At 44.0% G+C, this 71,912-nt stretch overlaps 1 protein-coding gene across 1 annotated transcript; it reads left to right on the plus strand.

Moving 5' to 3' along the window:
* The first annotated feature begins 1,485 nt into the window (after positions 1–1,485).
* Positions 1,486–46,001, plus strand: PRKCQ (protein kinase C theta). Its single transcript, XM_061468628.1, has 18 exons — positions 1,486–1,631; positions 2,744–2,869; positions 8,038–8,237; positions 10,121–10,181; positions 11,868–12,027; positions 13,019–13,050; positions 13,145–13,230; positions 14,413–14,542; positions 15,264–15,373; positions 15,914–16,037; positions 18,354–18,529; positions 20,960–21,133; positions 31,230–31,321; positions 33,569–33,631; positions 37,282–37,420; positions 39,604–39,792; positions 42,523–42,651; positions 44,125–46,001. The coding sequence occupies exons 2-18, from the start codon at positions 2,752–2,754 to the stop codon at positions 44,278–44,280; spliced, it is 2,139 nt and encodes a 712-aa protein (XP_061324612.1). The 5' UTR covers positions 1,486–1,631; positions 2,744–2,751; the 3' UTR covers positions 44,281–46,001.
* Positions 46,002–71,912: the final 25,911 nt, after the last annotated feature.

Here is a 71,912-nt window from a genome sequence, read left to right on the forward strand (position 1 = left end):
CCTTCTGCTCCAGAGGCCCTTTGATTTGTTTTTCCTTTTGTCTTTAGACTAATGAATTGAAACAAAGGAAATGGCTAAATAACTGCATTAAACAGGAGGACATATATATACATATAGTTGTTCCTGTTAAAGAGGGTTTTGTACTTAACTTGATCAGATGTCTCTGCTTCTGTAAGTTTAACTTTTTTGTGCCATGAACCACTCATAAACCATTCACTGCACTAATGCACAGTGCCACAAATGCACCTCTTAACAGAGTTACCTGTGCTGGAATACCTAAATACAAGGAGTCACACAGGAAAGTTGAGGCGTGGCGGCACAAGTTACTGCCAGGGAGATTCCAACTGGACACAAGAGGAAAGTTCTTCCCAATGACAACAATCAGACATTGGAATAATGTCCTGAGGGAAGTGGTGCATTCCCCAACACTGGACACTGTTAATATTCATCTGGACAGGGTGCTGGGACATCTAGTCTAGGCCATGCTTTGCCAAGAAAGGTTGGACCAGATGATCCTTGAGTTCCCTTCTAACCTGGGATTTTATGATTCTAAGTGGCTTTCTAGAGTAAGTTCATCAGGCACTTGTCTAATGTGCTTCTGAAACAGCGCTCAAGAGTGATGCTGCCTTCATCCAGAGGAGAACAGGATTATCCTGATCTCCTTCATCCAGCCCCACGTGGTGCTTTGTCATCCCCAATAGCTTCTGTAAAATTCCAAAGTGCTGATGTTTTCCCAGTTGAAGGCAATGCCATATGCAGAGGGCCTTGGCCAGTCTTCAGAGAAAATAGGATAGCTGCTGGTGGCCCATGATCTGTGCATTCCTAGGGACACATATTAGACATGAGCCAAGTCTTTCTGTCCTATCCTGTCTTCCCCAGGAACCTGATGGTTTTCTTCTAAGTGCAGTGTCCAAGGTTTACGAGCCTTTGTTCTTTTCCTGAAATCTCAGGTCAGTTGTTATCTAACCTATCCAGGAGCTGAAATGGGAAGGAGAGTTTTCCTATGCTGTCCACTGTATAGATTTGCTTTATTTAGGGCAACAAATCTGGGGAAGCCTCCTTGCCAAAATCTCTATCAGAGAAGAGCTGCAGCTGGCTGCACGGGCTGTCTGTTGCCAAAGTGTCAGGAAGCGCTGCAGTGTCAGTGCTTGTGAATGTTAAGTCCAGAATAGTTGGTGTTTGAGTCCCTCTGCTAACTGTAGCTCTTTGTGTTCATTTTGTACAACAGGAGGAAAAAGATCTCACCATATCCTAACTATGATTCTATATGCAGGACAAAAGCAAAACGAGAACTGGTCACGCAGTATCAGAAAGTTGGACTGAGTTTTACAGCCACCCCAGACTTTCGGACAGGGAGCTGATGGAAACTCATTGCTCCACACTGCTGGGTAAGAGAGCAGACACTCAAGCAAAGGGCTGTGTCTTGGTTTCCCAAGTTTTCCTCTCTCCTTGATGGTCCTGCCTCCTGTCTCTTTGAGCAGAGTCCAAGTTTTAAAGTCACCCCAGCCAGAGCAGTTATCATCATTCTTTCAGCTGAGAAAATCCTTTCCATGTTGTCCACCACTGTGATGAAAGGAGAAGCTCGTCTTGCCAGAGACTGAATTTGTCTGGCAGAAAACCACCGTTTTCAGGTAAGAAAGTGCCCTTCCCAGCAAAGAATCTGGCCTTCTCCTGTGTGAGGTTAGAGAAGCTGCTCTTGGGATAGAGCATTTTATGTGTAAAATGAAGAGACCTGGCTGCATCCAGCACCAGAAGACATTCAACTTTTTGCTGCTGTAGTTGAACAGTATATTGTTGCCAATGTATTAGACAGGTAACAGCTAGTGATAGGACTTTTTAGCTTCAGTGGTCCAAAATATAGACATCTGCAGCTGCATTCAAAGTGCCTCTTGCTCCCCATTGACTAGAAGGGGAGCCAGGAAAAACAAGCTCAGAAGCTGGCACAGAAGTTGGGTGGTAAATCCCAGACCTTGGACCCAGATGGCACAAGGGTGGGCACCAGCTACAGCAGTTAATAACTTCTGTCTTCACTGAATGCCCTCTCTGAAAGCTCTGAAAGAGAAGACCAACCCAAAGGCTTTTTGTGTTTCTTGGCATCTTCATTTTATATGTTCCTGTTTCCAGCTGCTTAAAATTATCCTAAGGTCCTTTTTTGTTCCACTCTCTAGACAGTGAGGTTTGTAAGACCTGAATTTTCTCTTTATAGCTTCACTTCTGAATATGGGTCAGCACTCAGGCAGTTGAATGGCCAAGATCATTTTCCTGCTGCATATAAATAGTACACAGTTATTTCACAGTTTCATGTTCAGCTTGCAGTCTTCCAACAGCCTTGTGTTCCCGAAAGCCTTTCTATTCTCATCGCATTTGGGTTCTTGAACTCATGATTCAACATAAATTACAGCAGAGGTTAACCCAGCTAAGAAAGTCCTGATTTGGCTTCTGTGTATTGTCATTCCTGATGGCTGGTGTACAGTCACCGGTACTCAGAGTTGCTGTTGTGGGTCTTTCCAGCCCTGCAATGAGTTCAGCTACCCAGTTGAGCTGAGTTACTCTACCTTACCCACATTAGGCAGCACTCGGTCAGCCCATCATCTTGCTAGACAGTAGAGGAAGTCAGAGAGTCTCCAGCTGGGTGGATAACCAGCGGTCGGCTTATTCCTGTCCGACAGAGATAAGAGGCTGGTTAAAACCAAGGGAATTTTTAGACTCTTCCCAACTGTCTCCTGTCTTCTGTTTGACACAGGACTTGTCATGTCGCCCTTTCTGCGCATCGGTTTATCCAACTATGACAGTGGCCCTTACCTGCCATCCCAAGGGGAGGTGATTAACCCATACTGTGCTGTGATGGTGAAAGAAGCTGTGGAATCAGGTAAGCAGGGAGGAGTTAAATATGCATGTGAGCTTTTATAAGATGTGTGTGCCTTACTGTGTAATTTCTAGCATGTAAAAAGTATACTGATAAATCTTTATAGTGGTTTGTGAACTGCTTTTCTTGTCTCAGCACAGGGCAAGATTGGGTTCGTCATATCATGCAATCAATCTGATTTTAAGACGATGCCCTACAAATCTATGTCTTCAATTTGAGGTTATTACGAACTGAATTACAGGTCCCAGCATGTGACATAGCAGATGAGCTGAGTATTCGGTTTCACTTTTCTATGAGCAGTTGCTGGTCTGTCAGTGGGACTACTGACAGATGAAATCCATGTGTCCTAGAAATATCCTGGGAGGGCTGTCTTTGTTTATCACAGGCTTTGAGGAACTGACAGGTCCAGCAAATTCCATCATTTAAAACATAATAGCTCTCAAACAACCCCAGCCTTTGCAGAGAGAATTAATTTCTCTGCATAATTGCTGTACTATGTAATACATACCATTGTATAATGTTTGAAAGTGAAACCTCCTGCTGTTTTCTGTATCTGGATACATGGGTTGTTCCTTTTCCTGATTGAACACCACTGATGAGTCCTCATTGGGAAAACATTTCTTATATGTCTCATGCATGAAAATAGACCCAGTGGTAGGATGAAAAGTTCTTCACTTCTGCTATTCAGCAGTCATGAAGAGCAACTTCAGTGTTAGGAAACTTCAGCCTCATATTGGCTGTTATTTATCTTCAGTCTTTAATAAGTTCTTAACTTGACTGCTGTGATTTGTTATAAAATTAAATCAACTCAGAAACACTTTTTTATACCTTGAGGATCCCCATGGCTCCTTTCTTCAGAGAATGTTAAAGCAGTTTAAAAGAAGTTTTAGACTCTTAAATTAATTCAGTATTTCACTGGGGGTTTTCTTGTCTGTGTTGGTTTGGTTTTTAAGAGTCTGCATTTATCACACTGAACTCTAGCTTGGCTTAAATGATCTTTTAAATTAGTAAAGGAAATTGTGAATACTCCATTTCTGGCAGTGTTCAAGGTAAGGCTGGACAGAGCTTTGGGTGACATGGTCTAGGGTGAGGTGTCCCTGCCCATGGCAGGGGGTTGGGACTGGATGATCTTAAGGTCCTTTCCAACCCAAACCATTCTGGGATTCTATGATTATGGAAGATGTGGTAACTGACAAATTGAAAAGGAAATATTGTGTGACGAGATATCCCTCAGATCCCACTTTTTACTGAAAATGTGTCCCATTTCAACACTGTGCAGGGCTTGGCTTTAATGAGGCCTTTGAAAGCAATGATAATAATAATAATAATATCTCTGCCAACAGGAAATCAAGAAGTGTGTTTGGGGGAACTTTTCTCCATTAATGTTCACCGGCTATAAGACAAACTACATCCTGCTGTTAAAAGATTTCTCTTTGCTAGGGTGTAATTGCATTCATCTAATGGTAGCTCAGAGTATGGTGGGACTGCCAGAGGTACTCCTCATATCAGTGATAGTAACAGGAACCTCCTGAGATTGATTCATCTCAGACTTCCCTCTTAGGGTGGGTTGAACCCCCCTTAGGAGGTATTAATCTGCTGCTGGTGAAGGGTCTTTGAAGTTGTAGATGGCTGACCTTATCTTTAAGGTGACTAAGACAAGCTGAGGCCATGGTGGGACTCATTTCCTGTATAATTCCAGTATTCTGCAAGAATGTTGATAGCACAGCAAGTCAGCTATCCTTGTGTATAGCCATGGGGAACAAACAGGGATGTCCGTGGTGGGATTCACCTTGAGAAAGACATCCATAATGGGTCTGATGAATCATACCCTGGAAAAGCCCAGTGCTCAAAGGCAGTTTAGATAGTACACTCAGAGGTAGGGGTCTGATTTTATTGAGATAAGCTGACTCTGAATGCCAGAAATGCTCTGAACGTGACCATCCCAAGGAGCTGTCGTGCTCAAGCAGGCTTAGAGAAGGCAAAAAGCAATGAAGGTCTCAGGACAAACATTAGCTGAATAAATCTGGAATAGCTGCATCCCTGCTTTGTGATATTTTGATTATAGCTTGCTCTCCAGCTCCCAGGTTTCACAATACACTTGCTACTCAATGGCACTGGGATTAAACCAGAAGAAGTTATAGTGGTTAAAGTAGCATGTACTAGGGGTAGGAATGGACAAGCTCCCAGCCTTGGGAGCCACATGGCCAGTAAGGTTTCTTTAGGGTAGATGACTGCTATTCAGCAGTGAGTGTAGAATGAAGGGCAGGATGTGCCCAAACCCAGAGCCGAATCAAGGACAGATCCAGTCCCATACCCCTGAAGGCTCTGTGCTGGAACTGGTTTGGTAGATGACTCTACTTTGAGTTTGGCAATGTCCTGTTATGGATCAGATATGTGTTTGTGCATTAGGAAAGTGTGAGGGGGTTGGTTTGATTGGTTGGTTTTTGCAAAGGCAGCAGCAGTAGATGGTAAATGTGTTTAATTCCCCCCAAAAAAGGGAGTTTAACTTCGGCTTCATGCCAAAGACCATCTGTTGTTAACCAGCCATGATGAATAAGCCATTGGGACAGAGGTCCCCAGGGGTCTGGGAGTAATGCACATCATCTGTGGACACAGCGCTGTCGCAACAAGGCCACCCTAAAGAATTTCAGAAGCTCAGGAAACATCTTGCCCAGATTTTTTTTTTTGGGGGGGGGAGGGAGGGGGGTGTTTCCACTTTTTTACATTTTAAGAGGGACCTTGGTATTTTATGATATAATCTTTAAAAACCAGAAAACCCCATTTTAAAAGTGTTCTAGCAATTTATTACTGGTGACAAAACATTTCAGAGATTGTAGCAGCCCCTGAGTTTAAAAGAATCTTCCCTTTAAGAATAGCTTCTTCCTTCACGAGCTGCCCAGGGTCACTTTACCGCCTGACTTGGTGACATTTGCTTCATGAAAGCTCCTGCTCCATGTTGGAACTCCGCAGGAAAAGCTCTCCCAGCCACAGCCCAAGCCACTGCCTGGGAAAGACAGCTGCTATTTTAACTGTCAGGAACCCAGGGTTGGGTTAATCCCTGGCACAATTCCACAGACATCAGCAGGGATGTGCCGGGGTGACTGTCTGATCCCTTACGTTGGCTGCTTCATCCACATTCCAGGGTTGTTTATTTAAAGCCTGGTGTTTTGGGGTGAGGTGCAAACAAAAGCACTTGTTTTGCAAGGGCTGTGCTTCACATCCATGGAGCTCCACTGATGTAGCAAAGAAATGATGGTCCTTACTGAGATTCCTGTTCTCTGTGGTGCTGGGGAGCTTATTTTTAGGTCTGAGTTTGTCTGGTTTTGTTGAAAGAGTGTGTTATAAAGGGTGTGTTATAGATATATTTAAAGGCTTGGTGGGAATGAATTAAGTCTGCATACAATGAGCTTAATATATGATTGCCTCAATCTGGGAATGTGAAAGTCAACCTCACTTAACTGATAGAGATGGATTCACCTTACACTGAGGTGCTCTAAACCCTGGGGAAACTGAGTTTGAACCTAAAATAGAGCTGCACAACCACTTGTCATGCCAGTCACGAGAAGGTTGAGAAGTGATTTTATGCTGCAGGCATGATCTCTGCTCAGTTTTGTGATGCAGACCAGTGCTGATGGTCGGGGTACTGCAGCTTAGATCAAGTTTATGTGGTCAAACCAAGTGCAAAACTACAACAGGTGGTTGCTCCTGGAGTGAAACCTCATCAAGTCAGTATTGGCTGGAGGCTCCTGCATGCCTCTCCTCAGGAAGCTACTTTCTCAATGTAGAGCTATCTAGTAAGTACAGTCTACGTAGTGGCTCTGGCAGCCATTTCTCTATTGTACAGGGTGAAGGCAGGATTTTGCTATCTCACAGCCCTGATAGTTGTTCTCTCCCAAGTAAACGTTCTTTCGTTTCCTGAGATGAATATTACACAGTTAGGAATCACTGCTTCCTTTCTTCTCCTTCTCTCCTGCCTGCAATAACTTTGGAGCTTGTTTACAAGTTTTAGCCCATCCTGAAGATGCGGTCCAAGCCTTAGAAATACTGGAGCTCCACCTCTGTAAATCAAAGCTGAGCAGAGGGAAGAAACCTGAGTTAGTCGTCCAACTGGGAAAGATTTTTCCCCAGCATGTGTCATGTTCCAGGCTATCGGCTGCATGTGATTTTCCAGCTGGATGAGGGAAAGGCTGGGATTATTGGAAACAGGAGCAGGTCTTTAGGAGACAGGTGTCGCAGGTCTGCTGCTCACACAACTGCTTTTCATTCTCTTAACCCACCAGCTTTGGCATTTGATGGGTTGAAAATTTGCAGAAAGTAACTGTGAAATAGAATTTACTTTGAGTAAGCAGCCAAGCCTTTTACAGGGCTGTACAAAACAAAACAGGCTGTATGAAATAAATAGACCTAGAAACTCTTTTCAGAGAGAACTGACTAGAGAGAACTCTCTACAAGCTAATGCTAGGCCTCCGAAACACCCAGTTTTTACCCATCACTATGTTAAGATGAATCTGCTGTGAAGGAAGAGGAATTAATGTGTGAAGAAGAAGTGCAAGAGTTTGCTAGGTTGAAAACTGCATCACTGTGAATGTGGTTGCAGTTCATGTAGCAACAACCCAGAATGAGTGAATGCAGCAACTGAATGGACATGGGCTCCAGCTGAAGATTAACCATGAAGCACACCCAGCTGTTGGGGGGATTGAAGCAAACCTGGTGTTTTTGCATTGCCATGGGATGTATGATACATGTAGCTGGTTATCAGTGATGAGGTTCATCTAATTAGGAGCGTCAGAGTCTACATCTGAGGTCCACTCAAAGTTAATGGAATCAAGAGTGGAAATTATCTTTTCTATGGTAAATGCCTGTATTTGGTCAAATGAACACACCCTAACTGCACTAACTTACATTGACTATATTCTGTTCACTGTCTCTGAATAGAGCCAACATTCAAACAGCTCAGATATGGGCATACGCATTGTAGACACCTAAAGTCAAGTGAGGTGAATCCCATCCTAGGTTTCACTTCACAGAGTATCCCCCTGAGACACTCTAACACGGTCCATCACACACCATAGAGAGAGACCTTTAAGTGGGTAAATAACACAGACCTGTCTCAGGAACTTCGTGCAGATGAGAAGCAGGTCCAGGCAATTCACATCACTTCTTGTTGACAGAAAATGGCCAAGTGTACGTGCAGAAGAAGCCCACCATGTACCCACCTTGGAACAGCACTTTCGATGCCCACATCAACAACGGCAGGGTCATGCACATCGTCGTCAAGGACAAAAGTGCTGAAATGGTTTCAGAGACCACGGTGGAACTCAAGGTGCTGGCAGAGAGGTGCAAAAAGAGCAATGGGAAGACAGAGATGTGGGTGAGCATCTTTATTTCCTCTTGTGGGATGTGATGGGGTATGAGAATGCCTTGTGTCCGTGCCGTGCTGTGACTTAACCAGCAGAGCAGCAGGAACTGGTTGCCATCCAAAGAATAACGTTTTCAGTTTGCTTAGGTAGGACTTGAAGGAAAGATTCCCATGCATGTCAGAATAAAAGGGCACAGCACATTATATTACCTGCTGCTGGTACATCAACTGATATATCAACATGGCAGGGAACCATGATCATTCAGTTGGAACTGAATGATCTTAAGGTGCTTTCCAACCCAAACTATTCTATGATCCTACATTGAAACATGCCTTCTGTCAGCAAGGGTTCCAGTTCAGGGGAGCTATGCCCACATATTAATCTTTGCTTATAAAACCCACTGGGGACAAATAGTAATATGAGTGGCTAAATGTGAATTATTTTCTGTGTTCTGGGGAAACAGCTTTAAAAATTTAACGTCAAGTAACTGATTCACAGTTACCTGGCTTCAGATTTATGTCAGAGGAACTCCTTTAAAATCATGAGTGGAGTAGATTTGAAGTAACAGTCTTCATAAGGAGGCTAAATGTAAGGCTGTATTCCCTGGTAGCCCAAGCAAGAAAGTTCTTGATAGTCTTTAACATGTAGTATTCAGTAGTCATGCTGTGAATAGCTATAAAGTGAAAAGACATTTGGAGAGAAACTTATTTCCTTGTTTGCTTGTTTCTCATGCCAGTTCTCAGGCTAAGCTGCTTGGGGTATGAAGAGAGTAGAAAAGGCAAAAAGGCCTCAGTCACTTAGCAGACCTAAGAGCGAGATATGGTAGAGATTTGCACATTTAACACATATCTTGGAAGTAATTAGGATGCTTAAGGAGGGGATTGAAAACCAAAAGGCTTTTCTCAGCGTGACTCCAGTCCCAGCCTTTAAAGCCATGGGTAGCAGTGGCCTGGTGAGGAGAAGAGGGATCACATAGTCTGGTCTGCTGCTTGCTTGCATCAAGGGTGACAGACCTGAGGTCAAGTGGAGCTGGGAGACCCTGATCCTGTTGTGTCCCAGCTTGGTCGCATCTCCTGAGATCTCCTCTCTACTCATTCCCCGGCACAACCTGGGGGAGATGGTCCCAGGTATCCCATCCTGCAAGGGTCATGAGGAGAGAGAATAGCACTTTTCTCACTTCTCTGTGCAAGGGCACTGTTTCCTCTGGAAGGCAGACAGGTAACCTTGCTCAGGCTGTGCTGGAGGTGAGTGAGGAAGTCACTGTTGTGATCCTCAGGCTGAAGAAATCTTTGAATGTAGGTGTTTTTATACCTAGGCAAGTGGATACTGATTTACAAAGGCATCTATGCATGGAGGTTCAGGTAAGTGGGAATTTCCAACTCCAGTGGGAAGGCCCCAAAAATGCCTAAGTAAGCTTGTAGCGCCACTCATGCTGACTGTAATGGAAGTTAGACTTGCAGAACCAAGTGTCTAAAAGATTTTAGCATCTTTTAAGTACCTTTCTGAAGTTGGCTTATTTTGAGGTGCTCTCACTTCCAACTTGCAGGATCTACTGGGAGCAAGCAGCTTACTCTATAGATACTGCTGGTCCTGCACTAGTGTCTAAAATCCTTCCTACAGCTTCTGTGATTTAGTCATATTTATCCCTTCTATCATGCCACTCTGAGTGTTTTATAAGAGGTGATCTAGCCTCCTCTCTCTGTAGTTGCTCCTACCATGCCTTCTTGCCACACATTGATATGAGCAACCCCAAAACTACCATTAATTGACATTCATTAATTCCCACTGGGAAAAGGGCATATTTTGAATCACCTGAAATGATTGTTGCTTCTTTGAATGACTGATTAATGGTTGCACTGGTTTCTCTTTCTTGTTTTTCACTTACCTCAACCAGCTAGAACTGAAACCTCAAGGACGAATGCTGATGAATGCAAGATACTTCCTGGAAATAAGTGGCAAGTGATTTAGTTTGTCTATTGATAGATGTGATTTCTGGTTATGTGGGGCATAGCTGGTGTCTTCACTGAAAGTGGTGCCTATGTGATTACTGGTTTATTCCTAGGAACCATCATAGTGATTTGAAATGAGCAGCACAGAAAAGCAATTTTTATTGTGTGGTGGGGATGAAGACTGACTCTTCCTCTGTGATTTGCAAGGCAGATTTTTGGCTGGTTTGCCACTAAAATAGTAGATTTTCTCATTATAATCAAGACAGAATAGATACATAAGGATCCATCTCCCTCTGAAATCATTATACTTGTATGTAAGCATGTAACATCTGCTATGCTGTGCGTTATAGTGCAGATGTAAAGGTTGAGGTATGATTTAAGGTTGACGACACCTAGGCATGCTTGTTAGTTGGGCATTTAAGATCAAGAGCAATCTAGGCAAAACAGGAAAAGAACCTAGAGAGTGATTCATCTGATCACATGCAGGTTTCTGCTGCAAGGTGAGTCATTCACTGGGCTCCACTGACTGCTGAAGCTAGACCTCCAGGGACATAGCAGCAGCTTAGTCACCCTGGAGAGGGGACACGCAGTAGTTTATGTGTCTTCACTGGGAGCCAAATCCCACCTGCAGTTTGATGTCCATGTGAAATACATTTTGCTTCGTGGAAGAAAACGGGTTGCAATCCAAATGCTCGATCTTATCCTCCTGTCTTTGATGAGAAAATTCTCACACCCACAGATGTGGGTGAAGCTGTAAGGTGTAGATACGTAGAAGGACCTCCTATTCATAGAAACAGAAGTACTGAAAGCAGCTAAAAGCATGTCCATACTGGTATTTTATCCACTGATTAATATGGGATAGACTATTGTTGCCTCCTTGTATGTTATGTCAGAGAGGCCACAGCATAGGAAACACAAATTGTCCTTGTATTACAAACAGCAAGATCAGCATCAGATCGCGCATGGGGCCAGTTTCCACAGAGTACATGTGAAACTTGAGGTGCATTGTGTGAGTAAAAGGAAACAGAGATTGAGAGTGAGACAAAGCGTGCATATCTAGATTTGTAGACACAAGCACATATGTAAGTTCACACGTGTATATATATGCATGTGCAGTCAGAATTGGTTCTCCTGCTGTTCTAAAAAAGTTAAATGTGAATAATGGCATGGATACAGCAAACAGCAAAGTAATTATTGGCATGGAAAAATAACAAGACAAAGAATATCCTAGGAACATATATAGGTGCTTACTCACACACTTGTACACATAAAGGATTCTGTTAAATACCCATATATATTATATACAAAAGTGTGTTTGTGCATATATAGATAATTATTAATTTTTACGCGTTTTCATCTGGTTTAGGTCATGGTTCTTCAGTGCTATACAAAGTTAGAAGTTCGTGTTTAATTGCAACTTATCTCTCCTTGGGAAATTCTGGTCTACATTTCAAAAGCAGCATCATGACTGTTCAAGAAAGCTCAGGGTCCCAAGTTTAAAGTCATTTTAGTGTCCTTTTAGGGATGGCAGATAAAAACCCATACAAACAAGGCTTCTGTGGGTTTCAGAATATGGTATGTCTTAAAAATACTCATTTCCCTCAGTGAATCAGCTTCAGTCATTTAATGTTTTGGTAGCTGCATTTTCTCAAGGCACCTTATCAGACAGTTATCTGTTTCTTGTCCCCCCAGATGCAAAGGACCTGGCTGACAGTGAGACTGAAGCCTTCTCCCTGCACCAGCGCAGGGGAGCCATCAAACAGGCCAAAATCCATAATGTCAAGTGTCACGAGTTCACAGCCACCTTCTTTCCACAACCCACCTTCTGCTCTGTCTGCCACGAGTTTGTTTGGTAAATGAAAATAGATCTCTGCCTTTTCTCCTTTTAGTCCTCAGGATCAGTTCTTGGGTAGATGTGGCACTTAGAGACATGGTTCAGTGGTGGACTTGGCAATGCTGGGTTAATGGTGGGACTCAATGATCTTAAAGCTCTTCTCCAACCTAAATGATACCACGATTCTACGATTCTCCAATGGCTATCTGTGCTCCAGCTGTCAGTAAGGCAGCAGGATGAGACCTTTGACATCTTACCTGTCGAGTTATTACATCACTTCCAGGATGTGGTTCACAGTTGTAATTCCAACTGTGAAAGCTCCCTTCATTTTTTAGTAGGAAGAAAGGCTGAGAACACTGGGGCTGTTCAGCCTGGAGAAGAGAAGCTGCGTGGAGACCTCAGAGCAGCTTCCAGTGTCTGAAGGGGGCTTACAAGGGTGCTGGAGTGGAACTCTTCATCAGGGACTGTAGTGATAGGACAAGGGGTGATGGGTTCAGACTGAAACAGGGAAGGTTCAGGTTAGATATAATGAAGAAATTCTTTACTGTGAGGGTACTGAGCCACTGGAATGGGTTGCCCAGAGAAGTGGCAAATGCTCCACCCCTGCAAGTGTTCAAGGCCAGGTTGGACAGAGCCTTGGGGAACGTGGTCTGGTGTGAGGCATCCCTGCACACGGAAGAGAGTTAGAACTGGATGATCTTAAGGTCCTTTCCAGCCCCAACTATTCTGATTCTATGATCTCTGGCCAAATGCACAGACATTTCTTATCAGCCCAGTTTGCTCTTTGGGTATCGTGAAATTCAGACTGTATGTGCTGAGAAGGCTGTGAAAACCACAGAGAATCACTCCACAGTTAGATAGAATGAAGATATTTTAATTAGAGAAGCTCTATAAAGACTGATAAAAAGCAAAGCTGTTTTATTCTGTTCCTTTTATAAGCATTGCTCTCTTTTTTTCCCCTCAAGGCTTTCAGGCAATTCAGCATCAACCATTTCTCTGTTTCTTTCAGGGGACTGAATAAACAAGGCTATCAATGCAGACGTAAGAAACCTTTCTGATGTTGTTACAATCTTTATTTACTTCTTCTTTTCTGAAGGAATATTTTATTAACACCGTGACACGCTTGTTCTTTCAGAATGTAACGCTGCCATTCATAAGAAATGCATTGATAAAGTAATAGCCAAGTGTACAGGATCAGCAGTCAATAGCAGAGAAACAATGGTACGTATTGTTGTTTGGCTGCTTTTAATAAAGCTTGAGTGTCATTCAGATCTGCCCTACATCGCTGTAAAGCAACTTCTGATGAGGCAAAAGGAGCTACTGAACTAAAGGCTGTGTGAGCTGATCTGTGACCTTTGCCTTTTACATTCCTAGTGGTTTCATTACCTCCTACTTGTGCTTTACTCAAACGCAGCTGCTGAATAAGCAGTTGCTGAATCAAGATTGAGATTCTTCTAATGTACGAAGTATAGCTCAGGGGGAAGTCATGGACATGAGGTGGAGATCTACTGGAGGAAATTATTCACTCCCTGATGTTAGACAGGATGATATGTTGAATTTTCGAAGCAGCACTTTAGCATCCCACTCCGGGTTATCTGAGATTTCCAAGCAGTGAGTGGAAGATCTGGCATCTCCACTATTACTAGTTTTATTTTCTCGTATCACTTTATTATAAACCCTCTTTTTTTTTGGTAGGCAAAAGTGGAACTTGATCTCTTGATAGGACTATTCCCTTTTCCTTAGCTGTGCTCCAGAGCTTCTGTTTGCTTTCAGTCCCACCCCTGTTCCTGTTCTCCTTCTGCAGTCTTGAGAGATGAGATCCGTCTCGTTTGTCTTCTGACATCTCCAGGGTAGCTGTATCCAACTTAGTCACCACCTTTGACTCCCTGCGCACTTAAAAAAGAGAAATAGGCTCTTCCAAGAGTGATTCATTAAAACAAATGTAGACATCCTTTTCAGGAGGAGATGGATAGTTTTTAGAAGTGCCATTGTTTTTCCATTGAGCGTTAAGGGAGGCTGGTTGAATAGATGAGATGTAAGCAGCTCTCTGGTCAGAAGATCAAGCCCAGGGATGAAATTACCGAGTTCCCACTGAACTGCAGTTATTATTTGGCTTTGTATATTTGAAATGATAGCTAAAGATAGTTTCTTCTTGATGGTCATACCCAAGGATAAAAGGGCAATAGGCATCCCATCTTCTGTGGTACAAGTCCAAGGCCAGGTTGGATTTGGCTTTGAGCAGCCTGTTCTAGTGGAAGGTATCCCTGCCCATGGAAGAAGGTTGGAGCTAGGTGATGTTTAAGACCCCTTCCAACCCAAACCATTCTATGATTCTACGATAGGTCTGGTTTTCCAAGCAAAGCTGAGGTGGGCTGAATTGTCAACATGGCTTTTCTCTTGCAGTTTCATAAAGAACGGTTCAAGATCGACATGCCTCACCGCTTCAAAGTCTACAACTACAAGAGCCCAACATTCTGTGAGCACTGTGGCACGCTCCTCTGGGGCCTTGCACGGCAAGGACTGAAGTGTGATGGTGAGTCCCTGATGTAACTGGCACAACCTGAGCCTGGGAGTGGGCTGTTGTCTTTAGAAGGTTGCAACCTGAAGAACCAAATCTCATTTACTGTACCCTCCAAGACCAGTATGAGATACCATCCAGGGTGGTGAAGGAGTGGTCCAGAGGATTAGCCTTCAAGGAGTATCATTCTTCAAGGAGAACAGTTATCAGTATACAGAAAGATATGTGGTCCATGAGGCTGAAGAGTCATTTCCCAAAGAGGCAAAGAACATCTCAGTGGTACTGCTGATCTTCCAAAATGACTCCCAGTATTAACTTAAATGCTCTATTTCCACTAGCAGACAAACTCAAGACACTTCATCTACATAACCCTGTACCAATGGGGAGATTCTGTTCTGTGATTATGGTTTATCTCTGAGCTGATATATTCAAACTGTGAGTTTAAGTTTTGGTACCATTTTGAGTTTTGGTAGCCTCTAGCTGCAAAGGCTGATGGATGCTGAAATGGACCTTTTGTCCTGAAAGAGGTATAAAAAACATTGTCTCCATCGAGAAACAAATAAAATGACCCGAGTGCCATTCCATGAGACATAAATGGTGCCCAAGCTTTAAGCTGTTTATGTGGCTATCTCTGCCCTTGGCCAGCAGCAGCACATGCTCCTGCCCAACCTCATGTCAAAGCCTTTACAGCCTCACAGTCCTTTGTTGTTCTAACACCTCTTGTTCTTTCTTTCAGCGTGTGGCATGAACGTCCATCACAAGTGCCAGATGAAAGTAGCAAACCTTTGTGGAGTTAACCAGAAACTAATGGCTGAAGCTCTGGCAATGATAGGGAGCACCCAGCAGGTAAATACTTTAAGTCCTGAGTCACATGGAGAAAGGAGGATCACCTGTTCAGTGTTTGTTTCAGTGCAAGTAATTTGGGCATTGAGTGGAGCACATATCACAGAAGGCTGCAGGTTCCTCTATGTTACCAAACCCCTGGGCGTTAGGTACAGAGATGCTTGTCTCATAGCAAAGACCTCTTCTAGATCCTGGCTTCTGTGACAGTCACAGTCAAGAAACCACAGTGTCCGTAAGATCAGAACTAGAAGAGGGTAGATTTAGATTATATTAGGAAGAAGCTATTCACTATGAGGGTGCTGAGGCACTGGCACAGGGTGCCCAGAGAAGCTGTGGCTGCCCCATCCCTGGCAGTGTTCAAGGCCAGGTTGGATGGGGCTTGGAGCAAGCTGCTCTAGTGGAAGGTGTCCCTGCCTGTGGCAGGGGCATGGGACTAAATAATCTTTAAGGTCCCTTCCAACCCAAACCACTCTGTGATTTAATGAACATGACACAGGGCTCAAAATGTCAAAACCATGACATTAGCTGTTTTCTGTAATCCAGGCTCGCTGTCAGCGTGACACTGAACAGATCTCCAGGGATGGACCTCTTGAAATTGGCTTCCCTGTTACTACGAAGGAGGTGACAACTCTTCAGGCATTGCCAGCATCTACAACAGGAAAAAAAGGTGATACAGGGCAGCAAGCTTTGTTAACATTTTTGCTTGGTCCATGGTTATGTAGAGGTGACAAAGGAATTTATTAGCCAGTGAATCTTTCATGCATCTTTCCAGCCTAGAGCAAGACATACCCTTTCTCATCTCAGCATATCAATAACTCTTCCTGACAACATCACTTGGGCATGGCAGGTAGGATCTGAGCCTGATTCCTTCTCTATAAATCAGCATTTCCTCCATGCCATCCAACCTCTAGTGAAATGAGACACCAACCTTCATTCACCCAGCTAACCCCTAAACTCTTTTTCTGACCCAGTGCTTGAGCACATCTCATACCTCCACTGGCAAAATATGTTTTTTCCCTTTTTGGGGACTCATAAACTGTAAAATCTGAGAACTTTAAAGAGAAACCAAGCTCTAAACACGAGATTGGGAATCCTTCTGATCACTATGGCCAATTCTCTTTCTGATTTCATATTTTTGGTTGTGGGTTGAACCCACAGTACCTTTGAAAACCATTGACAGATTCCCACATTCATTCATTCATTCATTGCCCAGGAGCTGATCTTGGTCTCAGGGTCCTCTGTGCTACAAGAACAAGTATTTAGGAAGGTGAAGGAGAGATTGGGGAGAAGCTTTAACAGACTTTGGACAAACCTACTGGGGGCTCAGTGGCCTCAAACAGAACTTAAAGTCTCCTGGGGAAATCCCTGGTTTGTCTGCTTTGTCAGCCAAACTTTGTTTGAGTCACAGAACTCTGAATATTAAGAGCAAAAATGTCACCATCTTTCATTGTACTAATGTGACCCACTTAAATGGTCATTTCAGAACCCCTCCACCTTCATGGCTCCCCTCCAAGCACTGTTCTGTGACTGTAGCAGCCCTATGATGGTACCGACAATGGTTTTTGGCCTCCCACAAGCTTTAAAATGCATCTACCAGAACGTGAAGGGAGAAAGAAGAGTGCAAGTGAATCAATACTTAAGCCTGGCAAGAACTGGGACAGTGGATCTTCAGCTGCAACCCCAAATAAATGTCAAGCTGAGAGCCCAGGCCCCACTTTCTTAATCATAGCATCATAGAATCGTAGAGTCGCAGAATGGTTTGGGTTGGAAAGGACCTCAAGATCATCCAGTTTCAACCCCCTGCCATGAGCAGCGACACCTCACACTAAACCATGTCACCCAAGGCTCTGCCCAACCTGGCCTTGAACACTGCCAGGGATGGAGCATTTAGCTCTTCTCTGGGCGATCTGTGACAGGGCCTCAGCACCCTCACAGTAAAGAACTTCTTCCTTATGTCCAACCTAAACTTCCCTTATTTCAGTTTGAACCCATCACCCCTTGTCCTATCACTACAGTCCCTAATGAAGAGCTCCCCTCTGGCTTTCTTATAGCCCCATTCAGCTATCAGAAGGCTGCTGTTAATGCAAGTTAATAGTATCCTGTCTGAAGATAATATCCTGGAAACTGGACCTCGAGCAAAATGTCAGAAGGCACTAGTTAAAGCATGGCAGAGCCACTTCATACCAGTGCTCTGGGTTTGATACTGTGCAACAGCAAGCTGCTGAGCCTCAGAGGCTGGTTTTGGTGCTATGTGAGCTCAGGGGATAGTGCACTTTGGCCCCCAAGGGGGAAATAAATGATATCCCCATCTGTGCTTACTTTCTTTCTTTTCTACAAGTAGGACTGGCTACGCTGATACGAATCAGTAAAGCCCCAGATGGTTTCACATCTGTTTTACATGTGGGTCTATTTGTCTGATGAGTAGTGTTCTTGCTGTTCAGCAAATTAGAACAGTATAGCAGTGCGTATTTCAGTGCATGGGATAAATCCAGTAATGGCCAGGATATCTCAGAAGTTCACATATATCCAAGTGTATACAGTAATGAAGAAAATCTGACTAGTTCCACTCCAGGACAGCTGGAATACTTGATCAGAGCTTCACATCCATAGTAGGTGCCTAGTACGAAAATGCTGCTCCATCTTTTCATCTTGCTTTGCCAAGGGTCTTGAGAAGACCTTGAAAAAATGGGACAGCATCATAATAGCAATGAGCAAGAAGGACTGAAGTACGCAGGCAGCCAGAAATGAAGGTCATGGTTTTGCTGCCGTAAAACAAAGAGACAGATGTAAAGTGGGAGTAATGCCACTGAAAAAGGTGGAGTTACACAGGAGTGAACTTTGGGAGCAGATCCAATCTACTTAGTAGATGTGGCCACTGTGTATTTGAAATACCCTCTTGACACTAAGCACAATGCCTGTAAGTGTTCTGGGGATTTTCCACTTGTTCCAGGGGTTTATTTGAATGCTTTGACGTGTGTTGCAGAGCCACAAGGCATCTCCTGGGAGTCTCCAGTGGAGGGCACAACGAAAGGGGAATCTCTGATAGAGTCAGACTCAGGAGAACAGCCCCAGGAGCAGCAAGAGCACCAAGTGCAGCTAAAACTAAGCATTGAGGATTTTGTCCTGCACAAGATGCTGGGGAAAGGCAGCTTTGGCAAGGTAAGCATCAGGGGGACTGAAACACCATTGAATGCATCTGTATATTGCTTTCTATGGCACTAAATAGCATCTGGTTTGAGGGCCACATAGGAAAAAACATCTCCAAGACTCCAAGGAGCCCTTGGTCTGGCATGGCTGACTCTTGAATCAGACTTCTTTCCTCAGACAAAGACCTTCCCTCTGTCCCAGTAGTTGCTGTTTCATGAGTGCCCATGATAGGAGAGGAAAGCAGCCAAATAAAGCTGCATCTTCCCCTGTTGTGCAGGTTGATGCGGCCTGGGTATCCACAGAGAGGAAGATCTCCATGCTGTCCGTCTCCTGCTGGCTTAGCTGAACAAGTTCAGAGGGAGGTGAAAGCATTAGCTGGAAAGCTAAGTGTGGATCACCTCTCCTATCCGGAGCAGCAGGTCTCCAGCTGGGAATGCTAACTGATCTTTCCCATCTCCGTCTTCCCATCCAGTTTGTGCTGGAGCATAAAGCAAACTTTGTAACAGCCAAGAATTTGTGCTTTTGGAACAAGAACCACCTTTTTTCAGTGGATTCATTAATCTTGATGAATTGCTCCTCCTCCCAGATGTCCCCTGGAAGGGGACTCGCGTTGTTCAGTGCCTACATAAAGCTGCAGGAAGCAATTTCAGAGGAACTCACCATTGTATTTTCGCAGCCAATAAGGATAATGTGTATCATTATGTATTGCTCATATCTCGCATCTTTCCAAGATAGAAACCATGCCTTAAAGAAGGGCTGCTTTTTGCCTGCTAAGTGAGCTGGAGGAACTGCTTTAGCCAGTTCTTAAACTGGCTTAAATTGTTTTCACCACTTCTTAAACTGGTGAAATATTTGCTGTGTTGGCTTTCCATACTTGGAAATACTTGGCATGACTACGGTTTGCATGGGAAGCAGAGCTGAGGTATCTCATTTAGAGATCTGAGTCAGAATACATCCAAAATCCATGTCCCAGACATTGGACTCCAGACAATACATGTCATAGAAGCACTCACGTTGGAAGGGACCTCTGGAGGCCATCTAGTCCAACCTGCTCCTCAAAACAAGTCTAAGCAGATGAGTGTGCTCCAGGGTTTGTCTAGTCGAGTCTTGAATGCCTTCCCTGATGCAGATTCTGTACCTGGCTTTAGCCCTCTCTGTTGACATGGACTCTGCAAGCCTCTGCATCTCTCTGCAGTGCACCATGTGGGTGTGGATGGGCTATTTTATGCCCTTCTGCAACAAACCTCACCCACAAGTTTCCTGTGTAGGTGTTGTTCCTGGTCCCCTTATTTGCTTGGAGCAAGATTCACTTCCCCATATAGGGTGTGCAGATTTGACTGCCTGAGGGTTCTCTCCAGCTCTGCATGGACCAGGGATGTTGAGGGCCAGAGGAAGTCCTCTCTGCATGAGTGGGGATAGCATTGCCCACCTTGGAAGTCCCAGCACAAGTCACAGATGTACTGTGCTCCTCAGGAGAGCAGTGCCATGCACAAAAACAGGGGTAAAAAGAGTGCCTGCAGCATCAGCACTGTTAGCATGTCTGGTCATTCAGTGCAGAGACCAAGGGAGGCTCTAAACTCTGCTCCCTGTCTGGTGCTACAAAGTGAAATGCAGCAGCAGCCAAAAGGGTAAATAAAGCTTTTGTCAGAGGTAAAACATGTCTGAGCTTACTCAGTAAATAGTGTCTGGTAGAGAACTTCAGAGACCTCTTTGATGTGTCTTGTGTATTTATTCAGTCTATGAGAAATGGTGTCAACAGGCAGCATAAAGGCACAGAACTGGAAACTTCTTTGCTCCTTGGTCCCTAGGAGCCCCTTCTCTGCTGCTCCGTGTCTCATTTTCCCTGCCCATAAAACCGGACAGAGGTCCTAACTCCTCTGGGATGTATTTTGCTGTTCCTAGAGAAGTAGTTCTGCAGAAGCATAGAGGACCCATCCCTTTTACTCAGGCATCCTGCTTACTGGGAGGAAGAGGAGAAAGTTGCATCTGATTCAGATCATTCTAACTACGGTGGACATCAGTTTACAGCTGCTGAGGATCCGGTGCAGGGCATTTGCATTTCACATGTTGACAAAGCAAGATTCTGTGTTTTGTTATTTGAAGACATAAAAAAGGAAATGTATCTCAAGAGCATTTGCATAAAGTTGGTTTCCGTTATCAGAAGTGTTTGCTCTCTGACATGCCCTGTCCATATGGGCATGTAGCCCCTGCTCTTGTATTCACCAAGGCCTCCCTAGGGTTCAGCTTCATACAGCTATTCTGGGTGTGGGGAACTAACTCAAAGTCTACATGGTCTTAAGGTCAGAACTGAGCCTTAAACATCAGCTTTTTTAAGGTCTACCCTAGTGAATTCCCCACAGCTCAGCTCCCATCCTCATATGGTTGTGTTGCCAGCTCTGAGAGATTAGTATCACTCTTTCTGAGCAGCCATTTCCACCATAGGTGTTCCTTGCTGAGCTGAAGAGCACAGACCAGTATTTTGCTGTGAAAGCCCTGAAGAAGGATGTGGTGCTCATGGATGATGATGTTGAATGTACGATGGTGGAGAAGAGAGTCCTCTCCTTAGCTTGGGAGCACCCATTCCTGACTCATGTCTTCTGTACGTTCCAGACCAAGGTAAGACAAGGATCTGATACCTAATTCCATGGGCTGAGGATGCTTTGTTGAAATACGGATACTTGGTGAAGTGCTTAAGTCTGCTAGATGTTAGGGAACAGCTTGGACATGAAGTGGTGCTAAGAGAAGGGAGCTTCAGGTTAACCCCTTAGGAAGCAGCTCCAGCAATTTCAGCTGCCTTGCCCACATTAACCTGGGTGCAGAGTGGGGCGTTGGAGGATCATGGACTCCAGGACTGATTGATGATCCAGGCTATGCAGAGACCCATTGTTAAAATCTGTGTCCTGGTACCCTGGGCTGAGGACATGCAAAGGCCACATCCACAGCCAGGGTGCAGATGTGGCCACACTGGGGTTATCAGAACATCTTAGACCATGAAGCAGTATGCATGCTGCAGTGAGTCAAAGCTAACTCAAGAAACTCTGGTTATTGAGAATAAACAATAAAGCTGCCATTCACTTTGGGAATCTTCTTTATCTCCAATTACTGTTAAGTTTTGTTAGACTTCCTAATTCATGCAGGACCGCTGGTGGTGAATATTGAGGTTCTGAGGGGTAACACAAAGCATCTTCACCTGAAATCCTGCGTAGGACGCCAAACCAAAATTGAAGTGACATTTAAGTTGTATGTGTATCTTCATGACTCTATGTGGCAACAAACCACCAACAGATGAGCTTTCCAGAGCCTTTCCTACAGTGATAATCTGTCACCTTAATGCTAAAGCACACACAGGGCATAGGAAAACACAGTGGAAGGAAATCTGAGAGCTTGTCTCGTCTGTCCATCCTGTTCCTGAGAGGTGCTTGCTGTCCCTGAGCTCAGATTCAGAGCTACACCACTCTCTTAAGGCTGCTTGTTGAGGGTTTTGTGAGGATGCTCCTAGTCCTTGCTCAATCCCAGGGTTTAGTGACACAAAGCACTGTTCAGTGTGAGGTTAGGACCTGCTTAGCAATAGGCTCACTGCTTTTGCAGGGTCAGGAGGAACAAATATAACCCCTGCAGTAGATCACAGTTGTCCAAGAGATGCGGCACCTGTTTAAAGACAGATTAAATTCATAGCAGGGAGTGTTTGGGAACTGCCATAGGTGATGTGTCACTGAGACCAGGTGTTCATGTTTAACCCCTTTGGGATTGTCAGTGAAGACAGCATGACCTGGGAATGGATCATTGCCTGGAAAAGAAAGGAGTCAATTCCCTTTTTGGGGCCTAGAGTTCAGGGGAAAATATAAATGACCAAACTCCTAAAGCAAAGGAAATCAAGAAGTAATTAAAAAAACCAAAATATTCTCAGCTCTACAAGGGAACTTACACTCCAGGGAGAGATGCTTGTGCTGCCTGTAATTCCTGGGGACATGCGCTGATGCCACTGGCTGCAGCAGCAGAACTGTGTTGTCTATGGTCCAGCCTGGTCCAACCTTGATCTGCAAGCTGGAGGTCCAGTTGGGGATGGTTGCAGCAGTGGCAAGTGGCATGCAAGTGTTCACATCCCTCATGAGACTAAAAAGATGAGAGACCACATGGAGCCAGATGGGATTTACTGACCATTTTAAGGGGGTGACTGTGCTTCCAGTGGTGGCTGAGGCAAGGAAAACCTGCAGGATGGAAAAGCAATGAGTGCTTGAAAACTCATGGGTGCCGGGCTCAAAAACCGAAGTGATCTTTCCCTACACTGTCTCGTGGGCAGCATCACAGTGTTGCTCTCCTGACACAGAGAAGGAACCAGCATCCATCTCATCTCAAGTCACCGTTGCCACTTTAAAGTTATTTGATCTCTCCATTTTGCCCTCAGGTTCACAAATAGAGAAGCTGGAATGTGGCTGCCCCGGCCAAAGGCTCTCGGTTTGATTGATTTCTAGCTTATGTTTTTCTCCTCTGACCTTTGCAAGCCAAGAGGCGATTGCTCGATGCATGAAAGTCATTCAGAGGGGGAGAGCTGTGACAAACCATGGACAGGCTTTCATGGCTCAGAGGACGTGCTGCAGTCATCATATCTTTTAGAACAGTGTCTTAGAAGCCAGGGCACTGCTGCGTGCAGCCCCTCTCTGGACTTTGGTATTGAAAACTTCAATTTTCAGTTGAAGCACTGGTATTGTTTTAAGGTTTCGCTGGATAGATAAGTAGTTTCAAACAGAAATGCATGTGTCAATGACTTTCTGAATCCCTAATGCTTTGCCTTGCAAGGTTTCTGAACTGCTTCAGGTACTGAGTGCCTCTACAAAGGGCAGTAAACCAGGAGCATTCCTATGCTGAAACAAGAACCCCACGTCTCCAGAGGGGTAAAAAAGGCCACATAATCTGTTATGAGTTCTCTGGGATAGGTTTCTTCTTGTTCTCAACCCAGGTCATCTGTGAATGCTCAGATATATAAAGCTTGACAGCCCTTCAGACTGGTGTTTCTAAGGCACCAGGCACCTAATACTCCTTTGTATTCCTGCATAGGCTGAACAATCAGTGCATTTGAAACCCAGAATACTCATCATGGTTTTCTACATTAGAATAAATCCAAGCAGAAAATTCCAATCTGATTTTGAACTTGACTGTTTTATTTCACTGCAGTCATCTTTGTATCCAGATATTCAGCCAACATAATTATATGGTGTGAATTTTCACAAGCTCAGAGAGTTACTCTGTTGTATTAGATTTAAAGGAGCGCTGTTATGTTCGAGAGGAGGAAAAACATGTTTATAATTCCATGAAATCCCCAAATTAGTAACGCCAAAACACTGAGTAGCATCCCAGTGCTTCTGTTTTATTCTTCTTTTGGCATTTCACTGATATTCTGTGATAAAAATAGGCTTTCCCTTTTTGAAAGTCACTTTTGTTTCTGCTACTTTACTTCGTTTGCTTCATTTACTTCACACCCTTTACCTAAATGCAAATGAAGTCTTGAGGCATTTTGGCTTATAGCACAAAAAAGCACCAGAGAACAGTACCTCAACCCAAAAGAGAAGTCATCTTTATTGCAATTTAAAAGCAAGTCTTACTGAAACAGGGTTTTTTTTCTGCTTACTAATGTATTCTGTCTTTTCAAGGTCCTGGTGGTGAGCCATTTTCACATGACTGACTTCAAAATCTCTTACATTGGCAGGAAGGAGAAAAGGATTATACATAAGGAGTGTGATCCAAATTTAAAGATTCTTAGTCTCTGAAGTGTTATCCATGAGTATTTTTAGGAAATTTCCCATTAAAATATCTCCTCAGAGGAAAATACAAAATTTTAGTTTTCTTCTATATTTCTCTTGCTGTTAGAGGGACAGAGATGAATTATTTGACCTAAGTCAGAGCATGTGGGTTGGCACACATGCATTTCACACCTATGTGATGTTCAGCTCCACTGCATAGTTGTGCCATAGACCTTATGAGCAAACCTGGATCAGGCCCACATGCCCTTCCCAAGCAATGCAGGATCCTCTCTGACCAGAGCATGGCTGCAGGATGTTAATGTATTGCTGAAGTCATCCTGCAGAGCAGTGAAGTTGCAAGTCTTGATTTCCACCACCATTTAACCACTGAACCACAACAAATTGTTGGATGGACTAAACAAAGCATGGTGTGCTGGTTACAAAATGAGGTGTCTTTTAAGATCAGACCAGATGTCTTTATAGTCAGCAGCTTAGTTTTGGCATTGACCAGTAAGGATGGCTAAATAAGAGAGTATATGGCAATGCAGTGGGTTTTTGCCTTGTATAAACCATCCTTGTCCCTTGCACAAACCATCCCGTGCCTTGGTGTTCTGCCATTTGGGAGGCAGGATCTTGAAGCTACAGTGTTCCTAGGTCTCCATCCTCCTGGTATTTTGGGGTGATACATCAGCTTGGAAACAGCTGATTCAAGGCCTAATGGGAAAGTTGGGGAAGAACTGGGAAGTTTAGGGAGGCTTTGAGGAACCAGCAGCAAGAAAACTGGCAAGGTCTCATTCAGTCCTGGCCAAAATCTCAACATGGTTCAGTAGAAATAGCAGTGCCTCAGCAGAGCTTTGGGATTTCAACAAGGTTCTGCCAGAGAAGGTGTGAGCAGCTGTAATTGTAATAGCAAAAATAGGAAGTCTTTACAAGACCCTTCTTGGTTGTGTCAGCCCATGTGGTGGGAACAGCTGGAGTGTTTTGGCAATGAAAAGAAGGGGCCAGCTCATAAGCATGGGGTTAAGTGATAGCTGATCAATATATTCAATACACATATTGCCTTCTTATTGCCTATGTGTACGGAAAATCAGCCCAAAATGCATTCAGCTTTGCCTGAGATGTCTAAAGGTCTGCTCTATGTCCTGGAAAAAGTTGACTTCTTAAAATGAAAACATTTACATTTCCCCTCCCATTTTTCAGCTGATAAAATACTTGTTTCCTAAATCTGACTTTTTGCTTAGGTTTTGGACCGGTGATCCCAAATCTTCACAGAAATTTGTTCCTAGCCTTGAGAAAACTAGTTCCTTTCCAAGATCCCACCCAGTACTGATCATAAAATAGTTAGGGCTGGAAAGGACCTTAAGATCATCCAGTTCCAACCCCCCTGCCATGGGCAGGGACACCTCACACTAAACCATGGCACCCAAGGCTCTGTCCAACCTGGCCTTGAACACCACCAGGGATGGAGCATTCACAACCTCCCTGGGCAACCCATTCCAGTGCCTCAACACTCCCCACAGTAAAGAACTTCTTCCTTAGATCCAGTCTAAATTTCCCCTGTTTCAGTTTTCACCTGTTACCCCTTGTCCTGTCACTACAGTCCCTAATGAAGAGTCCCTCCCCAACATCCCTACAGGCCCCCTTCAGATACTGGAAGGCTGCTCTGAGGTCTCCACGCAGCCTTCTCTTCTCCAGCCTGAACAGCCCCAACTTCCTCAGCCTGTCTTCATACAGGAGGTGCTCCAGCCCCTGATCATCCTCGTGGCCTCCTCTGGACTTGTTCCAACAGTTCCATGTCCTTTTTATGTTGAGGACACCAGAACTGCATACAATGCTCCAGGTGAGGTCTCACGAGAGCAGAGCAGAGGGGCAGGATCACCTCCTTCGACCTGCTGGTCACGCTCCTTTGGATGCAGCCCAGGATACGGTTGCTTTCTGGGCTGCAAGCGCACACTGATGCCGGCTCATGTTCATTTTCTCATCCACCAACACCCCCAAGTCCTAGGGAGAGCCACTTTCCCTTGCAAGACAGGGCTGATTGATAGCAACCCAGTTTACCACTGTAAGTGATATACTCTGCCTGATTGGAGCTGTGGGGAAGGGTCCTGGGATCTCAGAACTCAAGTGAAAGGAGTTATTGCCAGCCTTGTCTACATCTTTATGTATACGTATGTATTCTTACATATGTGTATCAATGTATTCATATTCTTCATACCAAGTAGATGGGCACACAAAGCTAAGCATCACCAATGAGCAGTTTAACATGCAGCCAAAAACGCTGACAGTGAAAGGATTAGAACAGAAAATAAACCATAAGGTCAGAGTCCGGACTGAATTATTTGACAGCTTTAAGAAATGCTGCCATCTCCAGAAGATAGACTGATATTACACAAGAGCTACAAACACATCTTTAAACCAGAGAATAAAATTAAATCTAGAGTTTAATCTGTAACACATTGGCTTTGCTCATTCCCATGGCAGGGGGTTTGGAACTAGGTGATCTTAAGGTCCTTTCCAGCCCTAACTATTCTATGATTCTATGGTGCATATAGCTATATAAATGACTCCTATGGTCACCTACTAGGGAGGAGTGACCTTGTGTTAGCTCATCCCCATGGGAGTAGGCACAGTGAGGAGCACATGCATTGCTTGTTTTCCCACTGCATGGGAACACCCACTGGTGCAGAAGGCTGAAAGGCCTTTAGCTCCCATCTGTCCCATGAAATAAAATGGATCTGAAGCTGAAGGAGACCTACAAGGATGCTGGAGAGGGGCTCTTCATCAGAGACTGTAGTGATAGGACAAGGGGTGATGGGTTCAAACTGAAACAGGGGAAGTTCAGGTTAGATATAAGGAAGAAGTTCTTTACTGCGGGGGTGGTGAGGCACTGGAATGGGTTCCCCAAAGTAGTGATGAATGCTCCATCCCTGCCAGTGTTCAAGGTCAGGTCAGACAGAGCCTTGGGTAACATGGTCTAGGGTGAGGCATCCCTGCCCATGGCACGGGGCTGGAACTAGATGATTTTAAGGCCCTTTCCAAACCAAACCATTCTGTGATTCTATGCTATGCTATGGATGAGCACTCAGACAGGGCTGTCAGGAAAATGCGAGACAAGAATCAGGAGCAGGAGTTGTGTGGTGTCAAACCTTTCTCTTGGCAAGGGCCACCTGATTCAGTAGGCATGAAGTAGGGTTAGGTCACTTAATCCGACTGAGGACCCCTCCACATGCACAGCCATTTGTGAGGGTAACTGCTTTAAATAAGGTTAGAGGCACACTGTCCTGCAGCATTAATTATTCCCATGCTCATCCTGAGGAAACCCTGAGAAGAAGTTTTTCCTTTCAGTAGATGGTGTTAAATGGTGTATTTGTATGTATGCAAGTGCTTTCACATGCAAAGAAAACCAAACCTGAAAATCTCTGCAGAAAAGTGCTCTAGAGGGCTTCCAGCTGGTTTGAAGGTTTAAAGAGCCTGTTATAGGATGTACCTTCAAAAGATACATTTAAATGCTGCCTGCTTTATCCTCATTGTTTCTAAAGTTGAAAGCATCTCTGATAGTGACTATTCATTCTCACAGCAACTGCATGCAGAACAGAAGCAGGTTGATTTAACTCCATCTGTGCCATGTCCTGGGGAGGCAGAGGGAGAAGGTAGCTCTGCAGAGAGGAGCCCAGCACAGGCACTGAGGGACTGATGGAGCAAGAAATTAAGTTCTTGGAGTAATCAAGTCTTTCAGCATCTGTCAGGATTAACTCAGTGAGGGAACAGTGTTATTTTGAGTGCAGGATGTACATCTGTGTGTCTAACTGTGCTTTGCACATCATGTCGCATGGTTCTGATGGCTGTAGGAGCAGTGCTTCATCCTCCCATGGAGAGGCTTGTGATATTCCATCTGCTGCAATGCAAGATGATCTAGAAGTAGGGAATGGCTGATACATGGATGTCCTCAAGACAACTAGTGACAACTATCCTGGGGCAGTGTCCATTGCTGAGTGCAGAAAATGCTTTTGCATCCCTCCTTGAGCTCTGTGGTTGTAAAAGATGGCCCCAAACTCTTTCATGAGACCAGATTTATTCTGTTCTGTGATGTGAGTCTGCAACCATGACCAGAAGTTGACTTGACCACTTGCTACACGAGGATGCTGTCATGGGTGGTCAGGAAGTTGTTTGCTGTCTATACACTTGGCAGACAGGGAGGGTGGAGGTGAGGGGCTCTTCCCAAGCCTTCTTCAAAGCTGTGTAGGTCTCAGCACTGAGCAACAGCATTCCTGTTTGTTTGCCCAGTGCCCCTGACCTAGGACCATTGCAGGGGATAAGGACATGCAGAGGTTTATCACCATCTTGAGAAATACCCACTTAACTCACTCTCACCTGGTCCAGATGCTGACAGACTTCAGAGCCTCACAGCAGCAGACAGAAGTCACAGGACAAGAGGAAGTGTAGGTTGGAGACTGTCTGCAAACACGTTGGAGACTGTCTGCAAACACCTCCAAACATGCCATTCCAGCCCTTCAATCTCTATCACACAGTTGGCTTTTCAGTGGTTTCAAGTATGGGGTTTGCCACTTCTCGTTTTTAATGTGCTCTACAGATCTCAGCCTTAGGAAGCTGTCTGCAATAGTTTATTGCAGCTTCCACTGCTTGATTATATCTTGCTGCTCATAATGACATACTTAGAGCAGGTTTTTGCCGTGGGCCATCCCAGACACCTGACCTTTGTAAGAAGCAAGGGAAACTTCCAAGTCTCAGAGCAGAAAAGTCAGAATGATGCTGTCTTTCTTTTATGTACCACTCTATAGTACCTGGTAGTCCATGAACTTCCGTATTAATCATGCCTAAGTCAAGTTTGTAGTCTTCAGCTTCATGGCTTTAGACAGTTGAGTTCATATAATGATCTTTGGATGTTAATTAATCTAAGAGGTTGTCCACCTTTTCTTTCTTCAGGTGGTAGAAGGATGCTGCCAAAGTCCCCAGTTTAGAGTTCCCAGTTCAATTAAATAAGTGCATCAGTTGGTTGCTCAAAATCATGAGCAAGTAGAGCAGAATTGCTTGTTCAGCTGAATAAACACGAATTTCAAGTTGCACTTAAAGATGTGAGATAAGGTGTAGCCAAATTCAGTGGACTTTCTGGGGAAACCCAGGGGTTTTCACCTTCCCATTAACTGAACCTGAATCTGGCCCATATAAAGATCCATGAGATTTCTTCTATCACAGTGTGGTACATGTGGCTGCTGGTCTGTTGTTGGCTAAATCTCATCACCTCCTTTTATACCTTCACAAAGAGCATCTGTTCAAGTGTTTTCCTGAGCAGGCTCCTGAAATTGCTTCCAAGATTTATGCATTTCTTTACTACTAAATTCCTCAACTCTATTTGGCCTTCTTACTTGCTTAAACTGATTTATGAGCACTGACATCCACAGATGCAAGATGTTCAAGCTGAAAACCCGCACCCATTTGTTTTATTGGCAGAGTTTGTATTTATTCCCTGGGAGGCCAGTTCTGGTCCTGTGCTTGTTGGATGACATGTGTGGTTTCCAGGCAGACGTCCATTTAAATAAGAGTACTGTAATTAAAAGGATCTGGCTAAGGAAATTGCACAGATCAGAGCAGACAGCTGTGATTTGAAAGGAACAAATACTGTTGTTGTTTTAAATAGCCAGCTCTCGACTTGCTGCCAGAGATCTTACAGATGAAAACTTTCATCCTTTAGATCTTATGGATGAAAACTTCCATCCATTAGACCTTATGGATGAAAATTTTCCTTCAAGTGTTAAAAACATAAGTGAAAAGAGCTCTGTTTCCCCCTCCAAAATATGTGACAAGCAATAGAGATTAAAAGGAAGATAGTCATCAACTTCAGCATAGCCTGGAGATGACTAACTTCAGATGCGTGCACAACAGAGAGAAGCTGTTGAGGAAAAGAACTACTGCATACATCCTATTTTATTCATGCATTTGTGAACAAAAGATGAGATTCCTGAAACAGAAGTTTAATCTGGGAGCATAACTCATTGCATAGATACTCTTCTTCCAGAAAGAAAAGGTCCCCCTCCTGCTTTGTAGGTACAATTTAGTGTGGAAGGGATTGGTCTGAATCAGCCTCCAGCTTCTGAAGGGAGCTGATGGTGAAGTTATGGGTGATGGAGCAGGGAGGGGATCAGTGTGGTGTATACTAAGGATTGGAAAGCAAACCTTAGTGATCAGTTCTGCTCTTTATTCAGTACAGAGACCCACACACCTCCCATCATTTCTATGTACCAGGAGGAGCTTTTTCATTGCCCTGCTGAAAAGAGCTGATAGTTGCATGCAACTGTGGATAATGACTGGATCTTTTTCCTAGCTTCTCTGACCTGCAAACACTCAGTGGGCATCCAGAAATGTGATTCCTTCACGAATCTTCCCACTAGCAACTTACAACTTACCTTGTTTAATAGAGCCCCTTTCAAACTTGAAATCAAGCATATACTTAAAACAGATTGTTGCATCTGGCCAGTGTCTTTGATAACTTGAAAAAGTCAGACCCAAAAAGAAGTGCAGGAATTCAGGTAACACCAGCTTGAGATCATCCAACAATGGGGTTGGGGTTGGCTGGGGACCAGAGGAGAGCTGGGATTTACTTCTGCCTCTTCCACTAGTCCCCCAGGGAGCTTGTTCTGTCTCTCTGTTATACAAGCATTGTAGAGTTACTCGTCCCCTTCTAGCGAGCCTTGAGGTCTGATGGTAAGTAGCAACAGCACCAGCTGGTTATTAGGTGGATTTGCTATGTTTGCTAATACAGTTTGTACAAATCAGAGCAGAGAGGGTCATTACAGGCTTAGAGAACAGTGAGAAGTGAAGAATGCTTTCTTTCCAAAACCCTCACAGTCATCTTTTCCTTCCTCTTTTTGAGTGCTTTCTGGGTGGGTTGTTTTGGCTTTTTATTTTTAGCTTACCCTTCCCCACCCTTTATTGTCATTTATTGTCTCATTCTATAGGAAAACCTCTTTTTCGTCATGGAATACCTCAATGGAGGAGACCTCATGTTCCATATCCAGAGCTGTCATAAGTTCGACCTTCCTAGAGCAACGTAAGATGTTCTTATTACTTGCAGGTCACACACATTTGGTTGGGAGAAGCAAAGGCAGCAACTGCAGACACCAGTTGATTTCATTCCCAGCTCTGCTACTGTCCTGCAGAGGAAACCTTGGGCATATCATTTGACCTCTCTATACCTTACCCAACTGCAAAGCAGAGATAATGCTTGTGCTGGAAGTGGAATCATTCCCTATCCCATCTCTGTCAAAACTGAGCATACCGGACATGCAGTTCACCACCGCAACTCAACGATGGGTTTGGAGCAAGTCACTTCCTCTCCCTGTCCTCTTTCTCCTCCCACAGAAGGCTTTTTAGAGCCTATCCACACAGTCAGATCCACACGTCAATCAGAGGTGACCTTGATTTACGTTCATGGTCAACCAGGGAAGCTATTTCAGTCTGGAAGCATTGCAGATGCTGCTCATCAACATTGCATCTGCCTGCAGGCTTTTCCTTAAGCCTGACAACCAGGGACCTCCTTCTGTCCCTTAGGCTGCCCTGCCTGCTGGGTAAGTCCCCTTCCCAGGGCAGCAGTCCCTCAAATAGAGAGGACATCCAGAAGGACCATTCAATCCAGCTGGGACCTAACCTCTGGAAGTGCCTCCACCATCTGTAAACAGCCCCAAGCATGCCTAGTATCTTATATTCATGGCCTATAGATGAGGGTTGTTATAAAGCAACCTACAGGTATCTGCTGTGAGTCTGGGGTTGTTCTTTGTTATTCTTTGTGTTCTTGCTCAGCCCATACTTGGGGGCCCAAATAATGACATTGTGGACGCAACCTCCACCCCAGCTGGGCCATCAGTAAAGAAACCCCACAGATGTATTTTCAGCCATCTGTGGAACCAGATATCTTGTTCTTTTACAACACAGGTGGCCTGTAGGCAAGCTGCGGGACCTGTTTTAGCTGAGGTTCCCACTCCAGTGATCAGAGGTGAAGCTGTTTGCTAGAAGTAATGGGATTTTCTCTTTTTGCCTTTAAGGTTCAAGGGGGGGAAGGAAGGGGAAGAGATAAAACTTATTGAAAGTGCAAAAGGTAAATTTAAACAAAAAATGAATACAGCCACAGCAAATTAAAAATGTATTTATCTTTGATGAAAATAAATAGAAGAATTAGAACAAATGAAAGGGGCTTTAAATCCTTCTGCAAGCAAAAGGTATTTTGAAAGTCAATATTGAAACCACTACAAGAATTAGATTTTTATTTAATAATTCAAAAACCCAAACCAAACCCCCATTGAAATCAGTGTTTAATGTAGTGGCTTATTTCAAAAGCATTTAAATGTTCAGAATTAAGGGCCAATGCACGGAAGACTGAAGAAGCATCACCAGAGGGGCTCAGGAGCCTGTGATTACATTCCCCACTGGGAGAGCGCATTCACTGCACAATGGTGATTCAACCTTATACTGCCCCTTTGCAGCAGGATGTGGTGGTGTGCTTCCAGCAGAAATGTGTGGAGAACAAAGATCTCAAGCTCAAAAAAGACCCCAGAGAAAGGCCACCACACTGCTGGGTAGTTCATGTCTCCGGCAAACTTTCAACAGCAAGTCATAAACCTGAGCTGCAGAGAGGTCTCTTTGACAAGGCAAGGGGAATGCCTGTGGTCCCCAAACCGTGATGCACACCAGCCTGCCCATTGCTGGGATCGCTCCACTGTTTGTGCAGCAGATACTGAACATGAGTAATTACAGCTGCACGTCTGAGGCATTAACTGTAATTTGCAGTTCACAGCCTGGTGCATCACTAACTCATTGATTTACTCTGATTATGTAAATCAGTGCATAGATACAGGCATCACAAGGTCTGGCTTCATTGTGTTGGGAGCCATAGCTTGAGGCAAGGAAGGGTAAACAATAGGAACTGCATGGTTGTTTTTCACTCTTCGGTTGATACAAGACAATCTTGGGATGAAAGGTCCTGTCCTCAGAGTCAGTTCCATGTAAAAAGAAATGCCTTCCAAATCCCTGAAGATGAGTAGGCTCCGGGTGTCTACCATTTCCCCAAGTGGTTTCAGTGGGAGCTGGGCTGCTAGCCATGAGGCATGCTTTTGGGATCCTCACATCATCCATCAGCTACCTGCAAAACCCAGTTACACCAAGCTTTCTAGAGACATCCCAAACCTTCTAAGAACTTAATGGAATATTGGCTTCTACTGAGATCAAGCTTCCATCTTTTTGGGTCTAGTTGAAAACGCCTGTTGAGCAGCATCTGTTCTAACCTGTGCCTTCTGTCACTCAGGTTTTATGCTGCTGAAATTATATGTGGCCTCCAATTCCTCCATTCCAAGGGCATAATTTACAGGTAATTTTACTCTTTAGTGTCTAATATGTTAAACTTTTCCTGCTTTCCCTGAAAGCACCAATGGAAACAGGGAGACTGCTTCTTGGATGTACTTACTGATATTGCATTTCTATGCTGATTTCCTTTTTACCGAGTCTGGCTATTTTATTTCAAAGGGAGAGTGTAGAAAAGGCAGTTTTGAGCCCTTTTAGAAAACCCAGTCCTGTTTCAGTTAACATTAAAAGCAAGTGCTTTGGTACATTTACACTGAGTCATTCATACAACACCCAGCACAGGCACTCAGTTTAAGCTTTCCATGTATGAAGGTCAGCTAGCCATGAGGAATTTGGTCATTGCAGCTGCATTCAAACAGAAAAGTCCTTTCCCAAAGTTACTGATATGAACTACTCCACAATGCATCAATTTATCAAATCCCAAGAAGTCCTCTACTGCAAACCCACCCATTCCAGCTTCTGCTTGTCTTCCCTAGGAGAATCAAAGTTAGGCACAGATGCTTTAGTCTGATGCACCAGTGTTGTTCTTCAAGCCGATAGAAAAGGACAAAGAGAAGCAAAAAGGGCTGCAGAAATCAGGCCACAGTCTGCTTTCCCATGGCCAAAAGGGAGTTTCTAGGGAGCTCCAGTCCAGCTCATCTTTATCTCAAAAGTTGGTTACTACATTGCAGGCTTCTGAAAAGCAGGAAGCAAATAGCTTGTCACAAACAATTGAGAAAGCTTACTAGAACAGTAATGTTTGCTGAAGCCAGAATGAGCTTGTTTCAATGTTTGTCATGTAGCTTGAACGTTAGAACAAACACTGAAAGAGAATGGCTTGTTTACAGTCCACGCTCCCATTAAAATCCAAGCTTCAATTTACATAACTCACCTTATTATTCATTATTAGTACTCATGTGGGAGCCATTTATAGTCTTTATTGACCAATGATGGTGGCTGCGTAAACATGCAATCAATACCAGTGGTATTAAGCTAAGATGATAGTTGTGATTCAAGCAAGTTTCCAGCTCCAATTATTCTTCTGGATGACTGACGTGCCAAGATCACTTTGCCATGTCTGTCATTTCTACTCAGACTTCTCAGAAAAGTTGGTTACATAGGTCTGCATTATCAGAGACAAACTAGTACATTACTGCATATTTAGCCAAGCGCTCACTGAGGACAATAGCTGATCTGTAACTGGAGGAAGACTTACCCCAGTCCATAAAACCCTTCCCTGCCATAAAACAGACAGTCATCTATCTGAATGGAGCCTACAAGGGTGCTGGAGAGGGACTCCTCATCAGGGACTGTAGTGATAGGGCAAGAGCTGATGGGTTCAAAGTGAAACAGGGGAAGTTCAGGTTAGATAGAAGGAAGTTCTTTACTGAGGCACTGGAATGGGTTGCCCAAACAAGTAATGAATGCTCCATCCCTGGAAGTGTTCAAGACCAGGTTGGACAGAGCCTTGGTCTGCATGGTCTAGGGTGAGGCATCCCTGCCCATGGCAGGTGGTTGGAACTGGATGATCTTAAGGTCCCCTTCCAACCCAAACCAGTTTATGATTCTGTGACATTGTGACTTTGTGTCAGCATTGTTAATGCTGAATTTTTTATGCTTCACATTTTTACTCAGAATTGCTACACCAGTGGTGTGTTAGGGTTTGTGGCCCATGTCCTCATGAGAGAGATGTTTAGAGTCTGGATCTTCAAGAAATGTGGGTAAATTGGAATATCCAGATATAGGGTAGCATAATGATAGGAAAGAAATACCTTGTTCTCAGGAGTCGGTGCAGCATTGTTTTAGGTATCGAGGTTTGAGAGAAAACATTTAACCAGTCCTTTGTCACTGAAGACAATAACAAGGTCAGTTGAACACACAGTCATGAGTATCTCAGTCAGAGCTAACTAAGCACTTAGGAATAGAAATCATTTTTGCTACTACATCACTTGTGATGTAGTAAGAGTAATGAATCCAGCTGTTCCGTCTCATGCACCCACGTTTGAAATGTTGGCTTAAATGTTAATGAATGAGCTGAGGCTTTTTTTGGCAGCAACTCCAGTCCCTGGAGCCAATGAGTTTGAGACTCATCAAAATAATGAAAGCAAACTGTAGGTGATGGGTTTTCTGTTTTGCTTCGATCTTCCAGCTGAATAAAAGCAGCGCTGGCAGCCAGAGATTGATCTCAATGGTGTAACTAAAATAAGTCATTCCAGCTGGAAATTGTGACAACACGAGTGTCTGCAACTTGGAAGGCAAATGTCTCATTTGTCTTTATATTTCTTTTTGATTGATGACTCCCGTTTTTCTTGAGCCGTATTCTAGCAGCAGGGAACAATTGGCCTGTGACAAGAATTTAGTGTGTAGACACTACGAGGTCTCCCACCCTGACTGGGATCTGGCTGAAGGAGCTTTGCACAGAGGGAGGCAAGAACTACCATCTTTCCTGCAGTTGTAGGCAATCATCTCGGGAGCATCATGCCTTAGGAATTACCTTACTTAAGGGAGTCAAAGCCATTCTGGAAAACAAAAACACATTGTAAAACAGTTATCATCAGGAGGCAGCTGTATACCAGCCTTGTGGTTAGGACTCTTGCCTGAGATGTGGAAAATGTGTGCGGGCTGTGAATCAGCAGAGGCTGGAAAAGACCAGTTGTATCCTCAGCTGTAGGCACAAGCAAATGTTGTGTCTGGGTGCTTTGGGAGCCCTGAGAAGGAGCAGTGATTGACAGCATGGCATAGGCAGTGCAGGAACGTGGGTGCTCTAAGACCAGGTGACCCAAATGCTACCTAGATCCCAGGTTGAAGTGCAGCATCACTGATCCAAACATCTCCCTGAGTCATTATTTCAATGAAAAGCTAAACTTGCAGATAAGATATAAAACATTTATCATAGAAGCCACGCCAGCCTTCCTTTCTTTCTGCCTTCTTTCTTTACATGCTTTTCTCTCCTTTCACGTTGTTCCCACGTGAGGCCCTCTTTGTTCTCTGTCAATGGCCATGATTCATCAGCTCACTTGCTTTTATTTCCTCCTCTGTGCATTTCTTTTTTTTTCCTCTCTCTGACCTCTTCATTTCCCACAGTAGCTCAGAGCCTGAAACCTCTGCCAACGGATGGGCAGCTATGTTTGAAGGGCTTTGTAAACCCCCAGGTCTCAGATAGTGCAGCACAGAGCTGAAAAGCTGGGGGGTATTTTGCTGATATCTAGGATTATTCTGACCTTCTGCAAGCCATGCAGGGCTTGTGTATCCCTACTTACTCTAACATTTGTACAGCCTGCGCTGAGATCTAGTGGCAGCTTCAGAGAGAGTACTGAGACTTCCAGGGAAGGAGAAAGTGAGCATTAGCTGTTCCATTCTTGCTCACTCTTTCCAGGCTATGTTAGGGCAGAAGAAACACACTGGCTTCATGATTCTGCATCCTTGAAGGAGGCAGCTTGTAAGAGATGTCTTGGTAACATCTCCAGTAAATGAATCAGTGCTGGGATGGGAGGAATGAGAAAGAGGGATGTTGAAGTCCAAGAAAGCAGCTCCTCATTCAACCCTCAGCCTTCCCTTGTGATTTCACCCTATAGGCACTACATAGAGGCACATAGCAAGTTAATGTGTAACCTGCTCAAATAACTTGTGTGGCTTCGTAACACTTTAAAGGAGGGATTTCCTTCTCTTCCTCTACAGAGACTTGAAGCTAGACAACGTCCTTTTGGACAATGAGGGGCACATCAAAATTGCTGATTTTGGGATGTGCAAGGAGAACATGTTTGGAGATGCAAAGACAAGCACTTTCTGTGGGACTCCTGACTATATTGCTCCTGAGGTAGGTGTGGGGTCCAAGGGAGGTCAGCAAGATGCTGTGGGACAGAGAACATATCTGACCTGCTTTTGAGCAGTTCCAGGCTGGAAACTGGATTTCAGTTTGACTCAGAGTCTGTGTTGCTGTCTGGCATTGCATATTTGTGTGGCTTATTCATTCTTCGTGCAAATGAGCCTGGAAAGCAAGTGGTGCTTGAAACCTAAGCAAGAAACAAAATGCTTCATGGAAATTCAGTTTGGGCCATGGCAGAAGAAGCTTCAAGAGGTAGGTCCTGAAATTCAGAGACAGGAATGGGAAGCATGTTCCCTAGCAAGCTAACAATAGGAGGCTTCAATGGCTATAAAGGCTCCTTTATAGCTGGTAGGAAGCGGTGGGGACTTTTAAAGCATGATGTTCATCATAACCTAAGAGAGGAAATAGAAAAAAGGTGGGATAGAATGTCCATCTGGACTGATTCTCCCTCCTCATTGATTGACCACCTTATAGATAAAGAGAGGCTGAGTCCATAATAAAGCAGAGATTGGGGTTCACCTTCCCCCTGGGATATGCTCTGATGCTTAGTGGGATAGCACCCGTAAGCTTGGACTTCTTTCTTACTCAGACAGGTTTTCTTCACAGACAGAAACTTGTTCTTTTTTTTTTTCCTCTCTTTTTTTTTTTCTCCTAGTAAATTTAGATCTTTTGGACTAGATCCCTTCAGAAAGGAGAAAGCTTCCTTAACCTGGTGACTTCACACAATGATAGATCTTATTATGGGGAGGCTTTGACTAATTAGGTGGCAAATTGGGGCCAAAGAAAACATTTTTCACCTCAGAGAAGAACGTACGAGTCATCCATGCATCATGTCTGACATCACTCTGAAATCCATTTATTTGCCTTTCAAAATCTCATTTCCTGATGTTAGTGTTTTCATGATGGATATTGGTACTTTCCAAATAGCTTTTAAAGCTTTTGTTTTTTCCCCTCTCCGCTATAATTCATTGATCTTTTACTGTGCACCACAGGCTCGATTCTGATCTAGGTTACATCACTGTTGACAATCTCTTAAAATCAATTGGATTTGTATTGCCTAAGAGCAGGCGTAAACATGCTCTGCAATCAAGTTGCAATTGTCTTTTATTCCACTGTAGTATGCTTTCATTTAAGAATAAAAAAGCTATTTTCTGATCCTAAAGAAGAAAAAAAAGAGAGAGAGAAGTCATAATCCATTGTCTGTGATTTTACTTCACAGAAAAGAGAAAGACTAAACCAGCTCAGAGTTTTGTTTCTGCACCATCATTTATTTTAGAGATTCAATGGGTGCATATGAAACATTTTACCTCTAAATGGAAAGCACGGATAGAGTTTATGGATCATCTCTCCCACCAGAAGCAGGAGTACTGGACTTGCTGTCAGTGTTTCAATGCAGCTGCAAGCACTGTAATCTGTTGCAGTCTCAGCACCTTGGCTAAAGCCACACTCATGAGAGGGCTTCGGGTCAATACACAGGCAATTTAGGGAAGGTCATCACTCCAGCTGACTTCCCTCTGGTCTCCACACACTGGATGTAGCCCTCACTTTATAGCTGAACAAAAAGGAACAAACCAATGGATAGACTTGAGGGCAAATTCCCATCCTCTGCTCAACCAGTCTGAAGATGGCAGATCAACAACTGCTTTCTCATTGTTTTTCCTGGGGCAGCTTCACACCATTTTACTGACTGGTAGCCCTACAGAACCCCTTGCACTGCCACATTTGTGACCTTAAAATACAGTGCGAGTTAAGTCAGTCCCAAAATGCTAATGCCTGACCATTTGTCTTCTTGGCTTTCACAAACCTGATTTGAATCCTTGGAATAACTTGGAGAGCAGGCCAAAGATGGCTTGTCTCACTTCTTAGGTTTGAGACCTCCCTGGTAGCCAAGGATTCATTCAAGCAACTTAAGAGGTACCTGCAACCTGTTACCTGCAGTGTGAAGGACTGTTCAGGCACCCAGGGGTGGCTGTGATTTGGATGGAGTTCCTTGAATCCCAGTCTGCGCACCACCAGTAGATGCTCTGGTTCATGCTTCAGGCAGAGGGAAGCATCTCTGCTATCCCTCTCAGTGCAAAGTCAGTTGGAAGGTCAGGGTCTGACCACCCTTTTGAAGCTGAAATACTCCTCACGGACCTTCTGCATCTGACTTTGTTACTCCTCTCTTTGGGCAGATATTGCTGGGGCAGAAGTACAACACCTCCGTTGATTGGTGGTCCTTTGGCGTCCTCCTGTATGAGATGCTTATTGGCCAGTCTCCTTTCCACGGCCAAGATGAAGAGGAGCTTTTCCAGTCTATCCGCATGGATAACCCATTCTATCCTCGCTGGCTCGACAAAGATGCAAAGGACATTTTGCTGAAGGTAAGGATTACCACACGTGGAATGAAAGTCTTTTTGCCACAACTGTCATCTCTGATCTGTGCATCTTCAGCTGTTGTTCAGAGAAACACCTTTAGTGTGATAGGCCCAGAGAGAATCACTTTTATTGTCTGTGGATCAAAAAGCACACCTGACCTAAGTCATGAGGCTGTCTTTATGTCTTCTTTCTCCGGAGTTGTGATGGTGCCTTCTTGCATCCAGTACGTAGGATCACAGGGTATCAGGTACCAGCAGAGATCAGTTTCTTTGCAGAGAAATGCCTAAGGCACAAAGCATGTTAAATCCTGGGAAAGTTATTCTACCAGGATTCAAACTAGGGGTTACAGTGACTTCCTCGATAACTTTGGCTTTGAAGCAGTTCTTGTGCCTTAGATATGAGGACATGCAGGGTAGATTGCTTTGGTGTTCAGCTTGATTTTTAGTAGAGGATATTTTGCATCTTTGCACTGAGCTAAAGAGCAAGAAAACAAAGCCTGAGCCATGTCCTGAAGTGGCAGAGCTGCTCAAGCTAGTAGCACCATGTCATCTGATTTTTGGCCCTTTGGATCTCTGTAATGCATAGTGTCCTTTCTGAGTAGAGCCCTCTTCTGTTTCCCTCTAGTGGGTATCCTCCTCTTCTTTTAGGTTCCCTTCCATTAATAGACTGATTTTTTCATTTCCTCCTTCTCAGCTCCATGCCATTTAGCACTGTAGCCTTCCTGGCTTTGGCATGCAAATTATTCTAGAGATGCCAAAAAGAAACGCAATGAAGTCACAACAGGTCTAACAAGTTCCCTCCCCTCAGTTGGGCTTTAGACTGATGCTGGACATGATCTAAGATAAGGCATTGTATCAAGAGGGAGCACAGTAAGAGAGCATGTGCAGAGTGTTATAATGGTTCAGCTGATGTGAGGTAGCTTGTTCCTCACAAGATTTTGGTTATATTTGATGTACAGCCCCTACCTTCACTTCTGCATTTACAAAGTGACAGGACAACATAGAGCATTCCACTACCAAAAAATGGAGAACAGGAGATTACTTTAGCATCTGTACAGTGCGCAGCAGGGCTCTGGTGTTTAAGTATCACTATAAAATGATAATGAAAACAATCAAAAGCAGTTTTCCAGGAAGATATTTTGAATGTTTGTGTGTGGGACTTACAGTGCCATCTTTCTGTACAACCGACCCATACTTCTGTCAGGATTAGAGTTAGTAATCACCTCTATAGCAATCAATGAACTTCCTGGCTTAGGAAAAAAAGAATTAAAAACTCCATTAAGGGCTATTCTCATTGCCACTGACTCTGGATAATTACATACTCTACACTGCTTAATGCCTTAATGCTTAAACCACAACCATTATCAGCACAGAATTTAACATATGGACTCTGCATTGCTGTATATCAGTTGCCTGTAGAAGACTCCAGTTTTGGCTAAGCTTTGCCCACTGTGTTAACAAAAGCCCAATGCTTGTGTTCTTTTCCAATCTGGCCCTCAATAGTCCATACATCAGATTATTTTGCTGCCACTTTTAGCATTAGATATTTCTATTTGTCTTTGCTGAGTGGTATCTCTTGTACGCTCACTCTTGGCCGAATGGAGTAGCAAGCAATTCTACTGTATGTAACCCAACTGCATTTTGAGATGAACTCCAATAGTAAAGTGCTTTTGAAGATTTGCCCTTACCTCTGCAGTAAGACATACTGGCTGTGTTCAGGTCCCCTGCTGTCAAGTGCTGCCATTATTGCTCTCCACTGACTTTAGAGGGATACAGAATCTGGTGCTCTATGGGCCAGCTGCAGATATAAAGATGAATTCTAATCTATTCACACCCACCATTACACCAGTACTTCAGGACTGCATCCTGCTCACACACTTTAAGAGGACTCAAGCATTTAGCACTCCCAAAACTCTCCCCCAAAACCACTTCACTGCTTCCAGAGCCAAACGGCTCCTGCATCACCATAAAAACATCTATGGCAAAACCGGCTGTGTTTGCACTGAACTGAAGAGTGGGCTCACGCCTACATGTAGCTGATGGTGAGAAGATACGCTCCACTTCTAGCTTTTCCCTTATCATCTTCATCAGAATTAGTCATCCACAGGATTTGTAGCCTGCAGTGTGCAACAAACACAAGCCAGCTATCTCAACTGGGAGTCTTTTAACAAAGAAGACTTTGTCAGTATCTGAGCTGGTCAGTGGAGAGAAGCAAGCACTTCCAGGGTGTCTTTTATCTACTCTTTGAGTGTGTAAAGGGGGTCAGATGATTTGCATCTAAAAGATGACTGGTTTTCTTTATTAGGTGTCAAATGCTGATAGTCCAGGTGTCCAAGGCTGTAGGAGATGAATGCAATCCCACATAGTATTTGTCACAAATCATGCTTATATTTAAACCGTAAAAATACTTCTGATAACAAGAAATTGTGCAGGCAAACATTTACAAGTGCAACATTTCACCTGCGTAGCTGCATATTTGCGTGCTCAGACACATCTGTTGTTGCTTCTGTAGCAAATTGTCCTCTTTCTCCTGCAAAGGTCTCTCAGTTTGGATGTGTTCAGCTTAGAACCCAAATTGGTTCCCCCAGTCAGAAATGCAGTAAGGTAGAAAAGTCCACACTCTTTTATCAACCGTGCTTGAGTTTCAAGTCTGAGACCCTTTCTGGTAGGACTGTCTCAATGAATACACTGTTATTGATAAAAGACTAAGTGACTTCTCTTTCTTCAACATCCTAGCTTTTTGTGAGAGAACCTGAGAGGAGACTGGGAGCAAGAGGGAACATCCGCCAGCATGCCTTCTTCCGGGAAATAAACTGGGAAGCTTTAGAAGAAAGAAGGATGGAGCCTCCTTTCAAACCAAGAGTGGTAAGGATCCTTCTTCAAACTCCACCCATCTTATGTCTTTCTATCCTAAATCATTTGCTCCCCAAATATTGAACACCCCCCCCCGCCCCGGACATACCAAGACCCACAGTAATGTTATAAGCCATCTCTTTGGGGGCACTGTCAAAATCTTCAGACATGGGTCTTTAATGTCAGAGACCTCAAATCCTGTTTAGATTCCTGGAGTCAGCGTATTAAAGGTGACTAAACGTCTGCTTTACACTGGAACAGCTTTAGGCACCAAGTGAAGGCTTTCAGAATGTCCTCAAACTTTCAGAGTTATCCTGTGGAGTTGCCCTGCACACGCAGTAGTCTCTCTGTCTAAAAGTAGATGCAGGACCTTGGGCAGGCAGAATGGGAAGTGTTGACTCTTACTTTAATGTCCAAATACAGATTAAATTGTTCACAGGCTGTCAGTATGTAGTGTACTTCAGACACAAGAAGCTGAAACCATATACGATTTAGATCTACTACAGCCTTACTCACTGTATGTTTGTTTATTGGCTGGGCTGCCTGACCTGAGCATCATGACTACTACTATGTGATGGCTCTAAGCACAAATCTGGCATGCCCACACCTGAGAAACCATAAATTACTCATTTTCTCAGTTACCATAGAAGGGGTCTGGTGGCCACTTTAAACACCTTCACTTAAACACATAAGTACAGCCCATTCTGTCAGGATTATCTTTCATTGTACTGCAGAAGGTAAAGAAGGAAAAACACTTCAGATAATGAGGTGATCTGCTAAGTCAGGCTCCTCCTGACTGTTCATAGCAGTCATAATAAGCTATCAAATTCTTATTAACAACAATAATAAAATTTAATTTGACAAGTGCATCATGCTTTCATTTTACAGTCTTTCACAGGAGTTATTTAAGTGATGGGTCTAATCTGCTGTGTTACAAAGCTTCAGCATCTCTGCCTGGCAGAATTCACAGATCTCAATCTCAGTGCCTCCTGTATAGTGTTTATTCCCATTACTACTTCAATAGGATGGTAATAAGCAAGTGATTAGCAGTGGTTGCTGGATATTAAGAGCTCAGGCAGAGGTTGACAGGTTGCCCAGAGAAGCTGTGGCTGCCCCATCCCTGGCAACGTTCAAGGCCAGGTTGGACACAGGGGCTTGGAGCAAGCTGCTCTAGTGGAAGGTGTCCCTGCCCGTGGCAGGGGTTGGAGCTGGAGGAGCTTTAAGGTCCCTTCCACCCCAAACCAGTCTTGGATTCTATGAAGTTCACTGCAGTTTGATATCTTACTGTGCCTCATTTGGGCTGGAGCAACTAATCATTGCGCAAAAGGCCAAGAGAAATGCATTTCAGGTTCCCTGGCTGAGCTGAGCTTGCTCCCAACTACTTAAGCTGAGCCTGTAGGAAGCAGCCTGATAGGGCCAGTACCATTGTAATGAAGATCTGGATATTACTGGTTTGACATGAGTTTTGTCTTCTTTTTCTTAAAGAAATCTCCAAGTGACTGCAGCAACTTTGACAAGGAATTTCTAAATGAAAAACCGAGACTGTCGTGTGCTGACAGAGCACTCATTAACAGCATGGACCAAAATATGTTCAGCAACTTTTCTTTTGTGAACCCTAAAATGGAGAAGATACTGTGCTGAGGTCTGCCTTACTGAAAGAACTCTTTAATGGTAAACACTCTCTCACATGAAGACTGTGCATGGTGGTTTTTACCAAGAACCCTCCAGAAAAACACCTCAATGAAAGTTTGTACCATGCCTGGAGGTTTCCAGCTTATTCCAGTCCATAGCAGATGCCAGCTACTCTTCATTATTGATGAAGTTACTTTGTGGTATCTTTTGGTCTTTCTTGTTCTTGAAGTTGAGAGCATCCGAAGAAGAGGAGGTGCCAAAACCTGTTCCTCACTACTTGTATACACAGCCAGTGGGTTTCTTTGTAAGAAAAAAACCAACTATATTTGAGTTTCTGGTGATGTCAGTGCCCGTTTCTGCAATTCGCACCTAAACCTACCTTCTTCTGAAGGACAAGTGGTTTGCTTGAAGGTATCTGAAGGTGTCTGGGCAGACTTTGGGCTGGATGTTTCAGTGACCTCCACTTGTACCTGTGTGGAATTGTGCATGTATGCACAGTTCTAAAAAGCAATTTCGCTCCCTACACAAGTAATGTTCACAAGTGTTAGGGTTCGATTTTGCTCTGCTGGGACAAAGACACTTTGCAGTTGCCCAGTCCAGCATTTGTACATCTCAATCAGAGGCACTGGAGCTAAAGACTCAACCGCAAAGGAAGATCACCCCCATGGCAAGTATCAAGATCAATGCAGAAAGCCAGTGGTTTACACTTAGGACTTAAGCAGGAAGGATGTGGAATTGCAGTCCAGCAGAAAGCCTCGAGAACCCCTGTTTTAAAGCTTTAACTCTCCTTGCACACACCAGACTCATAGCAAAACCTGGACTGGGCTTTCTGGAGTTTTATCCTAAAGGCGGAAGAGGTTTCCTCAAGGAATTGTTGAAGTGTGGTAAAACTGGCCTTCCAGTCACAGCATTGGTGTATTTCATTTGAAAGGTAGTAATCAGTCCTTGCAAAGGCTGGTACACTGTCTTTTGCCCTATATGGTGTCTGAGCTCTTTGGCATTTATGGTGGACACGGGTCAACAAGCTGCACCCAACAGTCACAGGGCAGGACAGCACATCAGGTGAGGGTGATCTTGCTCTTCACCTCATAGCGTTTTGCTGTGTTCCATCCCTTGGCAGCCTGTGGAAATGCAGGGGAGTTTTTAAAAGTCTTTTCTGTGATCCTTTCACCACGGGATCCTTTTCAATAAAGATGTGCTGTTTTCTGAGGTTGGAGGGATGTAGAACTGCCCAGTTGCTGCTTGTCAAAGCCCAAACAGAGGATTCTGTAATAGCTTAGACTTAGGCAATCACCCAAGTTGTTAGGCTCTAATTGACATACATACATTTGGAGCTCCATTGCACCAATCCATTCAGTCCATGGAGAAGAGAAGTTCAAGAAGGTGATCCCAAAATCAGATTCCCTTCAGAGGTGCCTTTCTGACCAGGCTATCACCTTGGATCTCTCACCAGGAAGAACGCAGCCTTGCAGGCAGCGCTGGGATATCACAGGCAGTGACCGCAAGCACTGAGTCCTTCAGGACCAAGAGCAGAAGTGCCGAGCATCAACAAGAAGGTTTCAGTCCAGTGACTCTCATGAAATCCTTGCTTGTGCTGTGTGAAACTCAGGGGGCATCTGTGCTCAGTTTGTGCAGCTGGTCACTGTGTTTAGTTAGAATGATTAATGTGGGTTTTTTAAATGCCAGTGCCGTTTGTACAGTTTAATAAAACATTGTGTACAATTGGAAAATGGGCTTTGAAGTGATTAAGTAGGAGCAAAGAACAGAAGTGCTCAGAAAAGCCATTGAAACGGCGCTGCGCTTTCTGGGGAATGTTCCTCAAGGGAATTTCAACCTATAAATACACAGGATCAGCAGGCATTTGAGCAACTGTAACTACTTCATAGATCAGCATCTATAACAAGCATTTGGCACTTGCAAAGGTGCCAAGATGAGAGTAAAACGTTCTTTTTTACTGCCAGAAGGAGAAATGGCTGTAAATGGGGTCTGGTATCTCAAAGGGGTTGCAGAGCCAAATGTGCAGAAGTCATTACTGTTAGAGGGTGATTCAGACCATCTTCCTTTGACACCTGAATGAGGCTGGATCAGCCAAGTGCTAGGACACTGTCCACATGCTATAGGTGGAGTCTGGGTGGCCTGATCCGGACAAGAGATTGCATTTCTAAGCATATGAAAACTGGCAGTATCCCACTCGAAATGGCTGTTACAGATGTTTCCTTTACAATGGCACAGTGGTTTGGGCTTAACACCAATGGAGGGACACCCCAAGAGGGAAGACAAAGGAAGGAGGGTGCTGAGTCACCTCCTATGCTTAAGTAACTGAAGAGCAACAGGGTTTAACACCTCTCTGACCAGAGGCAGGGTTCTCTGCACCCCAGTTGTGTCCCTGTATAGATAAAGCAGCCAAACATACCAGTGACTTGTCAAGGAGGACGTTGCTAGAGCAGACATGGTGTTAGGCTTACTGTAGGGCTTTTGATGTAAACCACAAGAAGTGCCTGCTTCTCTCTGCAAGGCGTCTTCAGTGCAAAACCCCAATAAACCCATTGAGGGTGAGGGAGAGGGAGATGGGAACGCGCATGCTGTGTGTCTCACCGGTGCCGCAGAACGAAAACCCTCCCAGCTGTGCCTGTGGTAGGTGAAGAGTGACGTGGTAAGCAGCAAGTGTCTTCCTGTGGTGGCGGAGATCGAGAGATAGGAGCTGGTGAGGGCTGAAAGCCAAACACCCGCACGGAAATAAGCAGCAGGCCCGGTACCCGCAGAGATGTTTCTTTGCCTTGGATAAACCTGGCCCCTCCATACCCTTCTTGTCTTTTCTTCTTCTTTTCCTTTCCCCTCCTCCATAAAACATTCATTTTATGGCACGGTAGGTGAGACTTGCCAGGTTTGGTTTATTCATTTAAGGGGTGATTCTGCCCCTCCACTCTGCTCTCGTGAGATCCCACTTGCAGCACTGTGTGCAGTTCTGGTATCCTCAACATAAGAAGGACATGGAGCTGTTGAAACAAGTCCAGAGGAGGCCATAAGGATGATCAGGGCCTGGAGCACCTCCCATACGAAGACATGCTGAGAAAGTTGGGGCTGTTCAGCTGCATGGAGACCTCAGAGCAGCTTCCAGTATTTGAAGGAGGCTACAAGGACATCAGGGACGGTAGCGATAGGACAAGGTGGGGAAGTTCAGGTTAGATGTAAGGAAGAAGTTCTTTACTGTGAGGGTGGTGAGGCACTGACACAGGGTGCCCAGAGAAGTAATAAATGCTCCATCCCTAGCAGTGTTCAACACCAGGCTGGACAGAGCCTTGGTGACATGGTCTAGTATGAGATGACCCGGCCCATGACAGGGGCTTGGAACTGGATGATCTTAAGGTCCTTTCCAACCCAAACCGTTCTGTGATTCACTGAAGGCCAAATTTCATTCTGGAGCCCCATGGGATCACAACACTGAAATAGGAGCCTGGCTCCTGCAAACATCAGAGTCTGACCTCCAACGCCCTATGCTTCAGCTCAAGATTTGGAAGTCCTCACCATCCAACTTCTTCCTCAGTCTTGGCTCTTCAACTGACTGATACACACATTCCTACCTGTTGCTGTTCACCAAACCAAACATGAAGCTGATGAACAGGCCAGGATATGTGGGAATCATCAGTGAGTAACAGCCCTGACTCCAGTCCTCCTGCAAAGGCCTCCAACTTGCTTTTCAGTGGAGGTTGGTTGGTCTCACAGCTCCTCAGCTTGCAGCCCAACGGTATGGTTGCTTCTCCCTTAAGGAAGACCAAGCTTCATCCTGCGCCCCATCATGCTCTTTGCTGCCCATGCAGAAAGAGAAGGCAACTTTGCCCAGTGGTTACCAGGCACATGTTACAATGGAGAGATATCACCAGGAGTCCCTGTCTGCCAATACAGCTCAAAATAGTGAATACTACAGGTAGGTATACTCTTCCCTTTACTATTGCATTTGTATCTTATACACTTAAAACCCAAGTGAGAGATCACAGCTGGGACCTAAACTGCTCTCTCACTCCAAGAGATGCCAGCTCATCAAGTGCATCGCCTACATCAGTTAAGATCATAATCAATATGTGACCCAAAGCATGTTTTGTGGTGTTGTGAAGACAATGGAGGTCTCAGTGCACACTACAGGAAGCCTTTCTACCTTCCTTGCTTACAAAGACCCTTTATCTTTACTGTCTCACAGCAGCCAAGACAGCACACGAAGAGCTGGTGAAACACAGGAATTAATGCGCTTCTGGCTCTTCTGTAACTGGCATAGGTTGCAAGCCAGTAGTGCTGTACAGCTCAGTGACTGTACCTGACATGATGGGGTCCATTCTGCTGTTTGGTAATGGGTATGATGGAGTCCTTTATTCTCTATATTAACTTGATATTTATATACACAAGGATATGAAATGATTAAAAAGAAAAGGAAAGTGAAACAAAGAAAAAAACATTGAGTTGTAGAATATGAAACAAGCACAGAAAAGGAAAGTAGGGAAGAAAGGAGGGGTACAGGTTGATATAATCTTATACAACATTTCTCTTCATTCCATGGTTTCAGTTACAACCCTGCTGTTTTCCTTCAAAGTCACCAATCCTGGAGCTGCTTTTGTAGCTGAAGCAAAGGATTTTTGAGATATCAGAGGGTCAAACAGCCTGGGCCTAGAACAGATGAATGGCTCTAATCTGACCTCTTGGATAACAGAGAGCATCCGTCCTACCCCGACATCTTCCCCAGAAATCCAAGTATTTCTGTCCTGAATCTGGATTCAGATCCTAGTTCAAATAACTGCATTTAGCTGTCTACTGCATAGGAATGCAGTGTTCACTTTCAGCCATCTAACATCACTGAGACACCCTGGGGTGTTCTCTGCTTTTGCCACTGGGTTGCAAAAATGCCATCTTATTGACTCCTGTCCTAAAAAACACCCGAGACAAACGGCCTTTTCCAAGAGCAAGCCTGCATCTGCTGAGCCTATGGCAGGCACACTTGGTTTATATGCATGTGGTAACTGCTTGTGGGACATTTGCTGGCACTGAGCTACTGAAACAGGCTGACCTAGAGGCTGGCAATGTCTTCATGGTTTGATCCTGTTAAAGAAGATCCTTCTAAGAAGAAACATCAGAAATTAGTCACCAACATGTTTTCTGTAGTTGCTAAAGAAACTCCACGGAGGAAATTCTCCATCTTCCTGGTACATCCTCATTATGGAGGACCAGATGATGGTGCATTCCCATTTGCATTGACAAGCATCTCCTCTTCTCCATGCTAAAGCAGTGATAACCAGCGAGGCTCAAAGCTCCCTATTTATGGTCTTTGGAGAACTGTATTTGCTTCCAATCTCCACAAGGACTTTCAGTTTCATTTTGAATCTCGGGATCTGGTGAGTCAAAAATTCAAAGCTCTGCCAGAAGTCTTGGTCCACCTCCACAAAAATGGTGCAGAAGCTGACTGCAAAACCCTTAACACCTTTTGAGGCTTCCTTAAAAGGCCAACAAGGCCTACATGATCTCTTGGTGGGGTTAAGTTGGAGCAAAACTGAACAATATTCAACACAACTTTGAAGAGAAGCGTGTCTTAGGGGAAAGACAAGCCTGTGGTTAAGGTGCTAGTGAGTCTTTGTAGACCTACATTTATTTCCAAGGTCTGCTATGCATATCTCCTGTGGTCTGGTGCAAGCTATCTTGTTAGGCTTTGACTTTTCTTCCTCTATGAGCATATGCCTAGAGTATATATGTAAGTATATACAGTATGAACATTAGTCATCCTCTGTTGCTCTAAGTTGTTCAGGGCTTATGGAATGGAATTCAAGCCCAACTAACCAGAGTTGCCTGAAAGTCTGTAATTTTAAAGTTCATTAAAATTTAACTAGCTGCATCCAAACTAATTATCTAAATTTCCTCTATTATAAGTGGAAAGAGTCTAGAAGTATGATTAATCCTATTCTAAGTCAGATAACTGGAAAAGTAGGCAGATGCTGCCCTCTGTTATTGCGTATCACCTTGTTCATCACTTTGGGGTTCAGTAGGGCCTTACCTTCAGGGAGATACAGTAGCACCATTGTATAAATAAGGTGAATATAAAAATACCTCAACTGGCTGTGAATCAGGCTTTCTTCTCCCAAGACTGGTTCTGAATGGTTATGCTGTGAGTGTCATGGGACTTAGGTCTCTGTTTTGGCACCCTACTTTGGTAACCAGAGCCAGGAACAGTCAAGGGGTTGGTCCATCTCACCATCCCATGGGTACAAACTGGAACACAAGAGATTCCACTTAAACTTGAGAAGAAACTTCTTCTCAGTGAGGGTGACGGAACACTGGAACAGGCTGCCCAGGGAGGTTGTGGAATCTCCTTCCCTGGAGACATTCAAACTCACCTGTGATCCCCCTGAGTAGTCTAAACTTCATCACTTTGTCTGTAAGACTTATGGACTGTGTTGCAAGCTTTGCTAAACTCAAGAAGAACATCATCAGCTGCTCTCCTCTCTTTCACCAAGCTAATAATCTCACTGTAGAAGGTTTTTGTGCGGGCTGGTCAGACGTGATCACACCTTTCTAAACCCATGCTGACTACTCCTAATCACCTTCTTGTCCACAGCAAGTTTTGAAATTGCTTCCCAGAGGATTTTCTCCATCAGCTTCTTAGGGATGAAGGTGAGGTTTGCCAGCCTGCAGAACTCTTACCCTCCTCTGGCCCTCCTTCAAGATGGGAGTGACATTTGCTTTCTTCTATTTCTTCTATTCTGCACTTCAGCTGAGGACCAGACTCATGATATAGGCCTTAATCACTTCAAAACAGAAACCTCATACATGTCTGTGTGGCTGGGTATATCCTGGTTGCCATCTGCCTGCAACTCAGCTTAGAAAGCTCCAGATATCAAGCCAGACATTTGCTGCAGTCCATTGCCATGAAGAAGCTGAAGCCTTTTAGGAATATTTGGTAAAGCCTTGGGACAGCTACTGGTGGGTTGGGATCCACCACAACTGCTCTTATTTGCCTTGCTTGAGCAGAGGCTGGGTCCATGATCACTCAGTGGGTGCACTTGGGCTCTCCAGCTTCAACGCAGCTTAACCTGCAACTGCACCCAAGGGTGACTGTGGGCTGTGAGAGACACATTGGTTTTTAAAGCCATCCAGGACCCCAGTGTGACTGATATGTAGCACCCAGTGTGACCAATACGTAGCACCCCAGAGTCTGGTCAATCACTTATCCTGAGATTTCTCATCAAAGCAATGACGTTGCCTCCAAAGCTCAAGTGATTGAAAGCTTGCCTAAATAACTTGAGTGTCATAGGAGATGCTCCGTTAAGATGAAGCTGTAGGAATGATTAAAGGCACAGACTCCTTTTCATTCTTCATTTTCACGTATTCAACTAGAAACCCCTTAATTGCTCTTTCAAGAAGCAACTGGGTTCTGTCTGCCTGGGACCCAGCTATGACTGGTCTGCTGCCAAAACAGAAAGCTGCCAGTATATAGCAGCTGGAGAGGTGAATCATAACTTTAATAATCACCTAGAGGAACATGCTGTTTGAGCATCACATTTAATTTATGATGTGGCTCTTTCTTTTGAAGAAACATAAACAGAAAATAAACAGACACCAAAGGAAAGATCTCAGCTTTCACTTTGAAATTCTTTTCATTATTGTTGTTAACCTCCCAGTAGCGAAGGAAATGAGTTCTCTGGTAATCATTTCCATGTAATTTTCAGCTCCCTTCTGTTGATAGCCTTGTGTATAACCCCTTTACTAACAGTGACTTCAAATTGTATACTTTGATATTGCATTCAGCTGGTAGGGAAAGCAAAACTCAGTTCTAAAAAAGCCATTTTATCTCTGCTGTGCATGAGCTCAGCAGGGTAATGTGAGATCTCAGAGAGCTTATTTATATTCAGTCATTTTCCACCAGGGTGAATTTCTTCAAGATATCACCTCTCATTTCCTCCCTCCTTCCTTCCCCAAATGCCATGGGGCCAAAGTAGAGGAGAAAAAGGGACGAAATAGCAACCCTCATTCAAAAGAAGAAGTAACCCACCCAGTGAATTGACTCAGTCTGGTCATACTACTCAGAAAGAAAAGAGGAAAAAAGAACAAGAAAATGGGGGAAATGGAGCATGTGGCTATCAAAAGGATAATAAATCCCAGACCATGGTGGCATTTCTGAGATAGCGAGGTAGGTGTCAGCAGTGACACAAAGTGACCTTTCTTGGAAAAGGTGGTGTTAAAACTGAATGCATTTTAGTTCTTCAGGAGATCCAGTGGCACTGGAATTCAGGTGGGAGGAGGAACTTCAGTTGTTTCTTTGTGCTGGGCTGTCTCCATACCAAATCAGACATTTGCTTCTCTTTCTTTGGGTGGATTGAAAAGAAGGGAATAAATAGAAAGAAACCACAACAGGTCTGGCTGAAAAACACCCAGCTTTGTGCCAAAAGCAGGGCTTGAACCTGATAAAATGAGCCATTGCCTTAAGATTTCAATTAAACACCTTGTCTGTAAATCAGCAATGTTTTCACATGGGTTAAAGAGAGACATCTGTACCAGCTCAAGCCTCTGTTTTTGCAGCATCAACCACCTTGAAGCCACCTTCCCATATTCCATATGGAGAGTCTTCAATACACCTCTTGGGAACTGTGATGTGGAGCAGAGGAGCATATGGGAGAATAGGATTTCCTTTACCCAAAATCTGACTTAGCTGAGAAGGTGACTAGGGAAGTTCAAGATGCAGGCTGGGTCTGTAAAGGACCACTGCAAGAGAAAAGATGCATTTGTCCTTGGTATAAAGAAATAATTAAGTCAGAGTGCAAAGTGTTAACTGTTTATTAGCCAGTTAACAAGCACCAAAAATGCTGTGAAGTAAACCCAGCTGCTGTGATCCCTGTGCTATCTCTGGCTGTGTTCCTATTTTCGGTAACGCTAACTGGCTGAAGATACCACCCCAGTTCATCACTTCCTAGTCCTGCAATCTCTGAATGAGGAGAAATCAGCCCATCCTGAAGTGACCTCGTCCAAAAGCTTCAGTGTTGTTATTCCAGATTTATACCACTGTAAATGAGGTCAGAATCCTTTGGTTCCCATCACTTTGTGTGTCTCCTAGGGCCTTGACAATGGCAATGCAGCAACAGACTGAGACCTCTTCCCTTTGTATCACCCGTCTGCACTTCTGCATCCTTCTGCATGCTTGCAGATGTTCTCCCTCTCATCTTTCACCATGCAGAGATGTGATTTCATCTAGCCAGAATGATTTCATAAGTTACTTCATGCCAGCCATGGAGCAGGGGGGCTGGAAATGCCCAAGTGAAGACCCTTTTCCTGCTCCAGGGCAAGGTCAAAAAACCCAGAAGTCCCAGTAAATTAACTCAAAAGGGAACTCATTCAAGCAGCTTTAATGGATATCAGAATATTCTTCTAACTGATAGAAGCCACTTTGATCTACTCCCAGACATAGCAGCTTCCTTCAATGCTCTCAGCAATGTCCGCAGCAAATTTATGACTTGGATCCACAATTCCTTAATGCCTGACTATCTTGGACATGGAGATTTAGTTCCTATCAGTCTCTCTCAGGCTCTTTTTCTCTCATTCACTCACTGTGTTTAAATTACTCCTTTTTTACTCTGTCAGCAGAGAATTGAAATCTGCTGATGTGATGATCTCTGAACAGATGGGAGAGCTGTATTGATTATGCAGTTGAGAGTAGGACATTTGTTAAGAGTAAATAATAGTAGTTTAAATGCTGTGTACAAGCCTTTATAAAACCTGGTGAAGCAAATCAAATAATCCTTGCAGAAATCTACCTGAGTTTTTCACAAGGTGATGAAATTCAGGAGCCTTTCCCCACTAACTTATGTTAGTGCTGATACAAGAGCTGATTGAATTAACAGCGTGGAACTGCTAGAGATGAGCCTGCCTGCAACATCCCAGCCAAATGAGATGTTTGCAGCTGATGTGTGAAAGGAAAAAGAGAACTGATGAAGGGGAGAGAGCAGGACAGGAGCTGTGCAGTGCAAGCCAGTTTTGTTCAGGGAGGGAAACTTATCTTTCATCATCTGGACCCAAACTCACTCTGTTGTGCCTGGCATGCAGACTGGGCTCTAAGGAAGGGCATGGTGTAAAGCCATGGGTGAAATGTATCCTTACTGATTGTAATTCAAGTTTGATATGTATAAAGTCCTTCTGAACTGAGAGCATTGTGAAGTCCATGCTCAAAATCCCCTGTCTCTCCTTCCACACATTACCAACTCTGAATGACCATTTTAGGTAGAAAAATCGATTAAAATTTTAAGGTTAGGCAAAAAAGAGGAGATTTGGAGGAGGAAAATATAATTTGGTGCTTGGTCTGCTATATATTGCTATATGCAATGCTTTCCTGGTTTATTTGTGGTGATCAATCAGTCTCAGGGCAAAGTCTGCAGCAGAGACCAGTCATTCCATGAGGAGTGTTCAAAATGATGTTAACAGCTCAAGCTGGGAAACAGGGTATTTTTACCAAGAAAGTGGCATTGCAAACTGTTTGTATAGGAGAATACAGGATTTTCCCGAGGACCAGCTCCCTGTTGTTTTCACGTGAACCCATTTTAGCTCCAGATCAACCAACAACCAAGAGACAGCTCAGCAGCACAGACATGTTCACATACACTCAAGCATGAGGACATGCACCTGTGCAGATGCACCCCTGCATCCACACCGATGCTGGCCCGTTCCCTTAAAATGCTGGAGATGCCTCCTCCAGAAGGACATTGCTTCCCTCAAGTGTTCATCACTGCTGCTGCAGAAGGAAATATTCTGGATCATACTGCTTCGTCTCCCCAGAGTCAAGTGACTGAACAGAGCAAGGATTCAAAGCAAATGGGGCTCCCCTAATTGCTAAACGAATTGAGCCATTTATCCTGAGCCCTCATTTTCATCCACCATGTGGGGCTGGACACCATGAAGTAGCTCCCTGCTTGTTCCCACCCCGATGGTATGAGCAAGGAGGAAACTCTCTCCTTTGCTCCTATGACATTTTGAATGTCTCAAACAACTGGTTTCACACCATATGAAATATGGTATGAAATATAATACTATTATATTTCCATATACCATAAGCAGATTCCGATGAGAAATATCTTACAGATCCAGGGTGTTGTGGAAAAATCCCCATTTAAAGAAAAAGCAAGAGATTACAACAACAATTTCAAGCCAATTTACCCTTCCAATGCAGAGGTAAATGTCTGGCCCCAGGACTTCCAGCAGAAGCCACAATCTAGGGATCTGGGATATGAATAGGCTGGAATACAGATCCGTGCAGTGAAGGAAAGATTCCTACACACTTTCAGAGCAACAACAAAAATCAATTAAAAAATGAAATAACTCTGCATGTAATGAATAAGTAACTCGTGGAACTCACTGTTGAAGGACAGGATGGCATTTAACAGCACACCAAATGTTTTAGCAATTTCTAGTGAAACACTTCGGGAACAGGAAAAGAAACAATGAGAAAATTCACAGTTGGGTCAGATCAATAGCCCTCAACTCATAAATCAGGTTGAGAAGTCCTTGCACAGGGAAAAAATCTAAGAACAGAGGGAACCTCCCAGTTTTTCTTCCATTTTACCTCCAAATGTAAGTCAAGAAGGAATAGAATGATCAACAGAAAAGATGGCTTTGTGACAGTGGTAATACAGGAGGGTTTGCAGTAAAAAAATCCATTTCCCAGCTTTGCCAGCGATTCCCAGGGTGGTCTTGGCAAAGGGTAAATATTACCTCTGCACACGTCCTTTCCTATAAGAAAGAGATGACAAGTCTTCTTTAAAAGGGATGTGTGGTAAGTATAGAGCCATAGCACTTTTGAGATGCTCTGCTAATACAGTGATGAAAAATACTGGCATTGCATGAAAAGACAGATAAAGGAGAAGCTGTTTAAGTCATGGTTCTCCTGATTCACATGAGGAATAGAAGGAAATTCCCACAATGAAGAATTCTCCTTTGGAGCAGAAGGATGCTGTGCAACAACACTGAGGCATCCACCAAGATTAAAGGGAATTGCTGCTATAAACAGTTGAAAAAAATGAGAATCTTTTTGTTTGTTTGCCGTCATTATTAGAAGCAGGTGGTGGTTTTACTAACTTATTCTTCACTCAAAATAGTTGGTGTGACCATACTGTTGTCTTTAGGATCGCAGTGCTGTTCCCATTACTCCTTCCTGGCTATTTGCGCCACATGTTGGATATTGAATCACGCACCAGGGATGATGCCGCTACAGCATCAGCTGTCTTTAGGAAGAAAAAAGCCTTCCCTTTTTTTCCTTTTGTTGGCAAATCATCTGCAAAAAGCTTAGCATTGTTTGAATAATAAAAAAGCTTTTACAGATGGCCACAAAAGCAAGAGGATTCTCATGAATATTTATTCTCACCGATTCTCCTGATAACTTCACTTTCTGCACATTCTTACACACGAACACTTTTGCACATAAACACAAGAAAACTCACAGGTCGTGTATTTTGAAGCACTATCGAGAGATCTTCCCCAGAGGAAAAGCCCTCTTGTGTTCAACCCTTTGGATGCATGGATGAAAAATTACCTCATTCCTGAAGAGCTTGACATGATACCATCTTTATTTTGCAGACGAGGAGCTGATGTTGGCCACAATGGAGGGACATGCCCTAAATTGGATGGCAGATGGTAGAATCACAGAATTAACCTCTGCTCTCCAGGAATTCCCATCCTTGCACAATGTTCAGATCTAGGTACTTTTTACCAGGCAGTGATTGAGGGACTTTTTAGTGTAAGGATTATCAGCTTCATACTCTTCGTAACTCCAAGCAATGTGCTACCCTATACAGGGTACCCTGTATAACTACTTAATAAGTAGTGTCAATGCACTTCATATCCCAGTCAAGGCAAGAACTGGAATTACTCACTTCAATGAGCACGGGCTATTTTGCCTCAGCTAAATTCCACATTCGGTCCATGATTTTTGAAACAAAGGCAAAGTCTCTTTATGCACTGCCATAGTAAATAGTATTTGAATGGCATAGCACATGGAGTGCGAGGCACCCAGGCAGGAGGGATGGAGGCTGACATATTCAGCTGTGCTACTTCTACCCCCATGGCTGTTTTACGTGAGTTGAATCACTGCAGATTATGCCTGGTTGAAAGGAAACAGTATATTCTGTGGTGTTTAAAGATGTCACAGTAGTTGCAGAGCTTTTGGAAACCAGTGAGTCAGCAGGAGGAACACAATGCTGGCTCCAGCTATTAGGCAGTTATTTAAAACCAAACAGAAACAAAATAAAAAGCCACTTGTGAATTCAACAGATGCAGTGGATTCCCTGCTTTGCAAAAGCTAAAGTGTTTGCACAGAGGAGAGGGGCACTATTTTTTTTAACATAAAGGTCACTGCAGTTCAATTCAAATGAATTATTCAGGACTTTCTTTTAATCTCATTAAATGTGAATGTCTGTAAACAAATTCTGAATATGCAGAGAAAATCAAAGCCCAGCAAAAAATCATGCTCACTGATGGCAAAGCAGCAGGTCAGACATCTTATGGATGCACAATGAGAACAGCCAGGTTTTAACCCAACCAAGGGAACACAAATGAGAGCTCGAAATGCCAGCTGACTTCTTGTGAACCACATCCCTTCTCATGTGTCTCTTGCCTTCCCCATGCATTGCTGGCTTGCTGCAGATGTGTTTCCAGCAGTGCTTAGACAATGGAAGTGCCTATGGCCCACAGAACCCATCCATCACTGAATCTTCTAGATATCCAGGCCCCCAGGTGAAAACAGGATCAAAGTTACTCAAGACTGGACTAGACGGCATAAGTCCTCTTCAACCCATGTGTCTCCTGTTTCCCAATGGTGTTTAAAGCCTTCTGGGATGCTACCTGGTCAGAAAGTTTCACGTAGTTAAGTAGTTTCATGTAATTAGGTACATGTTTAATGTCTTTAAGTATCATCCTGTAACTCATTGCCTTGTGCTTCCAGGAGATTGAGTTGCTTAACTTCCTTTAAATGGAAACTGGAAACATGAAGACACCTTATGATATGACAAAACACAATTATCCTATGCTCTCTAGCACAGATCTAGTTTCTCTATGTCTGTACATCTATAAAAACTCAGAACTTGGATGTACTCTGGAGACATAACTGGAACTTAAGAAATAAAGGTCTTTGCTTTTCTATACAAGTAACTAATGCATCGCAAGGCCAGAAGCTCCAGAGCTGTTTGTACAACATCTGATCGTTGGATCCTACTAAAACAATCAAAATACACCGGAGGAAAAAAGACACCACAGTTCAAGAACTGTCTGTGCACAGACTTCATTTTCACCAGCTCATCACTTACAGTTATTTGAGGAGGGCTTTGGACAGCCCTCTCATAGTTTATGTTTGTAGACTGTTCTTTTCCAACAACTGCCTTCATTTGTGCTTTATTAGCCTGCCTGGGGAGTGATTTCACTGTAAATCTTCCCTTCATCCACTGGTTCTGGAGCCATAACACACTTCACTTCTAGGCAGCTCTATTTAGCTAAGAAATGGGACTAGTATCTCTTGGGGTTAAAAAGAACTCTCTATTTATAGGAATAACTATGTGCTATATCATCATATAATGAATTGGCAGTGTTCAGCTATTAAAAGCTCTTGGGTTTATTTACAGCCCTGCTTGAGCACAGAGATAAACCTAAATCCAGGACTCATGTCCACTGTAAGCTCCTCTCTAATGTTCTGGTGGACAGTAACTTAAGGCTTGGTACAGGCGTACCAAGTTATTCTCAGATTGAGAACAAACTCAAATCAAAAGAAGTATTGAACAAGCTAAAATTGCAGAGATTTGCTCATTGTCCATCTGAGCTTGTAAACAGGGGAGGGTCCCAGCGGAGCTGAAGTCTTGCAGATGACTTCCTATGAACCTTCTAGTTCTTACGTGCCAGAGAAACGTTCTCGTTTCTCAAACTCCTCTTCCTTGTAACTATAACTACGTATTCACATGGCAATGGCACCGGCCTTTTCTAATTTATAGTTCACAGGTAGTTTTTCTCTGAAACAGAAAAACACAACCACATTGCCAGGAGATCACCCTTGTGTATAGTTGACTCAGATACAAAAAGAACATACAAGATCAAACCCAAGCAATGGCATGAAAGAAGGATCTCCAAGACAGAGTTGGTTCATAATCAATCATTTCCCAATACAATTTCAGAGAAAGCTTTCAAGGAGACTAGTCTCAATCATATTCAGCTGGCACTGAATAGTTTCATCCTTAACCCTTTTGCACAGAAAACCCATCTACTGCCATCTTCTTCCCCCTGCTGTCTTAAATAAGTCTTACAGTCTTAAATAAGGCGTGCAAACCTGTTCTCTGATTTCTTCTGTCCATATCTCTTTCTTTGTGCTCCATTCAATTTCTGGACCTCTTTAAAACAAAATAAATAGACTGAAAGAAAAGAGTGCTTACAATGAACACCTCCATGGTCAGGGCCATTCCTGTAGTACTGAGGTCCCATAAAAACAACCTGCTCATCTCCATCAAGCTCAACTCCTTCAGGAAAGGTGTCATCAAAACTGACTTCTGAATTGCCTGTTGACCTGTGCTAAGTTTGGGCAATGGTGTCTAGAACGATGTCAGACAGCAAGGGCTTAAAATAATAGTAGTAATAATAATAATAATAATAACATAGTACTATTATTCAGTACAGTGCCCAGGAAGGTCTTTTGCTTTTTGATTTCTTACTACAGACATAGCCACACAGACGCAACAAAATGTGTCCACTCATGACAAAGGCACTAAGAGCTCAGCTATTGTGAGTTTTGCTTTGCAGCAGCAAACTGCTCAGTTAGTAAATACAGGCTGGCTAGTCAATAAGGCAATTGTATTTCCTGATTACTCCATAGTAATCTCACTGCTTTTGGCCAGCAAGAGTCTCAAAGGCCCACAGAATACCGACAAGGGAAGAGGAGATCATGTCTGAAAGAAGCTGGTCCTCACCCCATTGCTCTAATGTGGAGGGCAGCACTAGCTGCATAGAGAATGCATGACCAGTGACCTCCTCAAATGGCTTCTTTCCCTATTTTCCTGTATTCTTGGAATCAGTAGATGGGGATTTTCCCTCAAATTCAAATCCCAGCTGATTGCCAGTGGTTGCCTAATTCCCGTGAATTATTTGTGGTTCTTCCACCAGCAACACTTTCTGACTGTCACAAAGTCAAGCTCCCTGTAGGTGCAGAGCACATGAACTGTGACCTGATGACATTTGGTTGGAAATAGCTCTAACTTCATGACCTTCAGCTAAAGCTTTTTAGCAAAGCTTTCTGATAAGCTAAAGAGGAAGCTAAGGGGATATTTTGTTGTTCTGGGTGATCTGTGATTGCTGGCAGGCCACCCTTGTGAGCCCCATTGAAGTAGGTCACAGCATTTTCTATTGTGCCCCCCTTGGTGACTGTTACACTTAGAGCGTATTTCTGTCATGCTGTATTTGGTGCTTGCAGATTTAAAGTCTGCTTTACTAATGCTTTAATTAGCTATTTGATAGAGTTTTCTGCCAGCAAACTCATTTGCTGCAATATGCATGGCGACTAAATGCAAGAGAATATCAATTGTGAGAGTGTCTTGAAACTAGAGTGGATATTTATTTGACAGTAATTGCTATGATGTCTTAAACCTTATTTACACCTGGAACTGCAATTCCTCAATACTGAAGGTTTCTGAGTGTGCTATATATATCCACTTCACTTGTACACGTGCTGAATCCAGTTAAGATTGGGCTTGAAAGAAAGTCATTTTCATCTGACACATGTTTATTAGCTTAAATAACATGAGCCAGCAACCATTCCCTGCTGCTGAGAGGCCATATCAATAATTGCCATCCCTAACATTATTCCCTGCAGAAAGCCTGGAGCTGGATGAGAAAGGATGGTCGCACCTCAGACCCATAGTGTGGGAATCATGAACCCTCTCAGGTCCCCTCTGAGTTCAGGGGGAGTGAGAGCTGCCATCCCTGCTTGTCCCCCTCTAAACCACTACATGATGATGCTTTCTAATACAGGAGGATCACAGCTGATTTTCCCCTGGGCCTCCTCTCTCCTGCTTGTGCAAGAGGGAATACTACAATTTAGTTATACTACAACCGTGTCTAATAGCACCACACACTCCTGGACCAGAAATCACTGCTTCTTCCTCCTTTTCCCTAGCTGCTCATATCACAGGTAAGCATGACACCAGGGGTCACAGCATGGGAAAGGCTGCTATCTCTGTCCTGCAGACTTAAAATGACAAGGAAAGCCTGACTTCAGCAGACAGCAGAAGCCAGTGGTGAGACTCATGGTAAATGAGGGACCCTGTACAGGCTGGAAGCTAAACCCTTAAGTTTTCCTATACTGCTCTCCAGCTGCTTGATCTTCTCCCACATTGACATGGTCTGGTGGGTAAAACAGTAACATCGGTGCAGAACCTCCTTCCCACTCATCAAAAAGGAGATTTTAGCCTCTGGAGGGGTGAGCTCTGCAAATGTGAGCACAGTTTACCCATCACCATCCTGTTGTGCAAGGTGCCTGAAGGCAGAACAAAACTCTGGTTGCAATGAGCAAAATCGCCCGCAGATGTGGTGATAAAACCAGTTTGCACCCAAAAATGTTGATTTGGAAAATGGACCAGTTTATTGCAGGTTTCTTATAGAATAAGATTTCTGGACAAAGAATGAGACAGGTTAGAAAGCCTGAAACTATTCAAAGAGATGAGGATGGATATAAGGTCATTCCCAAAATATTTCCCTGCATTTTCCCTGCTCCTGTATCAACCTCTTCTCTCCTGTTTTCCATCTGGATGATAAAACTTCCCATCTTTCCAGTGTGCTGAGGTTAAAACCATCCACACTAATAACCTAAGTATGCCAGAGCATGTTCCCATGTGCTGAGACCATCTTGCACATTGTGGCTTGGCTCTGGGCTACTGATCTTCTAGTCACCAAAACAAGGCAGTGAGCAAAGTGCCAGATGGGAATGGTCCATGGACTTCACTAGTTGCCAAATGTGGGAATGGTTTGGGGTAAACTGAGTAAAAATAGGCAAACTTTGTGCCAGGGAATATCCTAACACTTCAAAACATGCCAAGTGGTGTAGAGCTGTGCCATGGTCCCATTGCTTCACACCAGCAGTGTGTCATGTGGATGTACCAAAAAGAGCTTTTCAGACCTGCTCTACTGCAGGTCTTCTCCAGGCTCATATAAAATTATACATTCTTTCTCTGTGATTAAGGTGAATCCATCTTTCCTACCTTCATCTCTCCTAGGTCCTTTCCTCTGACAGCCTGGTGATCAAAACAAATAGGTGATATTAAGAATCTCACACTCCGAGGTGCTTACTTTCTGCTCCCTCCTTGTGTTCTTCTGTTTTCCTGCGCACATCTGAGTCCCTCCCTCCCATCATCATATAGAGATGCTTATAATGTGATTGGGTACATCAGAACTGATGTGTCTTGATGCTGCTCTGCAAATGAGACTTGATTCTACCAAAGGGGAATGTGGAGGCAGGAGATAACACAGAGATTACAAGCTTGGGGGGAAAAGACTCGAGACATTTATTCAAATATGCAAATGTGAAATAATAGGAGTCATTAATTAACCTCATTGTACCATATCTATGGCCTGGGGTAAAGTTTTTTTAGTAGAAAACTTCTTTTAAACCAGGCTCAAACTGTCTTTAATTGTTCCAAGAGCTGTTTCTGGAGGGAATTGATGGTTGAATGTAATAACATGTGATAATCAAGTCCAGATACAGTCCATCAGACTAGATAATGCAAAGTTTCTATGCATTGAAACTTTACAGGGTTAAAAGAATTCCCAGATGCGTGATTTTAAAGGGTGTTTCCAGCGACTTGTGATGTATGTAGAGAACAGACATATAGAGATTATGTGATAGAAATGAGCACAAAACTGAAGCACCTCCTGGGACATGAGCAGCACACACCTTTAATCAATTCTGATGTGCAAGCAAAAGAGAAGAGCTGGCTGGAGACCCTGGGTGCAATGGAGGCTTGCAGCCTGGACCTTTTGCCTCTGTCTAATCTTGATCCAGGGTTTGCCAATAGTTATTATTATTATTATTCAATAATAAATATTATTATTGCCAAAGAGATTGAGATTTTTTCCAGTGATAAAACCAGTCTCTGTCCCTTCTCCAGAAATGAACACAAGATGGTGCTGCCGTCCACTGATAGCCAGCCTTGAGCATAGGTTTATGCTGTTTCTACTTCTTAAGGTGGTTAAAATGAGCCCACTTTGATCCTTTGTAGATGAAGTCTCTGGGATACTGAGAAGGAGAAGCTAAAACACCTCTCTGGCAACGCAGCTCAAATGAGCAGGGTTAACCCTGTGTTGATTAGACCTGCAAGCAAAGATGTAATGATGACTTTCACAAAGACTCATCCTAACTCTCATCCAGAAGAGAAAACTCCCCAAGGCACAATGACCACTGCAGTTATCTCCTGTGGCAAGTCTCCATAGCAAGTAATGCTTACCATCCCTTTCCTAGATGAGCTGGGTTAATGTCACGATGCCCAGCAGAACTTAAAGAGTTTTAAACTAGATTTGAAGGGTGAAAGGGATAAAACCAGGCTCACTAGAGATAATCCTGTGGGAGCATACCAGTTTTTGAGGAGTGGTATGCTAGCAAGGTCCTTTGGTCTGCCATCTTGGTGCAGGTAGGCGGTGGAGAGCCATGCAGTATCAGAGACATAAGGGTTATTGAAACCATCGAAGCACCTGAGAATGGTCACATAAGAACTAGGGCTTGTCCCCAAAAAAAGATGACAGGATCAGTAGCCCAACTGAAGTGCACCTACATCAATGCACACAGCATGGGCAACAAACAGAAGAACTGGAAGCCATGGCGCAGCAGGAAAACTACAACACAGCTTCCATCACGGAAACATGGTGGGATGACTGCTGCAACTGGAGTGTTGCTATGGACAGCTATAAACTCTTCAGAAGGGACAGGCAAGGAAGGAGAGGCGGTGGGGTAGCTCTCTGTGTCAGGGAGGGGTTTGATTGTCTAGAGCTTAATGGTGGTGACGATAGTGTTAAGCATTTATGGGTAAGAATCGGGGGAGAGTCCAAGAAGGAAGATACCATGGTGGGAGTCTGTTATAGATCAACTGACGAGGATGAAGAGGCAGACAAAATATTCTATTTAGACTGGATATTAGGAAAAATGTCTTCTCTGAGAGGGTGTTCAAGCATTGGAACAGGGTGCCCAGGGCAGTGGTAGAGTTATCATCCCTGGAGAGATTTAAAAGACATGTAGATGTGATGCTTGGGGACATGGTTTAGTGGTGGACTTGGCAGTACCAGGACTCAATGATCTTAAAGGTCTTTTCCAACCTAAACAATTCTCTGAATCTCTGATTCTATGAAAATCCTCATTAGTTGAGGCAGAAAGTGCCAGATGGCAAATGCAACAAAAGCTGAGCAAAAGCTAGCAACAAAAAATGCACTGCCCAGGATTATGCTGTAACCAAATTCAGATCTGCTGTGTCTGCAGTGTTCCCATCGCAGTCAGCGCTTGGGAAAGACTTCTCACTCCCCTGCGGATGCAGCGCAGCTTCCCAGGATAGCTCTTTGCTCCTCTCTAAGGAAAAGCTAATGGCTGATGTATATGAGACTTGAGGTGCTGGACAAAGCCGAGCCAACATCGGAAAGAACAGAAGGAAAAGACATGCTATCTACCAGGGAGATGGAGCAGATGGTGACTCGCTGCTCCCAGAGTTACGTGTTTGTGTGAGACTCATTAGGAAATAGATGCGCCAGACTAATAGCTTTTAATGCAAATACAGGAATCCAATTCCTCATAGGCTCAAAACCCCTCCTGGCACACCTTCTAATGGTAAACCCTGCGAGCACGTCACTGAGACTTTTATGAGCCACGCAACTGTGATCAGTGCTCTTGCACAGGGCATCTTTGTGCCCAGCGGCTTTGTTTTCTCCTCATTAGGGGCTTATATGAGCCCTTAGAGACTCTTCTTTCCACTCAGCCACTTCCTTGCAAAATCCATGGGAATGTGAGTTCCTGGGAGACATCCCCTTCTCTGCTGTGATTAAAACCAGCCAACTGGTTCAATGGTCTTGGTGGCACACGCAGCATTGAGTAAGCCTCTTTCCAAAGGAAAGGAGGCTAAAGGGAGATTTCTTTAACTCTTAAAAACATAATGCAGATGCCCTTTTCATGAGGAGGCAAAGAGCTGCTCTGTGTTTTCAGACATGGAGGCTCTCAATAACTACCAGCGCTTTAGCCTTTTCCTACTGCTAATTTCTTCACTCCCCATTTACATCATTTACACATCTATCTCCCCTCACCAGGCTCTGCTGTGGCAGGACTGGGGACCGTCGCTTGCAGAGATGCAGCGTTAATATTTTCTCAGGTGGTTTTTATTCCCATCAAAACCTGAATGGTTTTCCCCTCGCACGTCCATGCCATTGAAGCAGTGGAGGTGATTCAAGTGGCCATCCTTGAATTGCAGTTCACAAGGATGTCAGCAACACAGGGAAGCCAGCAACCCGATATTGATATTTGTACAGCAACCTGAACCAAACCATTCCCCTCTCAGCCCCCACAGGCTGGTTTGATGTCATTCTTAGAAGTCTCTGCTCTGGGTTCCTTCCTACAAGTCATAGATACACATTACTGAAGGTCAGTCCTACCCTGGAAGTGCTATAATTTTAGGCTTGGCTCTGATGCTCTGCAGTTTGGTGGTGTATCAAGTTAATAGCTGAGCGGTTGTAGCTGAATAACCCAAGCAGTAGAAAATTGTAGTGTGGCTCAGATGTGCACCAGTTCAGTGGGTGGACTTCGAATACTATGGTCAAATCCTCATTCTTCTTTAGAACTCTACCTAGCTACCTTCTGCCTGCAATTACCTTGACTTTTGGTCATAGCCAGCCTACTCCTTTGTGCTGGTTTGTCTCATGGTCGCTTGTTTGTAGAAGCCTGCCCCTCCTGAAAAGGCTGCTTCCCATTACCTGATACTTTTCCACTGTTACTCAAGCATTCTCCTTTCTGTCCCTATTTCTGCGACATCCTCTACTGTTAAAACAAATATAGCACGAGTGGGGATGTGGTGAGAAGAGCCCTTCACAGGCAAACCCACACAGCTCAATAGTGTTTAATGTTTAAGCAGGTGTCCAGCTTTAAGAAAGCATAAAGTAGAACAAGGAAAGTTGCTGGGGTACAAATCACATCAAGCCTTGACAACTTCTGGTGGCTTGGAGCGCATCTGCTTTTCTGGGTTACCTACTGGCACCACTTTAGCTTGTCAGGGACAGATGGGGAGGATCAGAATATGCTTGGATGGAAGTCTCCCATATCTTGGCATTTTGGGTCAAGTTCTGACATTGCAGGAAAGCTGCTGGTGAAGGATAATACCCTCTAGCAATACGGTATCACAGATAAGGCACTGTGTGTTTGAGACCCAACCTGTAATAGTTATTCCTCTTTATATGCACACCCTATCTTGTTCACCTATTAGTGCCACAGATCGGGTAATAACTGCAAGGACAAATCCTGGATGGGATTGAAAAGAGGTGGGAAAAACTCAACATTTGGACTTTCACTTGCCAAAAAGCAAGTCCTTAGCAGGCAAACTGCCTGGCTGTGATTCCTCTTGGTACTGCAATTGCACTCCAAGTCCTACCTCTGTGTCCAACTCTTCATAAGAAAGAGGATGAGGGGGCTACAAGCCCCAATTATCCCATGGTCAGGCTACAAGCCCAAAGGAATTATCTGATGATCCAATGAAATAGGGCTAAAACGTGAAAATTCACAGCATGTTTGAGCAGGGGAAAATGAATACCAAGTCAAAGGCCATCAGTTAGGGAGCTGGCCTGCTCCCTAGCCTCTTAAGGAGCCAGGACTCACCCAGCCTTGCAAGGACTGCTCAGGCTGAAGAAGACAGAGAATCATAGAATCAGTGAATCATAGAATCAGCAAATCATAGAATCAGCTAGGTTGGGAAAGACCTTTAAGATCGTCATGTTGGGGTAGAGACAGTAACAGGGATTTTCCAGGAGGAGACAGAGATGTCAACAGGGATTGGTCAGAAATTCAGGTCCTGTTTTATCACCATTTGAAACCTTTGAGCCAGATGTCAATCAGGAATATCTTGTCCCAGCCAGCCAAATGAGTTGAGCATCTTTCCCCAAAGGTCAAACACTGCTGTGCTCCCTGCAAGCAGGTACCAAACATCTGGGAATACTTCCAGCAGCAAAATGATGTATCCCACAAGTCCCCTTGATTCTTAAAGGAAGGCACAGGAGCCTGACTCTGCAATGATGAGGACATTTTCTGTCCAGGACCATGCCAAGAACTGTCAAACTCATTCATCAGCTGCCTCCGTGCAAATGGTAATAGCATTCACTCACCAGAAGCTTGGCAGGGGTTGGGAGCATTGACCTAGAAGTTAAAGACTCTTTGTTTATTACTAATCCCTGGAGCTATGCAGTCCCAAAGCCCTTCCCTTTCTGTGCAACACAAGACCAGCTTTCACAGCCTGAGCCCACTGAAGTCAATAGAATGGCTGTCATTGTCTCTGGTGACCAATGCACTGTCCCTGGATTCTGCAACATTAGACTGGCTTCTGCTTTTGTTGTAATCAATGCAAGTATTACCAGTGACCACTGCTGAATCCAAATGGGACCGTAGCATGTGTCCCTCAGGAGTTCCAGTGATGCTGAAGCCTGTGGTCACTCTTTTCTGATAAAAAGGATTAGATTTTCAGTTGATCTTTAATATTTTCTGGGTGTCTTTCACTTTAGGAGGATTTCTTACAACCACACTTGGACCATACAGACTTCGTTCTGTCCCTGCATAGCCCTTTTTGAAAGCTTGCCTTGCATCTCCAGGGAGTTGCTCATGGTGTGTCGTGAAACCATTACTGGAGTATAACAGCACCTTTTCTAGTGCAAAAAAGAGCTGGGAAACGAGTGGCCAGGCATCAGCTGTTGCTGTAAAGCAGATAAGAACCTACATTACAAGCATTACAAGCAAAATCACCTCCATTACACCCTTGAGCAAGATTTTTCCCATGAACTGTTGGAATCTCCTCTGCTCTCACTGGCTTTGCTTCATTAATAACATCACTGATACTAATTAGCCCTTGATAAAAATTGGAATGATCCTTGGATTTGGGGAAGAAAACTGGGCCTTTCCTGGAGGAGGCTTCAAGTGATGGAGAGCTCACACCAAGTTATAGGGCAGCATCACGCTACCAGGGACATGTGACAGGGGATCTGGGGCCTTTAGAGATGCAGCTGGCTTTCTTGGCAAGATTAATGCTATGACAATCTATATCAAGCATAACCTCATATCCCCATTGCTCATGACCCACTGTCTGTGGCTTTTGCCCTTCTACAGACCTACATAGCTCTACTTGGCCCAGCAAACAGCTCTTTCCTCACACTCAGGTCCAAAGGACCCTGTTTAAGGGGAAGGGACACAATCCATATTGCCTTTCCAATGGCACTGTCCTGTGTGAGTTGTTTCCACTAGCACAGTTTAAAAGGAAATGTCCTCTTTCTGTCTCTGGATATCTCTTGCTTCTGCTTCCACCCACTGTGTCCCTTTGGAGAGAGGGACAGCCATGAAACCCTGACCCAAGCATCCAAGAGAGGGAGGATGAATTGACCTCTGGAGTTGTCTTCTCCATAGCATCTACAAGGAGAACCAAAACAGTATTTTAAGCTAAGTCCTTTTCAATAACGGAACAAAGGTGAAAACTAGCTCACTTAGGGCTAAGTCATCAATGACCATGACCAAACCATGTATCTTAAATTTCTCCTGTAGAGTTAAGCTACAGTGTTTTGGGCCAGATTTCCAGAACCTTTTTCAATTTAGGATAATTATCACAAGCAAAATGGCTTTTCTAGGATGAACTGGAGATCTGGGCACCAAAAAACCTTTGCATATTGTTATTTTCTACTTTTCCAGATTTTTAATCCACTGGAATTTTGAATGTCCAGAAATTATAATTGTCTCCTTATTGTTTTTATTTTTTTCTTTTTTAATTAAAAAAAGGGGACGAGTGATTTATTTCCATGCTGAGCTCAATTTGTTTAGTGCATCAGCAGAACGGCCCAAGCCAGGCGCTGGTGGAGGACTGACATTCCCCTTTATGGCAATAGATGGAGCTACATCCCCAGTAATGTCCTTTCCCAGGCAGGCCTGCCCAGGAAAAGAGGCTTGATGGTTGTGCTGGTCACTTCTGGCATCCAGAAGGAGATTAGGTGGACAAAGGAGATAAATAAGCAGGGTGGAAAGAATGAAATAAATGCCAGGAACTGGAGAAGCAGCCACTTTTGTAAGGACTTTATTTACCAGACATTTACTAAGGGAGCTGTAACCCCTTTTCACACCACCCATTTTAACTTGGGGACTCGCAGTTGAACCTCCCCATAGCCTGCCTCCATCCAGCCCTGACACCGCCGGGCTTCTCCAAGAGTTGTTCTGCTCTCTTCTGTTCAATGGGAGCACTGAGGTTCTTCATTAAATCCAAGGGATTCCTTGTGTTATTGCTTGTTAAATGTTTTTATAACCCTGAAGCTTCAGCATCCAGATGTGTAAGACCCTCCTTCTCCTGCCATGGACCTTGAGCTGTTTCGCTGTTTCTTCTTTCCCATGCAACTGGTGGATTCCTGCAGATCGTTTTACTTTATATGGGTTAAAACCTCCTCTGGTTTTAACCTTCATCTTCAGCATTCCATAAATTCCTTCAGCATACTCTTCCAGACCTATTACCATGTTTTCATGCATTCTCTCCAGAAGAAAAACAGAGAGAAACTTCATCTCCCCATACCGGCAGAAGCCATCGTTTTGAATTTTACCTCTTTGAAGTGGTCTAAAACGAATCATTCCGTAAGCACAACACCTTATTATTATTATTTATGGGCAGGCAAATCACAGAAAGCCATTATAATAATACCATGTTTATCATCACAAATGCACCAGCAACAGTTCCACAAGACTGAGCAGCTGCAGCCCAAAGCCTCCAGGCTACTGGGGAAGGCATCTATGGAGATGTAAGACCATCTCAGCCTCCAGCAGATACTAAGCTGGGTGGGGTAGGAGGGGAAGTTTATTTATTATTTCTAAATCTATGTTATTCTAATCAGGGCTAAAGAAGCTGTTCCTGGATGGCAGAACCTGCCTGGATTTGTTGGTTTGAAGCTGGTGGTTGGACTTTTGGTGTCTGGTACTTCAGATTTTAGTTTAAATTCGTCAGAGCCTTGTAAGGACTGAGTTCATGGCACAGTCCTTCCCTCAGTGGGGACATTATTATGTTCTCCATCTTCATTCTGGCTACCCATTTTCATTAAGCTCCTTGGAATACGTACTACTGCAGCCTTTACCTCCCTGCCAAGTTCAGTTTAAAGTCTGCAGCATCCTGAAGATACTGGGCTGGAAGGACTCACCTCAGCTGTCCAACATCCTGACAGCCAGAATTGATGGAGCTGGGAAAATATGGGATTTTGGCATATTCCAAAAATAAGGCAGTTCCCATAAGTGTGTTAGTGTCATTGGCCTCATAAAGTACAGTAAAAAAGTTATATTGCCTGTGCATCAATTGCAATGGTTGCCTTAGTCTCTGATTCACCTTGCATATCTGGGGTGCTCCAAAGTGGCTAGAGAGATGCTTGCAGAGAGGATTGCCCCTCTCCAGTGTATTCCTCCTTCTCTTTCCTTAAGGCCTGCCTCAACAGCAGGAGCAAAGTGATTGCTCCCTGGTAATCAACCCACATCTCTGCATTAAAAAGGCAGTATCAGGCTTACATAGTTTTTAAACAATGTGGAACAAGTCAGGGCCAGGCAGAGGAATCAAGTGCACTGCGCTCATGGGAGAAGCTGACAGACGTGTTTTGCCCTGTTGACAGATAAGTAGGGCACAAGCACAGAGACAATTTTGAAGGAGCCACGAGTCTGCAAGACACTCAGGCATTTCCAGCCCGGAGACTTCCCAATCCCCTCCAGCGGGATTTGGGATCATGTGAAGAGAGGAGCCAGGTAAGAGTGGGAAAGTGGTTGTGGCTTTAAATCATTCCACCCACTATGGAGCTTGGGAAGAGCCAGAAACTCATTTCATAGTATCTATAATGCTTTCGCCTCCATCATGGCTCTTGCACTCAGATAAGATCAAGCACTGAAGAGCAGAAGGGAAACACTGACTAACGATATTGTAGCTCACTCTGAAGCTCTCCGGTCTCAGGTAGGAGCAGTGCGAGAGCAGCACATGCCATGGGAATTCAGGCAGAAGGGCCACCAGGGCTTGGTCTTGTTTGTTGTTCTTGCCTGGGTCTGACCTGGAAGCCCAGGGGTAACTCAGGAGGACACGCTGTACCCTGCTCCCTTCCTGTGTCCACCCAAAGGCAGTTTATTCTTATGGCCCCAAAGCAAAATTAATTCCCATGTTTGGCTCTGAACACAGAGTACACTGCAGATAGGGAAACCTTCCGTCTTAAAAAGCTTCCAGTGCAGAAAATGCTGATTGGAAATGATTGTCAAGGACTTATCCCACATTATCCCGTTCCTGGCTGTAGTAGAGGCTTTCTTCTACCCTTAGGTGGTCTTCACAATACACTCCCTGTAAGGAGGGATTTCTGTAGGGCTCACACTGCTGACTTCCCTTCAGTTTTAA

This window comes from Pezoporus flaviventris, unplaced genomic scaffold (genome assembly GCF_033815535.1).
Source record: "Pezoporus flaviventris isolate CSIRO_AGI_PZ_B2104156 unplaced genomic scaffold, CSIRO_AGI_Pfla_v1 ptg000049l, whole genome shotgun sequence".
Taxonomy (NCBI): domain Eukaryota; kingdom Metazoa; phylum Chordata; class Aves; order Psittaciformes; family Psittacidae; genus Pezoporus; species Pezoporus flaviventris.

Excerpts from the sequence above, each read along its gene's own strand:
- PRKCQ (XM_061468628.1), top strand. The coding sequence starts at position 2,752 with ATGTCGCCCTTTCTGCGCATCGGTTTATCCAACTATGACAGTGGCCCT. Across the intron at positions 8,238-10,120 it reads ATGGGAAGACAGAGATGTGG|CTAGAACTGAAACCTCAAGG; the intron begins GTGAGCATCTTT and ends TACCTCAACCAG. Across the intron at positions 42,652-44,124 it reads CTCCTTTCAAACCAAGAGTG|AAATCTCCAAGTGACTGCAG; the intron begins GTAAGGATCCTT and ends TTTTTCTTAAAG.